The sequence below is a fragment of the Pleuronectes platessa genome, chromosome 16, assembly GCF_947347685.1.
Source record: "Pleuronectes platessa chromosome 16, fPlePla1.1, whole genome shotgun sequence".
NCBI classification, from domain to species: Eukaryota; Metazoa; Chordata; class Actinopteri; order Pleuronectiformes; family Pleuronectidae; genus Pleuronectes; species Pleuronectes platessa.
This window is the reverse complement of record NC_070641.1, coordinates 5,829,499-5,880,438: the sequence shown is the minus strand read 5'-3', so window position 1 is coordinate 5,880,438 and position 50,940 is coordinate 5,829,499. Positions and strand designations below refer to the sequence as shown.

At 40.4% G+C, this 50,940-nt stretch overlaps 4 protein-coding genes, 1 long non-coding RNA gene and 1 other non-coding gene across 9 annotated transcripts in view; 4 read left to right on the top strand and 2 right to left on the bottom strand.

Annotated features, from left to right (window-relative positions):
* Nucleotides 1–4,294, top strand: part of LOC128459190 (pentraxin fusion protein) — a 4,912-nt gene extending 618 nt beyond the window's left edge. Inside the window, exons 3-4 of the mRNA XM_053444292.1 lie at nt 1,900–2,107; nt 3,537–4,294. Of these exons, the coding sequence (XP_053300267.1) occupies nt 1,900–2,107; nt 3,537–3,942 (614 nt within the window). The 3' untranslated portion in view covers nt 3,943–4,294. The remainder of the gene's footprint in view (nt 1–1,899; nt 2,108–3,536) is intronic.
* Nucleotides 4,295–6,023: 1,729 nt separating this feature from the next.
* Nucleotides 6,024–6,095, bottom strand: trnat-cgu (transfer RNA threonine (anticodon CGU)). Its single transcript has one exon. It is a non-coding gene; the product is annotated as a tRNA-Thr (tRNA).
* Nucleotides 6,096–7,114: 1,019 nt separating this feature from the next.
* On the top strand, nt 7,115–11,138 carry LOC128459191 (uncharacterized). Its single transcript, XR_008342109.1, has 2 exons — nt 7,115–7,858; nt 9,440–11,138. It is a non-coding gene; the product is annotated as an uncharacterized LOC128459191 (long non-coding RNA).
* Nucleotides 11,139–12,699: 1,561 nt separating this feature from the next.
* On the top strand, nt 12,700–25,760 carry LOC128459187 (polycomb protein suz12-B). 2 transcript variants are annotated; one of them, XM_053444287.1, is made up of 16 exons: nt 12,700–13,438; nt 14,130–14,176; nt 14,311–14,375; nt 16,839–16,907; nt 17,272–17,321; nt 17,434–17,519; nt 17,619–17,865; nt 18,567–18,669; nt 18,756–18,861; nt 19,005–19,179; nt 19,325–19,413; nt 20,647–20,790; nt 21,073–21,230; nt 21,345–21,543; nt 21,836–21,915; nt 23,037–25,760. In XM_053444287.1, exons 1-16 carry the CDS (start codon nt 13,249–13,251, stop codon nt 23,497–23,499), a joined length of 2,271 nt encoding a protein of 756 aa, XP_053300262.1. In that variant the 5' UTR covers nt 12,700–13,248; the 3' UTR covers nt 23,500–25,760. The 2 variants fall into 2 exon arrangements, with proteins under 2 accessions (XP_053300262.1, XP_053300263.1); XM_053444288.1 differs by having other exon boundaries at nt 13,427–13,527.
* A 1,072-nt stretch (nt 25,761–26,832) lies between these two features.
* si:ch211-40k21.5 (uncharacterized protein LOC100332117 homolog) lies at nt 26,833–36,449 on the top strand. Of its 2 annotated transcripts, XM_053442741.1 has the most exons (4): nt 26,840–27,168; nt 27,983–28,036; nt 29,736–29,816; nt 35,615–36,449. In XM_053442741.1, the coding sequence occupies exons 1-4, from the start codon at nt 26,939–26,941 to the stop codon at nt 35,673–35,675; spliced, it is 426 nt and encodes a 141-aa protein (XP_053298716.1). In that variant the 5' UTR covers nt 26,840–26,938; the 3' UTR covers nt 35,676–36,449. The 2 variants fall into 2 exon arrangements, with proteins under 2 accessions (XP_053298717.1, XP_053298716.1); XM_053442742.1 differs by lacking the exon at nt 29,736–29,816 and having other exon boundaries at nt 26,833–27,168.
* Nucleotides 34,267–50,261, bottom strand: crlf3 (cytokine receptor-like factor 3). 2 transcript variants are annotated; one of them, XM_053442739.1, is made up of 9 exons: nt 50,146–50,261; nt 44,190–44,317; nt 39,456–39,663; nt 39,227–39,314; nt 37,832–38,009; nt 37,513–37,741; nt 37,048–37,186; nt 36,782–36,894; nt 34,267–35,994 (listed from the first exon to the last, which is right to left on the bottom strand). In XM_053442739.1, the coding sequence occupies exons 2-9, from the start codon at nt 44,304–44,306 to the stop codon at nt 35,729–35,731; spliced, it is 1,338 nt and encodes a 445-aa protein (XP_053298714.1). In that variant the 5' UTR covers nt 44,307–44,317; nt 50,146–50,261; the 3' UTR covers nt 34,267–35,728. The 2 variants fall into 2 exon arrangements, with proteins under 2 accessions (XP_053298714.1, XP_053298715.1); XM_053442740.1 differs by lacking the exon at nt 50,146–50,261 and adding an exon at nt 46,833–46,924.
* Between the last annotated feature and the right edge of the window lie 679 nt (nt 50,262–50,940).

The window sequence follows — 50,940 nt, the reverse complement described above, 5'->3', positions numbered from 1 at the left end:
CACTGTGAAGCGCAGTCCAATGAGTTCTGAAGCATTTGGCTTAATATGAGCAGATAATATTTCCCGAAACACTTCAGAATTCATCCTACTGCTTTTGTCAGCAGTCACATCATCAATAAATACAAGGGAACCAGTTCCATTGGCAGCCATACATGCCCACGCCATAACACTACCTCTACCATGCTTCACTGATGAGATGGTATGCTTTGGATCATGAGCAGTTACTTCCCTTCTCAATACTCTTCTCTTCCCATCGTTCTGGTACAAGTTGATTTTGGTCTCATCTGTCCATAGGATGTTGTTCCAGAACTGTACAGGCTCTTTTAAATGTCGTTTGGCAAACTCTAATCTGGTCTACCTGTTTTTGAGGCTCACCAATGGTTTACATATTGTGGTGAACCCTCTGTATTTGCTCTTGTGAAGTCTTCTCTTGATTGTTGACTTTGACACAGAAACGCATACCTCCTGGAGAGTGTTTTTGATCTGGCCAACTGTTGTGAAGGGGTTTTTCTTCACCAGGGAAATAATTATTCTGTCATCCACCACAGATGTTTTCCGTGGTCTTCCGGGTCTTTTGGTGTTGCTGATCTCACCAGTGCGTTCTTTCTTTTTAAGAATGTACCAAACAGTTGATTTTGGCCACACCTAAAGTTTTTGCTATCTCTCCGATAGGTTTTTTTTGATTTTTCAGCCAAATGATGGCTTGCTTCACTGATAGTGACAGCTCTTTGGACTTCATATTAAGAGTTGACAGCAACAGATTCCAAACACAAATACCTCACTTGAAATGAACTCTGGACCTTTTATCTGCTCCTTGTCAATGAAATAACTAGGGAATAACACATACCTGGCCATGGAACAGCTGAGCAGCCAATTGTCCAATTACTTTTGGTCCCTTAAAAAGGGGGGTGCCACATATGAAATGTGTTGTAATTCCTACACCGTTCTCCTGATTTGGATGTAAATACCCTCAAATTAAAGCTGAAAGTCTGCACTTAAAGCACATCTTGAGTGTTTCATTTAAAATCCATTATGGTGGTGTACAGAGCCAAAAGGATGAACATTTTGTCAATGTCCAAATATTTATGGACCTAACTGTATGTGTGAATGCCTAAAATTATATTTATTACATTTTATTCTTAATGTGAAGGCAGCAAATTTCAACGTGAATAAACTACCTAGAGCTAAGCTATCAGTCAATTACTTAATGTACTGAATATAAATTGGCAACATGTTTTCTTTTTCAAATGATGAATCATTTAAGTGTTTCAAAAAATCTATAAATAACTTGAAACCAATTTAGGTATTGGACATTTCAAATCTATTAATTAAGACAATACTTAATAATTAATTTAAGGATGAATAATATTGTACTAACAAACCAAGTCCGTCTTCAGGTGCATTTAAACACCACAACATCCCTTTGTATATATGACCTATATAATATCTGTGTTCCGGACAATTAATATTTTCCAGTTTTATGAGAAGCTATAAAACTGGCCTTCCTTTGAGCTAGTTGAGTAACTGGAGCATCATATTTGTGGGTTCCATTATACTCTCAAAATGGCCAGAAAAAGAGAACTTTCAAATCTATTATTAAGACAATACTTAATAATTAATTTAAGGATGAATAATATTTTACTAACAAACCAAGTACGTCTTCAGGTGCATTTAAACACCACAACTTCCCTCTGTATATATATGACCTATATAATATCTGTGTTCCGGATTAATATTTACAGTAACTGAGGCATTTAATAATCCGGACCACTGTTAAGTATTTTTCAAGTTGTAAAACATTTGAGAAACGGTGATCATTATAGACTTTTGCAGGTCCCAGATAATGTTTGCTCGTTGCCTGCTCTTTCGTAACTCCTCGACAAACCTCTGGTTTCTCAGGGAGCGTCGTCATAAAGACCCTGGTGTTCCAGTCTGAGAGCAATAACAGTTTCGTTGAGCTGATTCCTATGAAGCCCCTGAACCTGAGAGCCTTCACTCTGTGCATGCGTCTGGCCACGGAGCTGAAAGGTGAGCGAGAGGTCATCCTGTTCGCGTACCGGACTGGAAACTTCGATGAGCTGAACGTGTGGCGTGAGCTGGACGGCAGGTACAGTATAAACTGTTGGTGCTACTTCCGCTCTACCACTCAACGCGTCTATTACTAGTTAGTTACTTCTAACAGTAATATATCCACTAACAATACTTCACTTAAAACTATACTACTGCTAAATATACTACTTCAACTAACAATACCTTTGCTTCTACCACTACTATTACTATTAGTGCTATTTCTTCTTGTACTAATACTAATTTTACGAAAGATGAGTAATTATTGAATCACAACTACTTGTACTACTACCTACAACTAAAAACTAACAACTGCAATTGACAATACAATAAAAATAGAAACATTGATACTAGAATAAATAATAGATATTACTAAGTCTACAAATATGCTTACTGCTACACTAATACTACAAATCAAATTCTTCTTATAATAATAATATATGATTGCTAATAGTTCTACAAACACTTCCACCACTACTACTACAACTATTAGTCTTACGACTATTACTACTACAGATATAGGCTTCTAATAGCAATAATACCATCTCAGTCACCCATGTACCTCACCTCTATACTTAACTAATACTACTACAAACAACACTACAATCTACTGCCGCAACTATCAACAAAAGGCTTCAATATATACTTTTACCCCTATTACTACACTAGATAAATAAGAATATTGATTTAAAATTGGATAAAACAAAACATAAAATGTGGGTAACAAGTAATAGGTATAACGCAATTATAAAATAAAAATTTTAATTAATATTTATTCTGTTTTAATTTTTTTAATTATATAAACTATTGCAAGGTAATATTAAAACATTAATTGTTTAGCGTCAGCCATCTCTAAAGATAGATAGATAGATAGATATAGACTTTATTAATCCCGTGGGAAATTCAGAAAGATTCAAAAGATGAGTTTACAATATTACTATTCCATCTATAACTACGTCTACTACTATTACTACATGTTTGACTTCTACAGATAACACGACTACTAAAACTAGCATGAGGCCAGTAATACTTCTGCTACAATTGATACGACTAATAACACTATGTAATGGGAAATTGTTGTATAGTACTGTTCATTTATTGTGCGTTGTACTAAATAACTCATGCAATGTAATACCACAGCCTGTTCGTACTATAACGCATGTCTGTACATTTCTGATTAGACAACTGTTCACATTTAGGAAAGGGGGAGATCCCCTCTATAGGTATTCTCTGCATCTGCGTTCAATATTCCAGCTTCTGACAATGCCAAGCACTCTCTATGATATTGAAACTTTCTTGCAAGAAATAAAACCCGAGGACAGTTTGGAAATTTCCACAACAATGACTAAAGCATCAATACTTTCACTTCTACTCTTACTGCTACAGCTACTTTAAACACTAATGCTAATACTTACGATACTGCAAAACTAAACTGTTTTCTTCAATGTATTTTTATTTCGGACGTTCAGATTGTCTTTCTACCTGAGCGGACCCGGTGTTTTCTTCGACGTCCCTCAGATTTCAGCCCTGGAGACCCATCTCTGCTTCACCTGGGACTCTAGGTCTGGTGCCGCTACCGTCTTCATGGATGGAAGGAAAAGCTTGACCAAGATTTACAAGAAGGGTCACACCATCCGCCCCGGGGGGAAGGTCGTCATCGGTCAAGATCCAGACGCCTTCCTGGGCGATTACGATGCCAAACAGAGTTTCGTTGGGGAGATCTCCGACGTTAATTTGTGGGACACTGTCCTGGCAGCTAGCACAATCCAAGACATTTATACCGGGAAGAGAGTGGCAAGAGGAAATGTTTTTGACTGGGAAACCATAGATCTAAAAATCAACGGGCAGGTAGATGTTGTAACACGAGAGCTGTAGACTTAATGCTGGAATTATGCGGTCTCTTTACATCTGAATGACTTTTGTGAAGGTTTGTTGATCAAATGTATGTCAGTGCAGTAATGTCAGTGCCATTGTTGTTCAGCCCAACACTTTGACAATGTCTGTTGTGTTGGAATAAATTACAAGAAAATGTCAAAATAGAATCTATAGTTAGTAGTAGTAGTTATTGTCATGTTCGACAGACACATCATTTTACCTAATTCTAATTCAATGACCAGCTTTTGATATGCCCACTGTACTGATTTTCAAATTTATAACAAAAAAGGTTATATTTCATGTCAAGTGTAGTTCACCAAAGTACAAGAATAAAATTATATTGCTAGTGGAAGTCACATCTTCTTAGAAAATAGGAAAAGATGGTGAAAATCCCTTGACTGTTTGAAGTTCTTCGGCACAACTTAAAGGGGATATATTATGAAAATTCCACTTGTGTAATGCTTCTACACGTTAATTTGGGTATCTGGCATGTCTACCGTCCCAAAAACTCTGGAAAAAAACAACTTCCGCGATTTGTTGTGGTTCCTCTATGTCAAAAACGATACGCTAGATGGCGTCGAATGGGATTACGACCGAAAAATACGTCATAGTCTCGCTACATGGCGTTAGCTCGCTGCTGCTACCCGTCAGACATTTAAGTGGCCGCATAAACATGCCGATCGTCGAGGCGGAGACCCCGGGACACCTCTAAACGTTGACTCAACATTGTGGAAGGATCCTGCTGCTGCTCCAGCTCCCACTGTTCCCACTGAGGGGCTGCACTTGGGTGCTGGGGCCGCCGCAGGCAGGCTCTGGCCCACCTGACTTTGGTTCAAAACGATATGGTTGCAATATTGTATCTTCGTCTCCAGTAGCCATATTTCTACAGAGGTAATGGATAGCAAAAAATCTGGATGCTTGTATCTCGTGAAGGAGGGAGAGTGGGAGGGGGGGGGGGGTGAGAGGTCAATCTGAGGGGGCTGTTTTAGACAGGGTGAAAAGGGTGCTGTTTTAAATTATCCTTGTCGTATTTTGACAAAAGTATGTTACAGACATTTCATTAAGACCCCAAGGGACCATATCAACTTGTGGTAAAATGGGCATACGATGAGTCCTTTAAGTTACCAACTACTATTGGATGTTAGCATGTGGGGTGCACCTTAGCGCCTTCAAGGATGCAGGTGTTTACACAGTTTACACTATGATACAGGCTGAACTTGATGGTCACTGAGGCTAAAGGTAAATCTGACTGGTAACTGGCTTGTATGGCAGCACTATGAAAACCATGTGACCCGCTCAGTAGATCACACATCATTACCTCTCCACCTTTTTTAACTAAACGCTGTCCCATTTTATGGTATGTTCTACAACACTAATTAATGCCTACACCACTTGATGTTATCTGATATTATTGACAACCAGCGGATGTTGGGGACAATTCTTCAGTTGCTTACATTGGTGTCATCAGATATTTCGGCCTTTTAATCACAAGACAAGCTCTTCTAAGGGATGTTGTTCGGACCTGGGTGCATGTCACCAGCATCTTGGAGCCGTGTTGGGATCATTCCTCCTGATTCAGAGCCATTAGCTGCAGCGTGAGAGGGCTTGTCCGTGGATCCCCAGATCTTTGAGCAACCTGATGGTGGGTGTTGTAATGAAACGCCTGCAGCCAACCTCAACAAGGCAAACTATTGGATTCCTGCCATGTTGCTCTGCCTCAAATGCCATGTCTGCATACCGTCATCAACAGCTTCCTCCCAGGGTACTGTCAAGTCTACAGAGTAGAAAACCGGCAGGGTGCTGGACCAACTATGGTCTAATGGATGTCAAAATAAAGAACACAATATTATGGTAACAAAAAAATAACTTTTGGGTTTTTGTTTGTTAACAATTGAATAATAATTAGAATCTGACTGATTTGTCAGTAAAATTTATTTTATATATTCTCAACTTCACAGGGCCGAAATCATAACAATTCATTAATCCTATACTTTCCTCTGCGTCATCATGCGAAGAATAATGGTGGAATTCACAATGTTAAATTGATTAAGAAAAGAACTATGGTCACACCCATGCTCCGCAGGCACGGACGGGGTTCGAACCCGCGATCTTCGGTTTACGAGACCGACGCCTTACCACTTGGCCACCGCGCCTGGTAATGTAGATGGGGCTCTACATCTCTTTTTATACCCAGTCTCTCATATGTGTTTAGCTGAGGGACATTATGTGTTGAGTAGCGTCTGCTCTCCCGCAAGCCACATAGGATGAGATAAAAAAAAGGGACTAAAATCTAAAACTTAGCCGGACAGCTTTAGTGAATGGTGCCGAATGTCCCAGCAGATGCCATTTAGTTGAGAGCAAACAAGTTTCATCAATCATATTTTTGAAGGAGGTCCGAGTTAGAAAAAGTGTCAACTTTTGAAGGGAAATTCGGCGTAGCGCCCAGACCATCGCAAGGGAGAAGGGGACACTAGAGGAGGGAACACACCAGGGTTGCCAGGTCTGTGCCTTTGATGTAATAGGAAAAAGTTAGGTTTTCTACAAGACAAAACAGTAGAGCTGAAATAATTATAACACAGTATATCCACTGCCTATCTACACATGAAATACAAACTGAATGTAAAGCATTTTGAGTGGTCATCAAGACTAGAAAAGGCCTATATAAATACAAACCATTTACAATTTAAACTTGTTAGTTTGTTTACTTTCTCTTCCCTTTCTTATTCCACGTGCACAAACAACATGCATTTCACTATTTATAGCTCATATGCATTTAGAACCAAGTCGACCAAGTACAAGAGGAATCATGATCATAAAATATTTGTTTCAGAGCTAAAACAAATATTCGAAAACGGATAAAATGCTAAGGTACAAAACTGTCTGCATAATCATTTTTAGATTGAACTCCGAATCCAATAAACCATTTGAAATAAACCCTTCCTACAATTGTTAAGCGTGTTCGTTTATCCTAAATATGAGAAGATGAGCCAAACTCGGTTTGTTCAATCAAGTATTTATTTAGAAAGCAATGAAAGGTAACAATCAGCAAAGCAATGGGCATCCAACAAGTCGCATCAGAACACGAGACCCATCAGAACGCATCAAATAGCCGGCGCATGTCTATTTTATAACAGTAGATCTTGGTTCTTCCTCCTCGAAAGTGCGCAGGCGTAGCCCCTCCTTCTTGGCTTTGGAATAAGGAAGTGACAAGTCTCAAAATGTTCATCTCTTGACCAGCCTTGACACAGCTGATGGCATGTGGGCCAACGGTGTTGACAATTGGAGAGAAGATTATTGTGTTTTTGCTATATCAAAACAATGTTCTGTTTGTACAGACATTCAAAACAATTTAACCAAAACAACGAAACAGCATTGTGACGCAGACACATTCAAATTTTCAAGATTAAACACTTGGAAGGAAAGGGTTATTATTAATCGCTGGCGTGAAGGCCTTATCTGGCTCAAACTACTTCTATCTTTATTCATTTAGAGTTGAGTTAGACACAGACTATAGCTAAAATATTGAAATCCTAACACATTACATTTCATTTAGCTGACGCTTTTATCCAAAGCAGTGTACATTAAGTGTATTCAACCATGAGGGTACAAACCCAGAACAACAAGAATCAGAAAGTAAAATACAACATTATGGCTCATAATCAAAACCTCTATTCACAGAATGAATTGAATGGATTTATACTTCCGGAACCACGCTGTTGAGCTCTATTGGGTTGGTCTTTATCACGCAGACCTGGCAACCCGGGGACCAACCCGGAAGCAGCTGCAGCGGCTCAGGGAGACGGGGCGACTTCAGTCCGTCACTGAAACATGATGGCTGCTTCAGATGGGAAAGTTAGGAGCTCGTGTTTCGGGTGTTGGGGAGTCTGTGCGGATATTGTGAGGAGAAGCTAATGCCGTGAGTAATATGACTCTTGTTTTGGGACAAATCCTCGTTTGCTTGGTGGAAATGGGAGAAGAAATAATGTATAAAAGCTAACGTTAGCAGCTAGCAGATGGTCTTCAACACAATTTGGGGAAAACTGTGTTTACCTGCTAGTTTAGATGCTGCGAGAATATGCAGTTCCATTGATCAAGTTAATTACTCTATGATGAATGACATACCTGTTTTATATTATACATTATGTTGCTGAAAATTATTAATAAGGTCTTGTAAACCCTGCTACATACTTCCAGCCTGTCACAGATTCATTCAACTTAAATGAAAACGCTCTGATACATAGAACCTGCCAGGAACACATGAATTCATACTTACTACGTGTCAACGTGTTCCCTCTTCTACAGCACATCAAACAGGACATGTCATTTAGTACAGGGCCTTGTGGGAAGATTGTTTTTTCCAGTTGTCATAATTGAAGCTGAAGATTCATGTGCAGTATTTGAGCAGGAAAATAAAAAAATAAAATTCCTTGTCAGTCAAGCTTCTACTGTCGAGCTGAACGATAATCAGCAACTAGAATTTCTCGTCTAATCGGCCTGATGTCATGTTAAGGTTTGACATTTAAATGTTGCCATTCAATATGGAGATTACAGCAAAATCAGTCATGAGTTGTTGGAGGACAATAAGTTTCTTTAAATCAGTGTAATTATTGTGATATATGTGATTCTTACATTCATTTGGAAAATATAATTATAAATATGCAATAGATCTCCGCCAGATCAGCATAAGGTATAAATCGGCACTGAATCATTGGTTTGTTTTTTCTTGAAGGTTGACATTCTTAATTTTGAACTTTATACCGTTAATTCATTAGAGTCGAGTGAAGACCTTTTCAAGCAAGCTCCATTAGCAAAATGAAAAACACTGCACAGAGGACAACTTAGCCTAAGTCTCCAGGTGTTAACAGTTCAGTCCATTCACTGAAGCAAACTAGGCTGTTGAACTTGTTTTGTGACATATTTTAAGTTACTGACCCCTGTATCATTAACAACCCTCTTCAGTGTTGTGTTTAATTGTTGCATCCTCCGTTCACGGCTTCCCTACTGAAAGTCATCACCAGCATGTGTTCTTCCGCGCAGGCCAGTGCACAAATAATAATTCAATAATCATAATATTATTATATAATATTACGGTTTGGTTGAATTCATATTGTGATACATTCTTTAAAAAACTTGGAGAAACTCCAGTCCGAGTCCACTGTGTGAAAAGTGGCCCTCCCCGAACCTCTGAGTAAATTTACAAACATTTAAATATAATATGCAAGAAATACAGTAATAAAATAAGAATATGTTGTATAGATATATACATTGAATCTGTGGACAGTTAGCTAAACTTGACTACACTAGACTTAACAGTTTCTGTTTGCAAGTTATGATATGACAGTGTTTTGTGTTTATTTGAATTTTTTATCAAGACTTGGCATTAATGGAAGTAAAAATATTCTGAAAACAATACCACCATGGGGAGTTTAAAGTTTCATGCTACAGCAAATGTTTCAACATTGACCTTAGTTTAAATTGTGTCATGTTTTTGTTCCAGTCTGATCTGCAGCTCAGTCCCCCCGTCTGCTACACCATGCCACTGGTCTTGGATGCCGTGTGGGCGCTGTGGAGCATTGGAGCTGGTATCTATGACTACTTCCATACCAGCGCCATGGAGGAGAGGATCCACACGCTGGAGAACCTCCTCTCTATCCACCAGTGTGTGATCACAGCCCTGTCTGCAGGCTTCATCCTGCTCATGATGTACATACTGTGGAGAAAACACTAAAACCTCACCGACCTGGGCAACTGCTGCCACTAAATGTTGTTTTGCCGCAGGACATCTTTTTTCACCTAGGCTAATTTCCTTCCAGGTGTTGGCACAGGGACATTCTGATTCATACAGCTGTTCACACTTGAGGATGACACATGTTCAATGAAGGTGACCAAGGTGAGGTCAGGAGCACTGAAGAGCAACTAAACCGAGGACTATGGCTCCATAAGGACATCTTTACCCTGAAAACTTGTCGTTAGTTGAGCTGCGTCGGTCTGTCTGTCTTTTTTTGAATGTTACACTTGCCTGAGTCATCTACAGACCAGTGTCCACATTAACTCGAAATCACAGCTGCTTCTCAAGGCAACTTTAGCACTTTGACTTTTTTTTGCCGAGCTTGAAAGAATTCAATGTCCAGAGATTTTACAACCTTTGATTTGTTACAGAAGCAAAGTGTGACTAGTTGCCACTAAGTTGTCTAACCCTGTTATCACAAAGTGGTTACTTTGTTTTCAAAGATCAGTCATGATGTTTTTTTTTTACATATCAGCTCTTTTTTTTTGGTCTGAGTTGATGTAATTATTTCACCATCTTGAAGTCGTCATTACAACTTTATTATTTCTGTCCAGTCTCCTCTGTTATCTCTGCTTTGTTCTCTCCTCAGATCTCCCAAAGTTGAGACGAATAATAATAATGAAATCAACTTTGGATGAACCGTAAAGTAGATAAGTCTGTTATCTGGAGCTATTGATGCATTAAAGTTCACTGAGCAGTGTCTAAAGAAAATAACCTCTCAGTGGAATATGTATAGCTGCTTTCAGACATATACTGAAGAGATTCAAGAGATTTTGATGATATAAGGGCTGACACGAGTTCCTGTTCTTTCCACAGTAGGAATTATATTTTTTTTCATATGTGAAAGACAAACTCCAGAAAATGTCCCAACCCAAGTTTCTGGACATTCTCCAGAGTTTGTGTCTGACAAAAGCTTATGTCCGGCAGATGGTAAGCAGATCGAGGAGAATATGTCGCGGCTGTTAAACTCTGGGTGTTTTACGGTTTTAACTACAGTAGAATAAGAGAAGATAAACACTAAATTCCAACACTGGGAAACGAATTAATCTGTTGTGGTTCTTTTTCTTATGCTGTCTAATGGGTTTTGGAACTGCAGCTTGTGTGTGTGTGTTTGCGTGTATTTTTATCAACCATGTTTCCAGGATATGTCATTCAGGAATCCTCTTGTTTTTCACACTGTTAAAAAATGTGATCAGATGATTTAATCAGATGTATTGATCACCTGCTAACTCTCTGTACTGCATCTACTACTGGACAGACCTCTGCCATGGCTTCTACTAAAGGGAATATGTTTGGATAATAAGCCAGAACTTTGCTTTTGCCCACTTGTTTGTATTAATTAAATTTTTCTTTCCTGTCATGTTAACTGCGTGGTTTTAAATGGAATAAATTAAATTATGTTAAATAATGGGTGGAACATGCTTGTACACAATTTTAATAACAAAGAATGTATTTTAATGGGTTATATCATGTGCTCTTTTAGTCATTGTGAAAATAGAAATTGTGTTTGTGCTTTAGAAAACAGAAAACAAATCGGAGAAACATTTGTCACATTTATGCAGTTTAACTGGTATTCTGGTGGTAAAGAAAATACAAATAACAGTTTACACGTCTCATCAGCAGGTATGAATAAGAATACATTTAACAAGGTTTCCCTCTTAGGACCAAACTCAAAAGTGAACAGCCATACTGTCAAAGATTTTTCTGTTGACTGGTTAGTTATTGTTCAGTAACACAGTGGAAATATCTCACCAGTGTGTGAGTTGAACTGTGTGCTCATGAGCTATTTTTGTCCTCATTATGTTTTGGGGTCAGTGGTTGAGTCATGTGCAGGACACACTGTGCTCATTTTTGAAATTATTACCATGTACAAGTTGTGTTCTCACAATCATCAGCTGAATTAACATTCGGTTTGAAGGCCCTCTGAGATACATGGTTATAAATATTTTATGCAGAGTTAATATGAAGAAAATTCCCCAAATGTATGGCTTTTAGTTCATTTCAAGGCTTTTTGAGCAGAGTAGGATTAACAATATAAAAAGTAAGCGATACAAATAATCACATTGCAACTATTTGGAGAGATATTGCAATGAATCCCAATTTTAGAGGGAATGACAATGTCATTCTACTGAATGGGGAAAAACATCCAATGGCGGTTTTTGCATGGTCTGGACCAAACCAACATTTCCCTTATTTTAATGAGAAATTGCAGTTTGTGCAATTTGGATATTGCATTTAGCCATTTTGCCATTTCAATAATATTTCGATAAATTCGTTCAGATCTTAATTTCCATTCCCCCCCACCACCATTCTACACTTTGAACTGGATATATTGATATTAGTAAACTACTGCATAATGTCATAGTTTTCTTGTGTAAATTGTAAGTAATTATTAGTAAGAAGTACGATATTTACCTCTGGGATGTTGTCATTTTGTAATAAAAAAATTGTACGTAAGTATTCGACTAAGTTACATTCCATCACTGAAAAACTCCGGTGTAATTCGGTGGGTTTTCCTCCAGTCGCGGGTCCCTGACCTTATTTAGAGCTGCTCTCCATGCTGATGCTGCAGGCGGCAAATGTGCCTCTGAGACCGGACAAACATTCCCACCAATAAGAGCGCAGGTTTTTGCACACAAGCACAGTGATTGGTTGAAGCTGTTAGAAGGCGGGATCTTTCAACAGTAGTCACGGTGGAAGTGTCAACCTACATTTGTCAAGTTGTCCTTTAGACCACAGAAAACGGATATTTGTCGTCAAAATAAAAGCACTCAACTGAGTAAAATTAAGTTTCCACCAGTGTAGCGTTAAATATTTGTATGTTTACATAAACGTGTGTTTGTGAGATTTATAATAACACGTTTATTACACAAAAACTCCGTGGAACGCGCAGTTGACAATTTTAGGTTCGTATTGGAATATATTTTGAAAATATAAACCGGATAGCGTCCGTCGTGTTTTATGATTCTTTCCACCACAGCTATCCCAACTTGCAAATAGGCGCCCGGCAAGAAGTACTGTGAGGTCTGGTGAAACGATGGCGTCTAAACCACAGGGAACGTGCTTTATTTCTGGCTTTAATCAGTCGTCGATTAGCGGCAGCTTTCGTTGAGTTAATTGGGGAAGTCACAGTGTCGGAGAATGCTAACCGGTTAGCCCGGTGTCGTTGCTAGCTGGCTAAGGAAGTTAGCCAGTTAGCTAGCAAGCCGCGTCAGCTTGCCGGAGGCTGTTCTCTTGTTTCGCGCATTTCAAGCCCGTGGACGGAGCTTTGTAACTTTCAAACGATCACCGAAAGGAAAACCTCGGATTGTGTCCTCACTCATTTCTAATGTGATTCAGTGAAACTTCCATCGTCTTGTTTAGAAATGAGGAGTCAACACAGTTTCTCCTGAACGGCTGGTTCTCTGCCAGCGCTGCTCTTTTGTTTTGACAAAGGAGAAGGAACTGAGTTTCTCTCCCACATCAGGTGGGAGTAAAGTTTCTTCGGCCGCTTTTTTATTTTTGTATTTGTCGCGACGATGGCTCCACACAAGCAGAGCTCCTCAGGTGGGAGCCACACGTTGGGCTGCGGTCCCGGAGGAAAAGCCAACGGGTTTCACCAGGCATCGTCCTCCGCCTCCTCCTCCTCCTCCGCGGTGGTCGCAGCCAAGAAGCCCAACATGCAACAGATCCAAGCCGACCACGAGTTGTTCCTGCAGGCCTTCGAGAGTGAGTGCCTGCTGTCATCGAGCTGCATGTTAGAAAGACATCTGTGTTAGAAGTTTAATTCAAGGTTACAGGAAGCTGTGGGCGGCGAGGTGAGGACTTGCGAAGCTGGGTGACTTCCCATTCAGTTCTGTTGCACCTGATTCTAACCACGTTACTATGAATTACACGTGTAGTGGTGCTGTCATGCTTGAGTTCACATGTCAGACAAAGTGCAGCTGCCATGATGTGTCATTTTATTCATATTTCAATCCACGGAAATATTGTAGTTTTTTTATTTTTACACCGGCAGATAATTACATTATTCTGATCTGTGTGTTGCTGCCGTTTGAGCACGTGTATAATACTGCTGCAACAAAACAGTGTTCTGTTCTTTCTGATTATTTAAAATATCAATATATGTAGTTAATGTATCAAACAATGGTTTTAACCACAAACTGTTGCCTTCACCCATAATTTAAATAAGGAGCAGAAACAAGTCAAGTCTCACATTTCAGAAGATTTAAGCAGAAACTACAATTTTGATTAACTTATTAACAACGTTTTCATTCATCAGGTGGATGATAGTTTAAGCACTAAGTGCATTCAGGTTCTCATGTTTCTGCTTGTTTAAAACTCAACATGTTCATTTAAAGTGATCCATTATTCATAAAGGAAAGTCTTGTGCTGATGGTGCAACTATATTTCTTTACAGAACCAACTCAGATCTACAGGTTCCTCCGCACGAGGAACTTAATCGCTGTGAGTTGCCTTTTCTTGAAACTCCTCACATGATTAGCTGGATCATTTGACAGACGAGGACATGTTTGTGTATCTTTTGACACGTTCACGCAATAACACATTTATTTGTTTTATCTCTCCCTGTTACATTTCAGCCCATATTCTTGCACAGGACTCTCACCTACATGTCCCACAGAAACTCAAGGAATAATGGCAAAAGGTAAAAATAATCTGCTGTTTTTATCCAGTCATAACTGTTTTCCACATGCTTTTGTTTGTTGTGAGCTTGCAGGGTCATGGCTTGACTCACTTCTTGCGCCTCGTTATGGTTTTGTGTCTTTCTGTTTAAAGTTGAAATCAAGTAGCACTCGTAGAAAGCGGGTCAACCGTTACCTTGAGTGAAAGTAAACCGACATGACGTCTGTTGTAGGTGGGGAAAGACTGGATATGTAAAAGCTGAGATAGGAGAGACGTTTTCAGTTTGGCTGCTTTGCATACAGGCTCTTCACAAAAGAAAAGATCTTGCTGATGCACACAGGGCTGCTTGTGTTTCACTTTGCGCTAAGTGGGCGGTGTGTTTAAAGAGCTGGAGGTTATGTGCATACTGGAAAAGATTGGGCTGCATAATCCAAAATGCGGACGACTAATATTTCGCAGCCGTTATTGAAAAACAAGTTTGCGCATGTTGAATGCTGGATGATTAAAAATGACTGTGCTATTAAATGTAGTGTTCTTGCAAAAATGTGTTGGTGTTACAACTTTTTCTTTTGTAGAAACACTCATTTTCAGAAAAACATGTTATTGAAATCACCATTATAATTTCAGTTTTAGAACTGGTCACAAAACTAAAATTTATTATACACTGGCTTCCACATATTTCCTATGTTAATCTGATACTTGTTATTGAGCTGATAAATTATTTATGTCTTTCAAAAACCAGAATTTTATGCAGAAGTAATATTTATAGATTGAATGAATGGTCGAAATATATTTAAAAAGAAAGAAAAGGACAGATATATTGTGAGAGTTTGTTTATTTATTTCAATTCTTTATAATCATTATCTAAATCTGAAGTACTAAAATACTGTGGATCAGTTCATCTCTTTTTTCATTTCCTTTATTTGGAAATGCGTTCATCAGACAGGAGCTTTTCTTATTTGTGAGGCAGTAGATTCTGTTCATGGCTCAGGCCTCGGTTGGGGACTAAAAATGGCCGCCGTCAGAAGGTGTTCTGTCTGATTTTGAAGTAGATGTGAATGCGTGAACCAGATGATGACGAGAGGCTGCTGCTGCTGCTGCTGCTCCTATCAGTTTCATTTTGCGCTGCACTCGTGCAGCTTTGGTCACATAAAAAAATAGCTTGTGATTTGAGACACTTCACAGTTGTAAAGTGTTCACAGAGCATGAATAACATGAAAAACATAAACTGAGAGAAAAGAGGCTTTGTTCATGCAAGGCATTCTGCACAGAGGTGGTAATTTAGTGTGTTGCCAGACAAGATTTTAGTCTCCTAAAACATTGTGTGATGTAAATCACGTCTGTACAGTCAACATCTTTGCACTAACGTTGTTTCTTTTATATCGTCTTTGAAAGTGTTTTTTTTATCCCCTACACAACTTGTCTTCAAGTCTTTTTATGTAACTGCAAGCAAGTCATAGAAGGAAGCTGAAGGGTAAATGCAGGGCTTAAAGGCTTGAAAAGCCCTGATTTCAGTTGACTTAAATAAGGTATTAAAAAGTCTTGAATTCCATTTACAAAGGTCTTTCATATTTTTGTAGCCGGCCATTTAAAGTTATGTTACTTAAAATAAATATTTTTAAACTGTAAAATAAATATTAACAAATCCATGCATTTTTGTTGAGTAGAATTACTCGGAGTATAAAAGAATTACTTTGGATGTGAAAAATTTCTGGATTTGAACTTGTAGAAAAGCAATAGAGACATTGGCATTGATGTTACACAGTAATGTAGGAGGACTGGGAGAATGCGATTTGGTTGATGAAGTGCGTTGGTGGATGTTTTGTGGCATTGCAGTTGAAATAAAACTTTTATTTATTAGTCTAAATCAGTGTAATGAATGTGGAGGCTGAACTGTTTATATTCCAGTCTGATGTCGGTCTGAATCTGACTTCAAGGCCCCTTGCAGCCTTCCAGGTGTTTTCAGTTACTCTGGCTCATTAGACGTCTCTAAAGGTTGACGTTGTACAGAACTTGGATTTATGTGCGGTCACTAAACCCTGCGTACTAATGGCTGCAATTTGAGCCAAGAGGCTGTGTTTTAATTTCACTTCAGCACACAAACCAGCACATGTGCTCCTGCCAGCGTGAATTCACAGCTTGTTTATGGCATTCATACTAAATTTCACATCTACCAACCTGTCAAACAAGTACCAACCATAGACATATCACACAGTCTATGGTAAAGACTAATAAATGCAGATTTTTTTTCCAATAAGCTTATTGACTTGCGAGTCTGCGAGCTGACTTGAAAGTGACCATTAAAAGCCCAGATATGGCTTAAATGTGTTTGTTTGTGGACTCACTATCTCCAGAAGAAGTACACGCTCTGACCTCCCCCTGGAATTGCCTCACTCTGTGTAATTACCTGTTGATCTGCCTGCGGGGCAGTAGGGGGTGCTTGCTGAGCTGTGTGGTTGCTAACTGCTGCTCCTTGTCTGCACAGGAAAAGCTCCAAGGTGGACAATCTGCTGTTTAAAGTGGAGAAGATGAGGGGAGAGCTAGAGACTCACAGGTAAACACTCAGTCCTGTTTTTTTTTACTCTTAACTGGGATTTCACTAAGTAAAATTATTAATATATTTAAATAATAAAATAAATGTGAATTTTTTTCCCCCATCTCATCCAAAGACCAAATGTTTTCAGCTTTGTTTGCTTTTTTATATGCTCAACAAAAGCAAGAATTAATCTCTGTCCACACTACGGCATCTGAAAACATGTAACATGACCATTCATGTACACTGCTCATGTGAAGTGAACAGAAAGCGTGTTACCTACTCTGCAGTTGGTTGCTTAGTTACAGAAAATACTATGAATGAGGAAAACTATGAACATCTCATGTTTAAGATGTAAAGGAAAACCTTTCTGTTTTTCCAACAGCTTGGCCTCTAACCTGCAGCTCACCTTCACTGGTTTCTTTCATAAAGCTGGTAAGTTTGTCCTAATCAGCTGCTGTCCTTTTGGCTTCTTTAGATGAAGTTTCTCCTCTGAGTCAGTGCGACTAACAGTCTCCTCTCCTGTATTGTGTTCCGTGGTTTTCAGGGAAACCATCTCAGGACTGTGAGAATGAGCAGAACTCTGTGTCGCTGGAGGTGCTGCTGGTCAAAGTGTGTCACAAGAAGAGGAAGGTGTGTGTTATGATGTTCCGCTTCATCAACACTGACTTTTATCCTTTGCATTGATGTCAGTGAAACACATCGGACATTTCTTCTCCCCCTTCACTCCAGGATGTGAGCTGTCCAGTGAAGCAGGTCCCCACAGGGAAGAAGCAGGTTCCCTTGAACCCGGACACAGGCGCTGGAGTCCAGGCCAAGCCAAGCTCCTCCCCCTCCCTGCTGGTCCCCAGCAGCGAGTTTGAACCCAGCAACTCTCACATGGTCAAGTCTTACTCGTTACTGTTCAGAGTGTCACGGCCCGGATTCCCCCGAACACAAGTCAACGGCCTGACCAACGGAGAGAGTCACCACAACAGAGGTAAGCAGAGTTTTAAAAACAATAATATTAGTAGTAACACAGCCCACCGAGCTGATTACTGATAACGTTTTTGTTCCCTTATTTGAATCAAGTCTTAAATAAGTCAATATTAAGTTCTACCTTAAATAAAGCTGTAATACGTCGTTTATTGCGATTACTGTACAAACAAAATGGGCATTTTTATTTATTGGCAGAAGATTGAGAGGTAGATGCTCCTAGAACAGCTATCAAATCTGATTTCTAGTGCTTCCTTTAAGCCCCTGAAAAACATTGAGGAATGTGTTTCCTGTTAGTTTTAAGAAGGGCTGCACATGCGATATGCCATAACCCTGTTGAATATGGGAATGAGGATATGACTTGTGATAAATAAACATAAACAGTCCCTGGTTACGGCCGCAGAGACGACGGACAGCTCCACATACAGGGGAGAAGGCGCAGCTCCACTGCGTCGCCTATAGTCTTAATGTGGAATCTTTTCATACATGTTTGGGCCGTTATTTAAATTTAGTTTTTTTGTTTTTAGTGGCTCTGTCAGTAATTTACTTCTCATCTCTGAGTCTCTCTCATTCCCGCTGCGTCAACCGTTTCAAACCATACTAGCGCCCCGACATCTCCCTCAGCATCTTTATACCAGCTCCTACTATCATCTGAGATGCTGGTGTGATGGAGCAGAGCTTCATGACATTATATGACTGTTTCAGATTTTACAGAGGAAGTGGTGAACAGGAAGAGGAGGAGCTCCTCTCTCAGGGAAGAGGGAGAAGCCACATTTGTGGCTCAGATGACCGTCTTTGATAAAAACAGGTGAAACACACACACAAGATGTTCTGACACACAAGCAAGCATGTTGTTATTTTCTCTGTGTGTAATTGATGTATTCTTGTGTGTAGACGTCTGCAGTTGTTAGATGGAGAGTACGAGGTGTCAATGCAGGAGATGGAGGAGTGTCCCGTCAGTAAGAAGAGGGCAACCTGGGAAACCATCCTGGATGGAAAGGTTTGTGTGTATGACAGTGAAATTTGTACAAAGTACAAGTTCACCTTCGGACTGTAGACATGATTTATGTGATCCTCTAAAAAAAAAAATCTAATCTGGTTAATGATCATATGAATTTAAAACTGCTGTGTTTCTCTTTGCAGCGACTGCCTCCATTTGAGAGTTTTTCCCAGGGTCCCACGCTGCAGTTCACCCTGCGTTGGACCAGTGACTCCTCCGATCGCTCTACTGCACCAGTGGCTAAACCTCTGGCCACCCGCAACTCTGAGACCAACCAGGACTCCAGACCCAGCACGCTGAGGGCAACGCAGACACTGGGTGAGCATGTCGCAGCAACACTAGAATTTAAATATTATATCTAACAAAGCTTTTTCAGTAGATACATCTTCAGTTGGTCATTAGTGAAACAGTTGATTCGTTTATTTAAATGTTTTTGATCCCGTTTCTCTCCTCTCTGCTGCAGCTCTAAAAGAATCGATCAACACTGATGTACAAAGTAGAAGAGAACAAATCTCAGCAGAGCCCAGACAGAAACTACGCATCTTCTACCAGGTCAGTCTCTCTCAGCACAGACTTTTGCTCAATCCCATTTCACCCCTTAGCCCTTCCCCTTTGTTTTGCATGTTCACGTGTAGGCTGTCCCAATACCTGTTGAGATGGAGGGGTAGGGCTTTAAAAGGCGCGAAACTGAGATTTTTCTTTGCATGATGATCCCGTTTTTTTTACATATCAGAAGAGGCAAATAACCTTCTAAAACAAGGGGTAGGGTCCGGGCCAAGGGGTGAATGGGATTGGGCCTATGTATGTGACCTTAGCACAGATTGAATACACATTTTTATCATCAAGTACACATCTCTGAAACTAGTAAGAAGAGGGCTACAGGTTGTGGAAGATAAAGGTCTGCTTTGGTTAGAAATCAGCACAACGTTCATCCGACCAGGTCTGAATGCAGAAGTTTTTGTAGTTGTTCAAAACGGCCACAAACGGAAGCTGCAAGTAAAAACTGGCAAAGTATGGTCAGGTGAGATGTGATAATATAGGGGCTTGATAGTGCCCCCTGAGGCTGACCAACTTGTTACTTGTTTGAAAAAGCATTCACCCTAACTTGATTTCTGCAAAGTTATGTGAAATGTTCTTTACGTCCAGCGTACTTAAAAAATATATAATTATAGTAAGTTATGTCATGTTTAGTTATAAACCTGTTCATTTAAACATGACTAGTATCTTAGTGTGAGATACATTGTAACCATTGTATTGTTATTCTGACAGTAACTGACAGATAATCAATATCACTCTTTAGCTGTGTCCCAATTCATGGGCCACCTCCTTTTGGAGGATGCTGCCTGATTTGGGACACAATTACAGCCTATATAAAATGTAACAGTCGACAATTACAATTATCGTAGCTGAAGAAACAATCTTAAGTTTATCATCTTCAGAGGAAGAAATCCCAACGTCTTAATAAACCACTCAACATGTGACATTGCTCGTATGTCTGGACAATATTTCCCCTCTATTAGCCTTTGTAGCTCTAAGTATGTTAGTAAGGTGTAAGACTGAGAAATAAAAGATACCTAATTCTTAATATGGTGAACATAGTGGAACGCTGTTTTTTTTTTGCTGTTGAATTGATCCCATCTGGGACTGATTTTCTCAACATTAGCATCTTAGCGTTGGTCTCTTCTCGAGTTTTAATCAAGAGAAAAACAGCAGAGCTCAAACTTGACTGATCTGTGTCAGTTTGTACTGCTTCACATTCACCTTTTTTTCACGTTTTCCATCCAGTTCCAGTACAACAACAACACTCAGCAGCAGACGGAGGCCAGAGACGACCTCCACTGTCCCTGGTGTACGCTCAACTGCAGGAAGCTCTACAGTCTGATCAAACACCTCAAACTGTCCCACTCCCGCTTCATCTTCAACTATGTGGTGAGATGCACAGGGACTGTCACTGTGCAGAAAGAATAATAACATAAAACATATCTTGATAAATTTAGTATGATTAAGTTAAACTACAGGTTAAAAAGTAGCTCTGCAGGAACGTTCAGACGTGTTTCATTTGTGATTGATTGACATTGGTTATTAGGAGGTAGTTTTCAGTTTTTTTCAATACTTTGGTCATGTTTTATCACCAACAGCTGGAGATGTGTATCCAAACTCTTTAGGCATTTAAGAACTAACTGTATTTGTCTAATCTGTGATATTTTACAGCCACATCCTAAAGGTGCAAAGATTGAAGTCTCCATAAACGAGGGTTATGATGGTTCCTACGCAGGAAATCCTCAGGACATCCACAACCAGCCAGGCTTCGCCTTCAGCAGGAATGGCCCCGTCAAGAGGACCGTCGTCACCAACGTGGTCGTCTGCAGGTACTGCTGGTTTTCTGACCGAAATATTTACCTAAAAGTTTTGTTGTTTAGGTTTTATTTCCCACAAAAAGTACTGGTACCAACCTAATGTCCTTTTTTCTGTCCTCTGTCCAGACCCAAGAGGACGAAGCCAAGTCTGTCTGAGTTTCTGGAGTCGGAGGACGGCGATCAGGAGCAGCAAAGGTCGCACATCAGCGGACACAATCGCCTCTACTTCCGCAGTGACAGCTGTGTGCCTCTGCGGCCTGAGGAGATGGAGGTGGACAGTGAGGACGAGAATGACCCTGACTGGCTCAAAGAGAAAACCGTTAAGGTCGGTTCCAGAGGGCCATAAATTGGGATTTTTGAGGAGAGGGAGGCCTTATCTACTCATTGAGTTTAACTACGGGTTTGTTTCTTCAGTGCAAAGTCGCTCCAGTGGAAAATGCGACTTTGTGGTTTTTACTATGACCTATATTCAACTAATGCCTCCTTCACATTACACCATTTGCAAATCTGCATTGGTTGCTGATTTCACACAGGCTAAATATCAGCGACAACTACAGCCAATCTGAGTGGACTTTGAGTCTCGTGATCGTTAATATATCGTCTGATCTCACCTGCAGCAAATCGACGAGTTCACAGATGTCAACGAGGGCGAGAAGGAGATCATGAAGCTGTGGAACCTGTACGCCATGAAGCGCGGGTGAGTACAAAGGAGGGATGAGGTCCAGGAGCATGTTAACTTAAATCAAACCTTCATCAAATCAAATTGAATCTTTTTTGTTTTAACATTCAAAGTTTGCAAGTAACCAAAAGCTAAAACAGCTTCAACTCTAAAGATTCAGGATTTTCTAAACAATCAAGAACCACAAAGAAAACTGAACCAAGCTTATGTTTTCACTGCCACAAAACCTCTGGGGCCTCATTTATAAAACTCTGTAGGATTCATACGTAAAATGGCATCCGCAAATAAAGATTAATATTTATAAAAACCATGCGCATGCTCACCTGCAGGCGATGTTCCCTTTATAGATCTCCCTCCACCTGTAAACTGTTGTACGTGGATCTGCACCATACCCCGCCCTCTACATGACCAAATTAAACAATAAATGGTCAATGCAAAGTACCTCATGAAGTTTTAATTATCCTGCTGGCTCAAGCAATGAGCAGAGGAAGAGCAACTAAAAAATCGAATTCAAAGGTGGAGGCCAAAAAATAATGATATTAATTGGTAATGGAAGTTTGAAAGTGAATAGTTTTTCTTAATTTTTTGTTAGTGATCTCCAGTGCGCTCTGTGCGCCTGATAGTACAGTCACGTTCACTGCAGCGATTTAAAACACTCGTACTTGATGATACACACACAGTTTTAGAAGACATTAAAAGCTATTAATGACTGCTGTTTATTATTATCTGAAAGTAATAAGTGTTTTTTATCTTTTTGAATTGAAGTTTTTATGGAGTAGTTATGTGAGTTAACACAACTAAGTCTTTTGGTTTAAATGTTAACGATGAGGTGGGTCAATAATGTGCTTCAGTTCACCTCCTCTCATCTGCATCGTCATTTTCCCGTTTCCAAAATGCTGGTAGGCATGGATCAGAGTTGCCGTGGAAGTACACACCATCTCCCGTCAAGTTTGAATTTTTATTTAAATCCCAACGTTTGCGTTAAGAGGCGTACACAGCGGTTATAAATGAGGCCCCTGGTCTTTCTCCATCATGTTTCTTTAAAGTGCCTTCTTATATTTGCCTTTTTAAAGTTTTACATTAATCAAAAAAGAGGATTGTTTTTCAGTTTTTTTATAATCTTTTCTTTGCCCTGACAGCTTCATTGCAGATAACCAGATGAACAAGGCCACTCTTGTGTTCGCCAAGCAACACGGCGCCCACATCGTCAAACACAACCTCTGTCGCAACTTCCTGCTGCACCTGGTCAGCATGCACGACTTCAACCTGGTCAGCACACTGACCATTGACCAGGCCATGGCCGGACTCCGCCTCCTCCAGAACCAGGCAACTCCGAGTGACAAAGACGAGGAGGAGGAGGAGGAGGAGGAAGAGGAGGACTGGGAGACAGCTGTGGAGTCCCAGCCAGAGCCGGATCCTGAACCAGACCCATCTGAGTATAAACCCTGTAGTGAAGAGAAGGGCAACCATGGGGGTCGGGGGAAGCAGGAGGAAATGAAGCAGGAGGAAATGAATCAGGTGGACGAGGAGCAGGAGGAAGTGAAGCAGAAGGACGAGGACGAGGAGCAGGAGGACGAGGAGCAGATGGAAGAAGAGCAGTGACCGTGAGGATGTGATACAGATCCAAAACAGGACATGGATTTGAAAAACTGATGCTACAAACCAGAATCAAGAAAAGGCGATGGACAAACAAACAAAAAGGTGTTAAAACACTCAATTCACTGCAGGGTTCGTATTTTCATCAGAAATGACAAAAACTTTTTTTTTTTTCTCAGTTTTTAACACATTTAAACTGGAGTAACCCTTCGAAGCTCAATACTCATGGAAGTGAAGAATTCAGTCCACCAGGTAAACAAATTAATCAAGCTCAGCCTCGAGTCTTGATTTGTAGCAACAGATTTAATAGAAATAAAGCATTGTGGTGATCTAGATTTTTTCTAATTGTCAACAAATGTGACAAAAAAAAGAGAGTGTTACTTCTCAACGCTTTCCAACTTCTCCCCCGTCTGTAGCGCTCATCTCCAAACACACTGGGTTGTCCGTAGCACAAATCTTAAATTTCAAACAAAGCTGTTTTTTTAACGGGAGGAAATAGTGCATCTGTTTTCAGTGATGGATTCATACAAAATGTGTTGCTCTTTTGAGTATTTTGGGCAGCAGTCCGATGTGTGTGTGAATCAAATAAACTAGTATTTGATTCACACACTTGTTTGCAGGAGACAGTCATTGTTTGTTTGGATCATTTAGGGATTTGTTGATGATAAGAAAATGTAAGAATGAGATGAGCCGACAAGTTTTTTCTGTTGTTATATTTTTTTTTCAATGTTCAAAACTAACTATAATTGAAAAGTAGATGATCCGAGGATGAGAAGAGCCAATCGCTGACCTTCCAGATCATAAACTGTAAATAAAGATGGACAGTGCCTCTCAACTTCCTCCTGTCAAACAAAAATGAAGCTAAGAGATCTTAGATACTGATGCCACCATCTTGTGCTGGTGACTTCATTTTGAGCCAGAGCAGGAGTGATCGTGGAGCCGCACCATCATCGAGATACACCCAGCAAAACAATCACCTCTTTTTCATTTCATCACTTGAAACCAAATTTATCAGAAACATGAACACTTGAACAAACGTCAGTGTGATAAGAACTAGATACAATGACAGAAACTTTGTTAAATGGGTACTTCATTTTTTTATCCTTGTCCCATCTGCTAATATGGATAAGGCTGGATGTATGTACTGTCCTGCAGCCAACCACAAGGGGGGAAAGGAGACTCTTTGGCTTCACTTTCTGGAGCTTTTCATGTTGTCCATCTTGATTTATAGTCTCACCTGCAGAACCCTGAAACATCAACTGGAGATGACAGGTCATACTTTTTTTTTCTTTTTTTTTAAACGAGTCATTTTTCAACTGGGGTTTGGTTTATATTCCTCATTGCAGCACCTGCCCTCTTCACCTGTTATGTACATACGACTTTGTGTATCTATATGTAATAAATTAGCTTTTGAATATGGATGTTCAGAAACCCGAACACCATGCAGGAGTATTTGTTAGCTTCTTAGGTTACAGACCAAAGGGGATTAATTTGCTACAGATTTCCTCTTTCCTGTTACGCATCTCCTGTGAAAATGAAAAACACGATTTCTGCGAAGCAGACTCAGGCTGAATCATCCGACAGCATGTCACTGCCTCAAATGCTCTGACGGAACAAGCACCCGGTGCAAATGCTGGTGCTGCCTTATAGTTTTAAGTTTTACTGCTCAGTTTTGATCGCAGTATGAGCATCCAGATGTGACCAGCTGTTGGGAACTGGCACTAATGCAGACACATTTTCAAGTTTGATGGGAACAGTTGATTTTATGTGTAACTCATGTTTCAGTGCCGCTCTTTAAAAGCTTTACATCAGTCAGACGTCGGACGGTGACTGACCCAGCGAGCAGAAAACTGGTTTAATACATGACAGATCTGAGTGTCGTTCTGAGCACTTTTTCTTTTATCAGAGTTTGCTGTTCATTTTAAAGTACGTTTTTTTTTCCACATGAGACCAGCAGCATTTTGCACAGTACAAGAAGAGCCATGTCAAGAAAACAAGACTTTTCTTTAACAATAATGTAAAACTAGCTGAGTCAAAATGGTTGTTTATTAAAAAAAGAACAATTTTGTACAATTTTCTGAAACATGTTCCATTTCTTTCAACAACCTCATTTACCACATGTACAACACACATTTAGGCCATTTACTGAAACTTGTACCAGATTATCTAACACAGTACTGACCTAACAAAGCAGAAATATTAGAATACCAAAAACCACACGGATTTGTCTTAACTTCTGTCAAATTAAAGTTTTATTTTGAAAATTGGTTGGTATTATTTCTGACTGGTCTCGCAACAACAACAGTTCATCGTGTGAGGAGCATCCAACCATGTTTATCCTAACTATCTCTGCCAAGGATGTTAGGTTTTTGCATGTGATTGTTTGATTGCATGGTTACACAAAAACTACTGGACAGATTACCACAAAGCTTGGTGGAGGAATGCGTAAGGGATCAGGGAAGAACTTTGGTGCAGATCCAGAATAATTTTTTCCCACTTTCTTTAACGTTGTGTGTTTAACAACTTTCACAGATTTTTATAGCATAATTAATGGATCTTGATGAATAAACGGGCGTGTTTAGGGGGTATTAATGAGTAATATCTACTGAGTAATATTCTAGTTTCTAATTTGTATTCTTATTCGTGCTTATTTCATAAAGGTAATAAGTCACACAGGCTTTGTCTCTCAGCGATGATAATATTAAGTGCTTGATGAGGTAAAGCTTTCTCTGATTGGCTCAGAGGTCAGGTGAGTCGCACTGCTTTGTACCTGTGTGCAAGAAAATCTAATGTGAGGCTTTGGGGTCAAAATGAAGCTGTTGTCCCAGATGATATGTCGTGTGCTATGTGCAATTTTACCACTAGGGGTCGAATTAAAACAAAACAAAACAGAGTTTGGCAGAAGCAGCGTGGGATCATGGGAGTTGTGTTCCTGGCGGTCAGCTCCTGGTTAGGATTGGGTCAGGGGGGTTTAGCTGGAGCTGAATTCTGCTCGGATCTCTCCTCCTCCATAAGACCCACAGAGCCGCGGATCAAATCCAGTCAAAACAGCGACTGAACAAGTTTCACCTTTAAAATCAATGTTTCTTTGACCAAGTCTGGTTTTCGACCACAGCACTGACGCATGCGCAACAGGGAGTATATTTAAAGACATTGTGAAGCTTTCGTGTCAAAATGTCTAAAAACAACCAGACTTGCTTTATAAATATTTAACTCAGTTGTGTTCCTTCATTTCCCCAAATGTCTCCGGCGATTTTCAAACTTGAAGAAATCAGTATATTGTGTCCACTGTGGTGGATATATCTATGGTTTAAACTTTCATCCATAGACTGTGGTTTCATCCTGTCGCCTGTGGATGACGTCACAGCCCAAACACCGTATGAGGCAGACCCTCGGAAGAGGACGATGTTGAAGTAGTTTGAGTTATCATGTTGGCTTTATCTTGATGGATCATCTCTATTCGCTCCCGTACGGCGCGGGGCCTCCCGCGGATTCTGTGTCCGAGATGACGCCCGAGGTGCAACAACCAAAGGGGGAAGAACTGCGCTTACTGCGCGACCGGATGCAGGCGAAGACCAGGGTGAACATCGGCTTCGCTTTCCCAAGATGGAGGGCGCTCCGGACCAAGCTGGGGATACGGAAAGACGCCGAACTAGCTTTGGTTCTACTGGAAAGGTGGGTTCTGGTTGTTCATGTTATTATTACATGGTAGTAGTCGGCTGAGTTAGCTTACATTAGCTAGCTGGCATCATTAGAGGGGGTGTGACCCTGAGAGCTCAAGGCACTGCAACTTAAGAAAACACATGTAAACGGACAGACACACATGTATTCAGACAGAAACACACGTAAACAGACAGGAACACATGTCAACTGACAGAAACACATGTATTCAGACAGAAACACATGTTAAAAGATAAACACATGTAAGCAGACACAAATATGTAAATGAAAAAAAATGTTTGTTTAGCTACCGTTTAAACTGAATAATTTCTCAAAGCCAATTTAGAACTGAGTGTTTATGTATTAGTTTTTCTTATTTGTAAGAAATAATGAGGATTTGTGGTAAAGACCAAGAGATGCAGTTTATCTCTATAACTAAACTTTAAGTGTGGATAAGTAATAAGCTCAGAGAACATTTGACACCAGGATCATTGTTAGAATGTTAGAACAGGTGTCATGTCCAAAAGTGAACGTCTTTGGCCACACAGTTGATTCTTCAGTAACAATAAACAAATAACAAAATTCCACCAACGCGTATCTTTATCACCAGGGACAAAAAGTAAGTGTGTATAAGTTATGAGTGTATGTGTGATCCAGATGAAATCAGCTGTAGATGTAAATAAACGGAGTAATACAGCTTACTGTCCAATAGGCTGTGCAGTCAGTTTGGGGCAGACACTCACCTTTAGTCACAGCACGTGTGTGTTTACTTGCTTGTCACCCATCGCTGTGACAAACCAGTGTTTTTGATTCTTGGTGTTTGTTTTAGCCTCTCGAAGAAGAAAGTTCAGGAGGAGGCTGGTATCGATCCTCAAAACCCAGTGTAAGTTTTTCTTCCCCTTCACTCTTTGTGTAATGTGTATGTGTTCCAGTCAGTTAATACAGTGCCTTGCATAAGTATTCACCCCCTTTGGACTTTTCTACATTTTGTCATGGTATAACCACAGATAAAAATTTATTTCATCGTGAGTTTATGTAATGGACCAACACAAAATAGTGCATCATTTGGAAGTGGGGGGAAATATTACATGGATTTCACAATTATTTACAAATAAAAATCTGAAAAGTGTTGAGTGCATATGTATTCACCCCCTTTACTGTGAAACCCCTAACAAAGATCTGGTGCGACCAATTGCATTCACAAGTCACATAATTAGTAAATAGGGTCCACCTGTCTGCAATTTAATCTCAGTATAAATACACCTGTTCTGTGACGGACTCAGAGTTTGTTGGAGATCATTACTGAACAAACAGCATCATGAAGACCAAGGAGCTCACCAAACAGGTCAGGGATAAAGTTGTGGAGAAATATGAAGCAGGGTTAGGTTATAAAAAAAATATCCAGAGCTTTGAACATCTCTCTGAGCACCATAAAATCCATCATAAGAAAATGGAAAGAATATGGCACAACCGCAAACCTACCAAGAGGAGGCCGTCCACCCAAACTGAAGAGTCGGACAAGGAGAAAATTAATCAGAGAAGCAACCAGGAGGCCCATGGTTACTCTGGAGGAGTTGGAGAGATCCACAGCTGAGGTGGGAGAATCTGTCCACAGGACAACTATTAGTCGTCTACTCCACAAATCTGGCCTTTATGGAAGAGTGGCAGGAAGAAAGCCATTGTTGAAAGGGATCCATAAAAAATCCCGTTTGGAGTTTGCCAGAAGCCATGTGGGAGACACAGCAAACATGTGGAAGAAGGTGCTCTGGTCAGATGAGACCAAAATTGAACTTTTTGGCCTCAATGCAAAACGCTATGTGTGGCGAAAACCCAACACTGCCCATCACCCTGAGCACACCATCCCAACAGTGAAACATGGTGGTGGTAGCATCATGCTGTGGGGATGCTTCTCTTCAGCAGGTACAGGGAAACTGGTCAGAATAGAGGGAAAGATGGATGGAGCCAAATACAGGGAAATCCTTGAAGAAAATCTGATGCAGTCTGCAAAAGACTTGAGACTGGGGCGGAGGTTCATCTTCCAGCAGGACAATGACCCTAAACATACAGCCAGAGCTACAAAGGAATGGTTTGGATTAAAGAATGTTAATGTCTTAAAATGGCCCAGTCAAAGCCCAGACCTCAATCCAATAGAGAATCTATGGCAAGACTTGAAGATTGCGGTTCACAGACGGTCTCCATCCAATCTGACTGAGCTTCATCTTTTTTGCCAAGAAGAATGGACAAACCTTTCCATCTCTAGATGTGCAAAGCTGGTAGAGACATACCCCAAAAGACTTGCAGCTGTAATTGCAGCGAAAGGGGGTTCTACCAAGTATTGACACAGGGGGGTGAATACTTATGCACCCAACAGATGTCAACTTTTTTGTTCTCATTATTGTTTGTGTCACAATAAAATTTATTTTGCACCTCCAAAGTACTATGCATGTTTTGTTGATCAAACGGGAAAAAGTTTATTTAAGTCTATTTGAATTCCAGTTAGTAACAGTACATAATGGGAAAAAGTCCAAGGGGGGTGAATACTTATGCAAGGCACTGTATGTGTGTGTTTTTTTAATTCCCAGAATCAACTGTAAAGACTCATGGGAAACGGCCAGTGAAGAAAGTGCGTCAGATGAGGACTGTGCTGCATCCATTAGTCTGAGGTTTGTCAGAATCAAGTTTATTTACGCTGCAGTCTCATAACAGCGGATAGATGTGAATCATATCAGAGGAATCCTGACTCACCCTTTTCTATTGGCTGCACCGGTGTGCTTAAGTTATTAATTTCGATGCACCCAAAATATTTTATTTGGCACTGCATTAATACACCTATTTTACCCTTGACATTTTCCAAATGCATAGGTAATTTCTTCACTAGGGCTGGGCTCAATTTGATTTGTTTGATTATCTTTTCAGTTCAGGATATTTTATTGTACGAAAATAGATTTGCCTGGATATGAAATAAATTCGCAGAGAATTAAACAAGGAAACTTCTAAGTGCATTCTTACAAATACTATGGTAGACCTGTCACAATAATGAATTTTTTTTGACGATATTCTGTCCAAGAAATTTTAGTGGTCAATGATATTATTGTCATCATTGTGAAACCATTTTAAGCCCCTAGTACACTGGTAATATAAAATAATCATGCAAGTTCACCCTTCAAAGAGTAGTTGACCTAATTCTAAAGATTCAGTCTGTCTTTGAATTAAGTCTGTATTTGAATTTGAAAAAATATTAAAATATCCGAAATACATTAAACATAAACCGCAGACAACCAAAACGATAAATATAATCTCTGGCTCTTTTAACAAAAAGTGCAATTCTTGAAAGAATATTAAATATTTGGTACATTGATTTAACCATGATTTAGATAAGCTTTTAGGTTTGTATTGAATGATGTTAGTATTCCACCATTTCACCAGAGATTTTGTGCGTGTGCATATGCACTCTGCAGTGAGCCCAATATGTTGGACCTTTTCAATGTGTTTAAATACGCGTCCCAGATAAGCAACACTTTTAGTTGCACTTTAGACAGTTCGTGTGCGGCCAAAATGGCCTTTTATCATTCTGAGGCTGCATCCACACTACACAGTACGTTGAGTCTAAAAACTATGGTTTCACTTGCCATCCACACTACCGAGTTATTTAAGCTCCTAAAGCAGAGAAGATAAACCGATAAAGATAATTTTGACGAAATAAAAGCTAGAAATGTAAGACATGGTCGATACGTCGATAGAGCTCATTCCGTCCATGTTTTGACAGACAACAGCCAATGATAATGAGAATAGTGCCGTGACGAACCAATCATGTGGCTGGAATAGAGTTACAGCCACGGCAGGTTAGGTTGAACACAGCACAGAGCGTCGAAGTAGCAGCTGGAAGCAGCACACGTGCTAACGTTTGGGCTCCTGCATCGAGGTGGACCACTCATTTATTTTTAGTGGTTTTCCACCACACATTAAAGATCTGGTCGTCCTGTGTCAGAGTCTCTGTCGGAGTCGGATAAACACCATCATTGATCAGAAGTTATTAGGATACGTACAGGACTGACATTTACTTTGTGCTTGTGTGGTTCTCTCTAGAGTTTATGAGACACACGTTTAAACCTGTTGCACAACACAAGACGTACCGTGATGCGCACAGTCAGGACATCAGGGTTAAATAGACCAGAACGATCCAAATTCATGATCTATCATCACCAATAATAACTAAATACATGTGATTTGACAACTTGTGTGTGTGAGGAGGGTCAGAGACGAGCACACACGCACACTTGCAGGGAGATGTTCTTTCTGTAGATTATGAAGTAAAGCAGTGTTTTAACTTCACTGTTGCAGTGGAAGCGACGCCCCGTTAATCCAGGAACATTAATATGAAATTAGCAGGTTTTTATAAAGATCAGTTCAACCTGTGAGTGAATAGAAAACATCAGAGGAGCAGAGTCACTTGTTGACCAGTGGAGTGATGCACCTCAGTGCAGTGGTGCTTACTTGATTTTTGTTGTGATATATATCAATATCGACTGATTTGAAAAACCAGGTGTCCAAAAATCACTGCCAAATACCAGTTATATCTCACTGACCATTAACCCTGTTGCAAAGGATTCTGGGCTGCGTTCGAGTTCTCCATTTAGCTTAGGTACCTTCCTACAGTGCCTTGCATAAGTATTCACCCCCTTTGGACTTTTCTACATTTTGTCATGGTATAACCACAGATTAAAATTTATTTCATCGTGAGTTTGTGTAATGGACCAACACAAAATAGTGCATCATTTGGAAGTGGGGGGAAATATTACATGGATTTCACAATTATTTACAAATAAAAATCTGAAAAGTGTTGAGTGCTTATGTATTCACCCCCTTTACTGTGAAACCCCTAACAAAGATCTGGTGCGACCAATTGCATTCACAAGTCACATTTGCAAGTCACATAATTAGTAAATAGGGTCCACCTGTCTGCAATTTAATCTCAGTATAAATACACCTGTTCTGTGACGGACTCAGAGTTTGTTGGAGATCATTACTGAACAAACAGCATCATGAAGACCAAGGAGCTCACCAAACAGGTCAGGGATAAAGTTGTGGAGAAATATGAAGCAGGGTTAGGTTATAAAAAAATATCCAGAGCTTTGAACATCTCTCAGAGATCCACAGCTGAGGTGGGAGAATCTGTCCACAGGACAACTATTAGTCGTCTTCTCCACAAATCTGGCCTTTATGGAAGAGTGGCAAGAAGAAAGCCATTGTTGAAAGGGATCCATAAAAAATCCCGTTTGGAGTTTGCCAGAAGCCATGTGGGAGACACAGCAAACATGTGGAAGAAGGTGCTCTGGTCAGATGAGACCAAAATTGAACTTTTTGGCCTCAATGCAAAACGCTATGTGTGGCGAAAACCCAACACTGCCCATCACCCTGAGCACACCATCCCAACAGTGAAACATGGTGGTGGTAGCATCATGCTGTGGGGATGCTTCTCTTCAGCAGGTACAGGGAAACTGGTCAGAATAGAGGGAAAGATGGATGGAGCCAAATACAGGGAAATCCTTGAAGAAAATGTGATGCAGTCTGCAAAAGACTTGAGACTGGGGCGGAGGTTCATCTTCCAGCAGGACAATGACCCTACACATACAGCCAGAGCTACAAAGGAATGGTTTGGATTAAAGAATGTTAATGTCTTAAAATGGCCCAGTCAAAGCCCAGACCTCAATCCAATAGAGAATCTATGGCAAGACTTGAAGATTGCGGTTCACAGACGGTCTCCATCCAATCTGACTGAGCTTCATCTTTTTTGCCAAGAAGAATGGACAAACCTTTCCATCTCTAGATGTGCAAAGCTGGTAGAGACATACCCCAAAAGACTTGCAGCTGTAATTGCAGCGAAAGGGGGTTCTACCAAGTATTGACACAGGGGGGTGAATACTTATGCACCCAACAGATGTCAACTTTTTTGTTCTCATTATTGTTTGTGTGACAATAACATTTATTTTGCACCTCCAAAGTACTATGCATGTTTTGTTGACCAAACGGGAAAAAGTTTATTTAAGTCTATTTGAATTCCAGTTAGTAACAGTACATAATGGGAAAAAGTCCAAGGGGGGTGAATACTTATGCAAGGCACTGTAAGTAAGTGAAAAGACCTGCAAGTATTTCAGCGGCTGCCGTAATTTTGAAATTGTCTTGATGACAAGGAAAGGAGCTTCAGTGCATCCTAACTTATCTCCTTTAGCAAAGGAAAGACCAGATCATCCTTCATTAAAAGATAGGAGAAAAATCCCACAATTCATTGGGGCAGCAACATTTAAAGTGATTCAACATCGTAGACAGGAACACTTCAATATACAATAAAGAGAACAGCTATTTTACTGTCGTGACCCCATCCAGAACTGATGTGAATCCTCACATGATCTTCTGAGCTCCTGGTTTCTTCTGTCACATCTGTCCAGTGAACAACAGGCTTATTAAACTTTTAGTTCACAATATCATGATCAGAACTAAATATAAATGTAGATTTTGGCCGCAGCCTGGGTGTTGTGTTACGACTCTATAGAGACACAGTTGTACATGTTTTATCTCATAATTAAGTTTAAAACTCAGCTACACTACTCTCAATCTTAAACTCGTCACAGCCTCTTTACACTGTCTGTCTTAGAAAAGAGATCATTGATCACCTGCATGACCTGGTTTCTGATGATAGTGAAAACCTTCTGATCTCATAAGAACCTTTGTGAAGCTTGACATCCTTGGGCAGAAGTGTTGTCACTGTTCAAGAGACCAGGTTATAAACTATAGGGGACCGAGCCTTTGCAGTGAGGGGCCCAGAAGCTCTGAACCACCCGCCCCATGAAATGGCAGTCAGTCATGTTTTATTTAAATCCCTTCACACTTCTCCCAGAAAGCTTTTTCGATATTTTATCCCAGCTGATAATTAATTATTGTAACTAAACTTAAAAAAGTGCTGTTTCTCCTTCCAATTTCTCCAAACACCCCAAAGGTCACTCCTGAGCTACAGCTACTTACGAGGCTCAGTTATTTTGTTGTTGTTGTTGTTAAAATGTTCATTTTTAGACGTCTGAATGAGTCTGTCATGCAAATAAAACAAACAAAACAAGGTCGGACTTCACAGTGAGTTTTTTTTGTTGTTAAAATAAACAAATAATGATGATTTAAAAAAAATACCAGCAGGTTCATCAGTTTAAACTGTTAAAAGAGGCAGCGGCAAATCGTAACAATACTGCTCCAAAAAACAAACAAACATTTATCATCGTGTGACCTGGGAACAGAGTGTGTGTCCAATCAGGCTGCGTTAAACTGTTACTGTGGCTAAACAAACAACACAGATACATGGACAAATAAAACAGCTTTAAACAACAGCCTAAATAAAACAACACAGCTTCCTGACGACTGAACAGGAACTTGATCGTTTCTACACGGAGACGCTCGACACTGATGAGGTTTGCAAAGAGTCTGGAGGGAAAAAAAAGTATCAATCACATCTGTGTCCTGGAAAAGGCTCAGATATCGTCACTGCCACGTCTACATGCACACAAGAAGCAGGTGACAGAAAAACTCATTCATAAAGGAGAAGGTACAGTACGTGTAAAAAAGAAAAATGGCTGCATTGGTAGAGGCAAGTTGCTCCTGGTACCAGCGAAACAATTATTTTTATTACCTCCACCAAAGATGGAGATGTACTTGTTTGTTAGCAGGATTATGCAAAAACTCTCTCTCTGGAGCGGTGGGACCCAAGAACTAAGAAAATTCCGGTACGGATTTGTATCAAGGTGGGGTGGGGAAATTCAGGAAATGCTTGTGCTGACCGTCTATTACAAAGCCTGGGGTTGTTGAGCAAGTAGCAGATTCATTTGAATACAGAAAGCCAACAGCAACCAAGTTACCTAAGCGCATGTAAACCAACAGAATTTTCCTGAGGAAAGGAAACAAGCTTCTGTTTTCAAAGAAATAAACATCTGATAAATGCAACGCAAATTTTTTTTTAACTCATCTGTCCTGATCATCGGTTCTGATGCTGCAAAACTAGTCCCCCTGGTGCCGCCTGAGCTAGTCTCACCGCTTTTTTAAACTATACTAAATATGAGACTTCTTGCACTTCCATGTTTGGCTCTGGAATCATGAAGATTGAAAAAATGGCGAAAGTCGGAATTGACCATACTCAGGAGAAATTATGTTTTGCAATATGTTATGTTAATTCTGTATTTTAGCTTCCATTTGTGCTTCATCGTACACTGGCAGCTCACGATGTCTCGACGTGGTGAAGGAAGGTCACAGGAATTTTCCATATTCTTAAAATATACACGACAGAAATGGAGGATCACTCCAGGCTACGTGGACAGTTACTGATGGATATTTGTGATGTGAAGAAATCTGTTGTAGGGTTAACTGTTGTTACATTTCAGAAAATCTGGGTAGACATGACAGATATTTCCTGTCTTTTCCCCAGACTCTGCAGTCGCCCTGCAGATGATTCAGATGGAAGAGGTGAAAGAACAGAAGAAGAGTGACGAATCTGAAGATAACGGAGCTCCCAAACTCCAGCAGATCGACAGCGTGACTCTTAAAACACAAGGACCTTCCAGCCCGAGTGGAGGAAAGAGCAGCCGAAGAAGAGGCAGTCCACCGCCTGGTCCACCAGCCAATCAAACACCACCTCCCGGTTCCCTGAGCCAATGGTCACCCTCAGCTTAAAGTTGCACCCTTCGCTCAGGTTATTGTTGCTGATTGGAAACAGGTTCACCACTTCCATGTCAAAGGTCACAGCAGAGCCGGTGGTGATGGCGGGCAGCTGGTTGGTCATCTCTTTACCGTTTACAAAGACAGCACCTGAGCGGAGAAACATCAACATCTGTTGCAGCACGCCATGGGAGGAAACTGAATTTTGAAAAAAATCTTTTTTTAAATGTGCTGAAACAAAACGAGCCTTAAAAAGCTGAATTATTTTAATTTATACTTTTAAGCTCCGTGTGAGATGATCAGAAATCTTTGAAAGTTTTGACTGCAGATAAACTTTGATATTGCACAAACAGCAAAAAAAGGATTTAACTGATATTTTATACAGTTAATCCTGCTTTTTGCAGTTAAAACCACAGTGCAGCTATGGTTACATCTGAAGTCTATCTTTATAGATAGATAAAGAACTTAAGAGCATGTGTGGACTGAGACTAAGTAATAAAATGAAAAAGTAATAATGTGGATGTATCCTTCATCTCTTCAGTTGCATCAAATGCTTTACTGTAGTGAAATGAACAATAAAGATTTTCCTTTTGTTAACTTTACAAGTGGAGAGAGTGATTCCTGCTGAACTTATATGAATTCAGTTTTTACATAGAACTCAAGTGCATCGCTCTGCTGAGATGAAAAGACTGAAGTAACCAGGACATTTTGAACCTATTTTATCCATTGTAACATTAACCTATTTAATATAATTTATATAAAAAAAGCACCATTACCCATGTATCTCTAAATGTGTTTTAAATGTTTTAAATAAACATGATGCCATAATTCCCTAAATATAGTGTAAGCTAAGTATCACAGTGACCACAGGGTGGAATTTTAAACCGTGTGTGCGTGTATGTATACACGCGGATGCAGATCATTTGTGTCCACATACCGTTGGTGGAGATGCAGACGGCCTGGTCTTTCTGAAGAGACTCCGCCCCCCTCTGGTTGTCCACGCACACGCCCAGGCTGTCCCTACGGTCCATCTGACCTGCTGCAGAGATCCTGCAAACGCGGAATATGGAGATGCACAAATTCTTAACACAAAGAGTCCAGCAGAAAAGATACACTGGATTACATGTTTGATTCAGCTGTAGAGAAACGACTACAGGTTTAATGAGCTTAAGTATCTGAAAGGGTCCAGGTGCATGTGCGTACTTGAAGGTCAGTGTCTGACCACAGAAGTAGGTGGGTGCGTTGGAGTAGAGGACTTGGCAGCGGGTTTGGGAGGAGTCGTTGCATAGTGCGATGTTTCTCCTGCTGCTCAGAATGTAGCCCTCAGTGCCCGGTCGCCACTCTGTTACAATGACACATCACACACACATTAGATATACACAACACATCAAAAAGTAACAACACAGTCTGCAGGTTTGCCTATGATGCTGTTTGTGCTGTTTTGACACATAGTATGTAACGTTTGTCGTCCTTCACTTCAAAGTTCACAACACCAAATTCTTAGCTTTATTTAAAATTCTTGCTTGGTAGCTCTATGAACAAAACCAACGTCTTGTTTAGAATGGGTTCACAGCACAGGGTTTCCCACTCTGCAGTGGGTTGTTTGCAGGGCCAGAGGTCGTCCTTTAAAAAGTTAATACATGTGTTGCAGAAGTCTTCTTTCCCTACCGTGCGGTGCGAGTGTGGTGTATCCCGTCTGTGGGATGCTCCAGGGGCTCCACTCAGTGCGACCCTCCCCGCGGGCGCAGACCCTGAACAGATAATCTGTGTGAGGGTCCATGTGGAGAACCAGAAACTCACTATCCCGACCAATGTAGGAATCCTCATATTGGCTGCCCCCGCTGCCTGATCGTCGGTACTGCAGCCGATAATCTGCAGCTGCAAAATCCTCATCCACCTGACGCACACACAAAACAACGAGGTTACAGGTGCTCAACTATCACATGGAAGAGTCCCTGTGTATTTTGTGTCCCCTTCCCTGGCTGACCTTACACCAGCGGACCAGAATACTCCCCGGCCTCTCCTGCAGCTCGTCTATCTGGACCGGTGGGTGGGAGGAGACGGAGCCGTGGCGTGAGACCCTGTCCCTTATCAGCCCCAGCAGGGAGTCGTCCAGCTGGGCTGAAACACTCGGCACGTCCACCAACGCTGGTACCTCTGGTAGACTGGAAAACACATGGAGCCAGTTCATTTCAATAGAGTGAATAACCGCAATCTGGTCATAAGTACCAGTGTTAATGTTGGATATTTAATCCAATGATAGAATATCTTTACACATATCAGGTGATTAGTTTTGTCCAGTTGTAGGTGGGACCATCCCCACACAAACCTCAGCAGTTTCACGCAGAAGGGCAGTGTTGTGTTTGTACAGCCTCGTAATTTAGGTAAACAGTGAACTGAATGAATCATTTTGAAACTGATGGAAAATATTTTACTGTAACCGCCATGTTGGAAGAGCATGGCTGTTCTGTTTCTCTGAGCAGATAGAAGTTCAGTATGATCTATTTCCGAAGATATGTGGCTAAGTATGGCAATTTGAGCCGATTTCCATGGCATGGCGTTTTTTTTCTTACAAGTTTTCCTGTGTTGGGATCTTGTTGTTACTTCTGTAGTCATGTTCAGATGCTGAGTCATGTATTTTATGTTTTTGAGCTGTGTGATTTGATTCAAACAAACCACATACTGTTTGATGGATGAGTAGGAGGAGGTTCGATGGAGACTTTGAGTAAATCATTTAAAACTAGAATAACTCTCAGTAGAGGTCATAACTCTGCCAAATCCCTACAGTCCACTTACATAGAATCAAGCTGCACCAAATCATACATATTAATAAATGGCAGTCCTGTTAATGTCCCAGATTGTTTTTATAAAGATGAATTTACAATCAGGCAAATCAGTGAAAATGTCAACAAAAAAACGCCTGATAATCTCACAATGTTAAAAAAAGATTCCTGTATCCAGCCCCTGATGCAGATCTGCACCACAATTTAATTAGTGCTTTCCTGACCCATATTGCATCCTCCACCTCCAATTTGTCCCGTAGTTTTTGTGTAATCCTGCTAAAGATCACACAAACACAAACCGACCAACATACAAACAGAGGCGAATGTTGGTATAGGTAAGAATTGAGGTAAGGAGTATGAACTGAACTTTGAACTGAAGTATGAACAACGCTGCAGGAAGGTTGTCAGCTGATGAAGTTCACTAGGCTCAGATTATAAAAATGGCTCCCCCCTGCCAACTGCTGACATGCACTTTACATCAACCACACCCTGACCATTCACTGCATCTGTAGCTTTTAGTGTTAGCTTTCAAAATAATACATTTTTAAGTGACAGAGGGAAACACCTGCAGTGATGAAAAGAGAAATGAAGAGAACTACCTGTCTAGCTGGATGTGCATGGCCTTCTTGGTGAAACTGCCCAGTTTGTCCTCCTTCTCCCCGAGACCACAACGTAGAGCTGCTTCCCCTGGAGACAGAGGGTAGGTTTATTTTTTAGCCCAAAAAAACGTTTAACCGAGTAATTAGTAATAGTATCATGTAAAAACAGAACAGGTTCAGCAAAGTAGAAAACAGGCATCTCTTTCTATTCTTCTTTTAGGGGACATACCCTCTCTCAGCAGCTCGTCGGCCTGGCCCACCCCATGCTCAATGAGGCTCTGACAGTCATCCAGCGGTTTGACACTGTCAGCCTCCATGGAATCCACTTCAGCCACCAGGGAAGCAAGTCGCTCCGTCAGCAGTCGTGTTGCGGCCGCCTGCAACTCTGCAAAGTGCCTCCGGAGGGCCTCACGGGCCTGACCTGAGCTCCCCCGCACCTACAGAGCAGAGAAGAAGAAGGCACAAAAACCCAAAAGGTGAGGATGTGAACTGTGGGGTCAAACCGAGCGTCGCTTACTAATGCATCCCAGAAAAGACATTTTAAAGAGTCACTTTGTTTAGAATATACAATTTGTTATTAGTGACACATCGGCTGATTGTGTTTGAGATTAATCGGTTTTTAGTAAATACATTAAACGATAAGAAATGCGTTCCAATGCCCAATGTAACATCTGTGGTGTCACATTGGTGTCGAAATTTAAACAACCAACAAATCTACACACGAAGACGGTGAAAAGCAGCTTCTCCAACTGAGCCATTTTCTCTATATTTAACTCACTTCAAAGAAAGTAGTGTTTGGGGACTATTTTCAGCGGTGGCTTGGGAATTATTTGAAGCTGTCGTCAGTTTTTGAGACAGCAGCATAATGACTTTAAAAAACACAAGAAAGAACATCTTTCTTTGATTACACAGCCAACAGTACAGTTAGTATTACGATTCAGTATATATAGTGTGTGTTGGTAGTTATTTATTTAGGCTAAGAGATTTGTTTTGTAATTATAACAATTGGATAAAGGTGGCAGGGCTGAGTTTATTAGAATTTTTTTTACGCTTTGATTGTTTGTCGGGTGTTAGACAAAGATGGGAGTAGGGCACCTATATTTTCTGTTGGCTGTCACTTCTTTCTTTCTGCTGCAGGTCTGAGCAGAGGTCCATCCACTGCATGACTTTGAAAAATGCTAAACACTGGGCAGGGCCGGAGGGGGTGAGTCAGGCGGGGCTGCATGCCATTGTGACTCTCACAGACGGAATCGCAAGGCACCTCTGCCACAGGGAACTCTTCTAAGAAAGACTTTTCCCCTCTAAATCCCCTTAAGTGGGCATTAGTGTGGTGGGGGACCATGATGTTCCCGAGCCAGATCAGTTCGCTCCAGTTCCATTTCCATCTGAACCTGAAGGATGGAGGTTCACTTTAAATCATAATAAACAATCCCTCAATCCATGCAATCCGCTCTCCACTCTGATATTACTCCTCTACCACAATTTATTTGGACTCATGGATCATTTTGGACGTGTCACAGTAAAGAGCCTGATTAGCCTATTAGCAGCATTTTTTTTCCACGGGCTGTTGTCACAACATGGACCGCACATTCTGACACACACACACAAACCTCTGTTTATACACTGCAATGGGGAGTATGTGTACAGTCACATGTTCCACACTTTCCTCTGAGTCCACAAGGATTCAATTTTGGGGCTGGCAGCATCTGATTGTCCATCATCATGGAAACCACGAATTGGCGTTTGCACCAAACACAGCGAGTGCAAGCTACTTTCACTGTCAAGCTGAGTTAGATGTAAATCCCAGTTCCAAAAAGCTAGACTTTAGTGTGCATTGGACTTCTGGGGTTTTATACTACTGGACTGCTTGGATTAAGGCAAAGTATATTCTTTAATAAGCTTCTCTGCTAGACTCACCAGATCACTGATTAAAGTGACAAGTTTGTCGGGGAGGCTGAGTATTAAGCTGCTGTTTCCTTTTATTTGAATAAGTGTATACTTTCCGTGCGCATTTCTACTCGTAGATACTATAGGCCTTGCACTCATTCACACCAATACCGTAACCTTCCTCTATTATCTTTCCCACCCGTTCCACACATTCCCAACATCTTGTCACAGATGGAACTATGAAACTGCCAGTCAGCTACCCGCAAGACAGACTTCTCTGGCTTTGCTACCAAGCAATCGCTTTACTGCTCTCACTGAGACTTGGATCACACCAGACAACACATCCACCCCAGCTGCTGTCTCCTCTGCTTTCTCTTTCACCAACACACCCAGACCCACTGGTAGGGGTGGTGGTACAGGTTTAGTCATCTGTTGCAAATGGAGTTTTTCCCTCTACCCGCCACTGCTTTTTACCTCAATGTCTTTTGAATTTCATGCCGTGACAGTTACTCCCTTCCTCATCTCTCTGTACACCGACTCTCTCGGCTCTGGCATTCACTCACATGGCTTTTCCTACCACAGCTATGCTGATGACACCCAACTAATCCTCTCTTTTCCCGCATCTGAAACACAGGTAGCAGCATGAATCTTTGCCTGTCTGAATGACATCTCTCAGTGGATGTCTGCACATCACCTGAACTACTTTTCCTTCCAGGGAAAGACTCTACCACCCATGACCTGACTATTAACTTTGACAACTCCGTGTTAACCCGCACTCAGACTGCTAGGAACCTGGGTGTGACACTTGAAAACCAACTCTCTCTTTCTGCAACAACACGTTCCTGTAGATTCATGATGTACAACATCGGGAGAATACGCCCCCTTCTCACTCAGAAGGCGGCGCTGGTTCTGGTCCAGGCCCTGGTCATCTCATGCCTAGACTACTGTAATTCCCTCCTGGCATGTCTACCTGCTAGTGCCATCCGACCTCTGCAGCTCATCCAGAATGCAGCAGCTCGACTGGTCTTTAACCTACCTAAATTCTCTCACACTACTCCGCTCCCTTCACTGGTTAACAGTGGCTGCTCGCATCAGTTTCAAAACATTATTACTTGTGTACCTTGCTGCGAACGGATCGGGTCCAGTCTACATCAGGACATGGTCAAACGTTACACCTAAATGGTGGAATGAGCTCCCCATGGACATCCTGACAGTAGAAAGCATACACATCTTCCACCGCAAACTAAAAACACACCTTCCGACTATACCTTGATTAAAAAAAATTTAAACTAACAATTTAGTTGCACTTAAATGGCACTTACATATAGTACTTTGTAATTTTGCTTTTTTGAAGAAATTGTACTTTCTTGATTATTGATTAATGCACTTATTGTAAGTCGCTTTGGATATAACGTCAGCTAAATGTAAATGTAAGTAGCTCGTCAGGAAGCTTGATGGTTTGTGATCGGAGGAAGAGGTTATGTTTCAGTTCCTCCACGAACGCGCACACACACACACACTGAGGATTGCTCAATAAGTATACACAGCGAGAGATAGCAGGAAATGGCTGGGTGATTGACAACTGCTGCACTGATAAAACAGGGACAGTATGATGCTGTGAATGGAAAACACACACCAGGTTTTGCCTGAGTACACACTGAACTCTGCGTGTGTGTGTGTTGCAGACATAGGAGGTTTTTCCACTGGCGACAATGCATCACTTCCTGACGACTATCAGTACAATAACAGACAAATGACAATCAATATTTTGGGATTGGTAAAATAATAAATCTAACTAAAAATAAAACCAGAAATCTTCAATCATTTTTCAAACATGGGAGGAGGTGATCTGACATCCGACAGAGGCAGAAGTTTGTTTCCCCAAATGTTTGGACTATACGGCTCTGACAAAGACGAGATGTTGCAGTGATAGTATTGTCTCAGGGTGCGTGTGTGTCTGTGTATACGTGCGTGTATGAGAGTGTAATATTTCCTGGAGTCCGATAATCTGGTGATGAGCCATCCCTGCTGTGGGAAAGAGCAGCGTTATGGGAAAGAAACCCCACCTCATGTCTGATTCTAAATAATGTATGATGGAACAGCTGGGATTGGGCGGAGGGAGTCCTAAACACACAAACTCACAAAAAAGACTTCTGGAGGAATGAAGTGCAATTTTCTCTGAACTTCATACATATAACTTAATACGATAATCAGTAAAAAGCATCAGAGGGGTGATGGTCCACTATATATTCCAATAGGATACAGAGATAGATGACTTTTTTTTTAATGATTTTAATGTGATTTTCTGACTTTTTCATGACACACAGATCTTACAACATCATACAGATATTCGTTTTTCTTCCAGTTTTCAGGCTCTGTGGTGTGTTATATGTAAATGTCATCAACACACACAATCTCTTGGCGTGAATTTTTCTGTGAAATTTTCCTGCTGTATTCTCACATGGTGTCACTTGGACATTTCACGGACATTTTACTCGGATGCTGGCAGTAAAAGTTCTGGAATGTGAAGCAACTGTTGCTGACATTTGTGTTCTCACATAGACACCCTCTAGAAATATATGAGGGGAAATCGTCTGGAAGCAGCTTTACTGACTTCATATTTAACTTTTTACAGTGTATAATAATAAACAAATAAGCCAGAGCATCATGTTCCCCCCCTTCTCTCCCTTCATCTCTTCTCTAGAGACTCTCTGTCCGTCTATAGCAACCGGAAGTGGCTGCATTGTTGACTGAGCAGCTGGACGGGTAAATCTAAACAGCAGGAGGAAGGAAGAGATAGCAGAAAGAGAGACAGGGAGAATATTCTCTCCTGGGACTCAGCCTGGTCAGAGGCGAATACTTCAGTACTGCACTGCTTGAGTTTATTTGAGAGAAAGAGCGCATTTGAAATGGATAGAGATGGCGGTGAGGATGGAATATCCCTCATTTCTCAAGGGGCTGTAGTAATAGGAGCCGTTTTTCCCTAACAGAAGAATTAAACCAGCAGGATGACTAAAGAGCTAAAACATAGAGCGACAGAATTATTGCATGTAGGCGTGTGAACAAATAGCAGTACCTGTTTTCGGGCCTGGTTGAGGCCATGCAGGCGCTGCTGGAGTTCACTGCGGTAGTTCTGGGCAGCCTCTATGCTTTCTTTCGCCTCCTGCAGCAATGCATCCACCTCCACAGACATCCTCCCTCCTCCTGAAACACACGCACAGCTTATTTACAACACACTGCTGAGTGGATCAACTTGAAAAATATGGATTGAGTTTTTTTTCATCATTTTTTTAAACAAAAATAAATAAATCTACAAAATAATCTGATATCTCATAAAAATCGTAAAATATGAAGTGGTCGATATATGTTAATTTCATATATCTAATGTATGCCCAACAAAAGTAGTATCTGGCTCTTCCAGCCCGGTCTCTTTTCTAACTTACCCCAAGCATTGTGATCATCAGATACTAATGAGCTAGACCTCTAAATAAAATTGTCCTTGATGGGAATTTTAAAAAGTAATGCACATTCCTTGTCATTTATAAAGCACCTGCAACATCAAATATGTCATTAAATTTCAGTGAAAAAACTTTATTAATATAACTGAATTTAATCACATTTGAGGCACAATATGACATTTTATGATTAATTTAACCTTATTTGAAAATGTGGGGTTAGGTGTAACTGCTGTTACAGCAGTAACAGCAGTTACACATTGAGTTTGATCTGATGTTTGTTCTCCAGTAAAACCTGGACATTGTGCTGCATATGTTTAATACTTAAGGAAAAGTCGACAAACAGCAACAAAAGGGAGTGGCAGCTCCGCATGACTAAATGACAAAATTATTATTTTGTGTTGTTTTAAGGAGTTTTTCTTTTACAGTTTTTTTCTCTCATCTAGTGTGTTGCAAAGTCTTTTGTGAATGTAAAAGTTCTGCAAACTTAAAAAGCCTAAAGTCTGTCATAAATTAAGCTCCTCTCTCCCCACAGAAAACACTGAAGCTCCTGCAAACACTTTGTCAGTACTCCAGATCATTCTTCTGCATCACTGACGTCACATGACAAAACAAAATCTCATGTTGCATAGTGCACCCTTAGTAGCTGACCTAGCACGCCCCTAAAAGTTCCAGGTAAATTGAGAGTAGAGGCCGAATTTTCTTACATGCGCTGGAAGCAGTTGACAAATCACAACAAAGTGGGCTTTATCAGGAGGGGGGCTTTAAAGAGACAGGAGCTAAAACCATATGTTTCAGACACAGGCTGAGGACAGGAGCTGTAGCAATGGATAGCTGTTTCCATGCATGAATTCCAAATAACGACTTCATCAGGAGATTGCCTTTCACCAATGAACAATGTAGAAGGAGATTCTTCACTCAGACTCATTCAAAATAACACAGAAATCTCCAGAGCTTTTAGGTGAGGGGTGGTGCAACAAGCAGAAGCAGGACGTAACATATTAATTCCGCTGTGGACATCCTGTGTTTTTATTTACAGCACATCGACACTGGCATCTGCCCTTATCATAAAAAGCTCTCTTGACATTTTTGTTGGAGTAGGGCATTGCTTTTTCCTCCTGAGATATTTATATTTGTTTGTTTTTTCATTTTTTAAACCGTCGCATGTTAGAAACATCAACAACATGCCGATTTGCTCCCTGTTAAAATTCCGGATAATGTCCTGCTGTTTTTCTCACAAGAGCTCACTGAGACTTTATCCAGAGTTTTTACCAAGGGGCTAGCAAGAGAAACTCCGGGAGAATGTCTGGAGCCTCTCACTTGGATATTTGCGTTCTCAAATACAGCTCCTCCGGAGAATGTCAGGAGATTTCCAGGACATCAGTGTATGTCTGAAGGCAGCTAAGAGGAAAGTGATGTGTTTTCTGAGCATTACAGCATGTACAACCTTTCGTGTAATATTACAATTTCAAATTATCAACCTGAATATGTCTCCTTTAAGTTCACTTCCCACTCGAAACTAATTAAACAATTAAACAGTTTGATGTTTGAAAAAAACGAACAATGTATTATTGATTGTTAACATGGCAGAGTATCGATTAGGGAAAATGCTTGACATTTTCCTCCCTAATGTGGAGCTTAACTTTTAATAACCTACAATCTTCATACTACAAGGTACAACACCACATGCAGAGAAAAGTGTGGCAATGTGTGGCAACAAGAAGTAAACTTCCTGTAGCAACAAACCCGCCAATCAGCTAACTACACGACTTCATGCTTGACTTAGTTTCAGTACACAGCAGTGTGGGATTATACTGTTATTGACCTTTAAATAAAATAATGGATACGATTTGAGCCCGTTTAATAGGCTCCTCACTGTGACCTTAACACCTGTTATCAACAATCACTAAGATAATAAATCTGGTTATTTTGGCTGCGTGTTAATGTTAAAGCCATTTGATTAATGGGAACACTGATAGCACAGAACAAAGTAACGTCAACACGATGGAGTATTTTAAAAACAACGGGTCTGCCGGCTGTTGTGTTAGCACTCAGTCCTCTGCAGTGAAAATTATGACGACACAAGACTGCTGCTTAAAGTTAAAAGTTAGACAGTACTGTGACACAGATAATACAACATTCTTACTGACACAACACTCCTACATGTTTCAATATAATATTCATTATATAGCATTAGTCTGGATTCAAGAATCAAAAACCTTTTTAAACAAGAAGCTGCTGCATAAAATACACAAATACATTACCAATAGCACCCTCATACCCAGAAACTCTGACTGAAAAAAATTTCCTTTTGTACTACCCTAAACGTCTTCCTGTCACAGACGTCTGTTTTGTGGTGAAACACTCAACGGGGTTTGAAAGTGAAACGGTTGATTTGCATTTTGAAATCAACCCATTGAACGTTCAAACCATCACAATTGAACTTTTCATCTCAAAGTTTATTTGAATAAGTGTGTGTGACAGAGGGTGTTTGATTTTGTATCATCTGTTTATACCTTCAATTCACAAGATGAAGGTTTAAAATATTTTTTTTACACTTAAGTCATAGATGACAGTTAAAATAATAACTCTATAGATGTATTTGTAATCTATCACATAAGGTGTATCAACTACTCGGTTATGAAATCCCTACTCTGCTCAGGTTCGTCCTCCTCAGAGCTGAGAGCAGTGACACAACCTTGCCTCCTGCTGCGGTCGACTACGCTTCCTTTACAACTTCTGAAGAGGAAGTCACTTAGACTCATGTTCTGCAACATACACATTACGCAGTTTCACCATGTGAATCAAAACCAGCAGTCTGAAGACCTCACCTTGGACCCTCACTATTTTCTGACATTATTTGGACTAAATTACTGATTGATTAAGAAAAAAAACAAGAATGAGTCACAAGAAAAATCAATTTAGATGAAATGGTAATGGGAACACCACAGATGCGGAGGGCACCACAACTTTGTGTTTGTCAATCTTTGTCTCATATCCACGATTCACAGGTCATTCAGTGCAGAAGCAGTTGATGCACACAATCTGACTCCAAATGATGTCATCAGCATAAGATGGATTCGTTTGTATTTTTGATCTTTTGGCTTCATATCTGGAAAGTGGGAGGAAGTGGAGACGTGTGGTCCATCTTTGTTTACAGTGTATGATTCAGACTACAAGGCAGTGAAAGTGAGTCAGACACTATTAAAATAACTAATAAGCTTTATTATTTTCACGATTCAATTAAAAAAACGTCAGTCAATATTACGTTGTTTTTTAGTTTAAATATGGAAAATGACATCAATCTTAAAACGCCTGCATCAGTGGAGCTCAAATAGAATTTTCTATTCATAGAAAGATCATGACTCAACATTGAGTGATTTTCATGGAACAAATTGAATCTGACGCACACAAAACACAGCCAGTAAACTGATCTGCTGTTAATGGCACAACACACCAAACAAAAGTCCACTATATAAAATGTATACACATGCAAATCTAGAGCAGCAGAATTATGCAGGCATGTGCCCCCTCTCTCAATTTGTCATAAACAACACCCACCACTTAAATTTGGACCAGCCATCTCTCACACTCCTTTCTTTCTGCTAACAAAGTGCCCAGGACAGCATCCTTTAGCGAAGCCTTGACAGCCAGACACACTATAAATTCTCTACTTCTTTTTCATTCTCTGAAAACAGGGCTGGTCATCTCTTCACCTCTATAAGCCAGCAGTTTATAATCCCTCTTTCTCTCCAAAATCAAAAGACTCTTTAGTGAATCTCAGGCGCTTAGCCAAGCAAACATCAAGCTAGTTCTCCTGTAACACAGTAAATCTCTTCTGTTTCTATGAAACAGGCGTGGCAACAAACAACAGAAATCTCCCTCCGTCTTTATTTCTTTTTTGCTTTTGACGTAAAGTGAATTTGCAGCCAGACAATAACCAGCAGTGTGCTTTTCACAGTATTTAGGTCAACCTGCATGGGAACATGTCCTGCTGTCAGACACTTTATGGGTCACAAATACAGTGCGTGCTTCCAAAACTGCAGTGACACAACCACAGTCTTTGTATCGCCTAAGAAATCCCACTGCATGTTTTGGTCATGATCCAATCGTGTACGAGTACTTTACTTTAAACAGTATTGTTGTGCAAGTATTTTGGCATCTTTGTGTGTGCTTGCTTATCCAGGTTCATCATACTGTGTTTTTGTATTCCTCTTTACACCTGAGAACTTAAAGGTGGGCTACCTAGAAGTTTATGACATACTGTTTTCGAACTAAGCAAAATTCTCTTGACACTAATTTGACACACATATTAAGAAACGTTTTAAAATGTTATAAGGCTACAACTTAGTGACCATTTTCATATAAATTCACTTTAAAATTGTTATTTCATCAGAAAATAATGTCCTTGAGGCTGCTAGGTATTCAGATTCTGTGTGTTTTTGGTTACATGGTTCAAAATCCACCAATATTCAGTTTATTTTATTGAACCCTTGTATTTGAGAAGCTGCAGTCAGCAAGAGTTTGGATTATTGTATTAATCAAAACAGTACAGCCTATTATATCTATTGACAATTTGAATTAATTGGCTAACACATTTTGCATTTTGTTTTGACACGACCATACCTCAACCTTTTATGATGCAATCTTAAGTCAACAGGCTTCATGTGAGTGAGGAATTTAGAGAATCTGCATGCAGCCCCTTCAGATGCTGCAAGCATGCACATGCTCTGACCAACAGGAAAGTTATGCTTGGAACTCGGGTGCAAACAGACAGTTATATTATTATTAGAGCAGACCACTGAAGAAACGAGTCAACAGGAGACATCAGACATGTCTAAACTCGGTCCCAACGACTTCCGTATTTTGTAGTTTATTTTTACCAAGGTAAACCTCCACCCAGCAGCATTCATCCATGAGATCGAGCATGTAAAACACACAATTACATAACTCACGATGTGTAATCTCTATGTATTTGAGCTGGTATAGTCACGAGGAGGCAGCTCCATGGATCGAGTGCTGAGGATCTCACTATTCCCACACCTCGCTGAGAAATGTTCAAATTTTAGGTTGGCGCCTTTGTCAGAAGACCCAGATAGATGATAATACCGTAACTAACGTGTCATTTGAATAACTAATGCATTTAGGTCAATTCGGCGTATTAACAGTTCACCGACGACAACTCTCATCCACGAAAAGTTAACTTAAGACGATGGTTACCGCTGCTATTAGGGTGAATTCTGGTGGAAGAAGATGATGACAATAACAGATGAACTAGCAAAAAGAAAGACACGTTCAGCTGTGAAAGAAAATGAAAGAGGACCAGTGGTGAAGTGGAGAGTTGATAGAAAGCCACATGTTATTAAATATCTATTCACCAGTTACCGACACGACGTTACCACCATTACAGTTTGTCTTTCTCACGATGAAGTTAAAAGACAAAGTTGGGGCGAGCTTGTTGTCAAAACACAATGAAACCCTGAGCATGTCTGAAGCAAACATCGCCTGGAGAACCATCGGGAAGACGATGAGATAAAATACGTTCCTTCTCATGTGGAGGACAGTGTCCTAACGTACCTGTTTTAATGGTTTCTCGTCGCCATTTCTTCCCGTAGCTCGTGAATCAGCTCGAAGCCGCCGCCAGATATATGGAGTTTTGCTCAAGTCCAGAAATGACACTTCCGAGGCTTTAAAGACAACAGCCAATCACAGGCTAGATCCGGCGTACTGACAGGAAAAGCAGCCAATTGGATCATGATATAATCCCGCCCCCTCGGATCGATGAGGAATTGATGAAACAGATCATGTTTGTGTCTAAGCCCAGGGCCGTAGTCCAGGGGCCCCAGACCTCAAGAGGCCCCAGGGCCACAAGTCAACTCCACATCAGATGCATCTATAGAATTTGGAAAAAAAACAATTAGATGTTTCCTAATGATTGGAAATTGGAAATTATGATTAAATCAAATTACAGTTTAAATTACATTATGGATTTTCCATCCCCCATCTTCTCTGGTCTCACAGAGAAGCCTTGTATAAATTCAAGATTTCAAAGCTCGAGAAGGGATTACAAAGTTTTAAATGTACATTAAATGACAGAGGATACAAGTACAATGGAATTGGCCAAATACAAATGAAGCACAGGGATACACAATTACTTTAATGTTGTTAACAGTAACTTGAGTCATTTAGAATTCAACTGTAAGTGATTTAGAAACAATCTATTTGTCCGTAAAAAAGGTTTGCAGATGAAATAATGAAATGAATCTGATATTCAACAGCGCCATCATTTGGATTATCTCAGTAACGACACAAAAATTAAGTTATTTAATGCACTACTCAATTTGGAGATTTAGGGCTGCTATTTTTTATTTT

What these genes read in the sequence shown, in the direction of transcription:
- LOC128459187 (XM_053444287.1), top strand. Translation starts at nt 13,249, where the DNA reads ATGGCTCCACACAAGCAGAGCTCCTCAGGTGGGAGCCACACGTTGGGC. An exon ending in GTTCCTGCAGGCCTTCGAGA is followed by an intron (nt 13,439 to 14,129) that starts GTGAGTGCCTGC and finishes ATTTCTTTACAG; the next exon opens with AACCAACTCAGATCTACAGG. An exon ending in GCTTCATCTTCAACTATGTG is followed by an intron (nt 20,791 to 21,072) that starts GTGAGATGCACA and finishes GATATTTTACAG; the next exon opens with CCACATCCTAAAGGTGCAAA.
- si:ch211-40k21.5 (XM_053442741.1), top strand. Translation starts at nt 26,939, where the DNA reads ATGGATCATCTCTATTCGCTCCCGTACGGCGCGGGGCCTCCCGCGGAT. An exon ending in ATCGATCCTCAAAACCCAGT is followed by an intron (nt 28,037 to 29,735) that starts GTAAGTTTTTCT and finishes TTTAATTCCCAG; the next exon opens with AATCAACTGTAAAGACTCAT. An exon ending in GCTGCATCCATTAGTCTGAG is followed by an intron (nt 29,817 to 35,614) that starts GTTTGTCAGAAT and finishes TCTTTTCCCCAG; the next exon opens with ACTCTGCAGTCGCCCTGCAG.
- crlf3 (XM_053442739.1), bottom strand. Translation starts at nt 44,306, where the DNA reads ATGTCTGTGGAGGTGGATGCATTGCTGCAGGAGGCGAAAGAAAGCATA. An exon ending in CACCACACTCGCACCGCACG is followed by an intron (nt 37,187 to 37,512) that starts GTAGGGAAAGAA and finishes TCATTGTAACAG; the next exon opens with AGTGGCGACCGGGCACTGAG. An exon ending in CGTCTGCATCTCCACCAACG is followed by an intron (nt 35,995 to 36,781) that starts GTATGTGGACAC and finishes TTCTCCGCTCAG; the next exon opens with GTGCTGTCTTTGTAAACGGT.